The sequence below is a fragment of the Arachis hypogaea genome, chromosome 13 (genome assembly GCF_003086295.3).
Source record: "Arachis hypogaea cultivar Tifrunner chromosome 13, arahy.Tifrunner.gnm2.J5K5, whole genome shotgun sequence".
Lineage (NCBI taxonomy): Eukaryota > Viridiplantae > Streptophyta > Magnoliopsida > Fabales > Fabaceae > Arachis > Arachis hypogaea.
The window spans coordinates 69793596-69865684 of record NC_092048.1 but is presented as its reverse complement, the minus strand read 5'-3'; the positions used below and the strand labels follow the sequence as shown (position 1 = coordinate 69865684).

Genomic DNA, 72089 nt, shown 5'->3' with positions numbered 1-72089 from the left:
AATAAAAATCACATTTCTAGACTTTACTATGAGTTTGTGTGTTTTTCTGTGATTTCAGGTATTTTCTGGCTGAAGTTGAGGGACTTGAGCAAAAATCAGATTCAGAGGTTGGAGAAGGACTGCAGATGCTGCTGGATTCTGACCTCCCTGCACTCAAAGTGGATTTTCTGGAGCTACAAAACTCCAAATGGTGCGCTCTCAATTGCATTGGACAGTAGACATCCAGGGCTTTCCAGCAATATATAATAGTTCATATTTTTTCCGAGTTTAGACGACGCAAACTGGCGTTCAATGCTAGTTCCATGCTGCATTCTGGAGTTAAACGCCAGAAATAGGTTGCAAAGTGGAGTTAAACGCCAGAAACAGGTTACAAACTAGCGTTCAACTCCAAGAAAAGCCTCTACACGTGTAAAGCTCAATACTCAGCCCAAGCACACACCAAGTGGGCCCCAGAAGTGGATTTCTGCATCATTTACTCATTTCTGTAAACCCTAGTAACTAGTTTAGCATAAATAGGACTTTTTACTATTGTATTTATATATTTGGATCATCTTTGGATTATCTTTTGATCCTTTGATCATGTTAAGGGGGCTGGCCTCTCGGCCATGCCTGGACCTTCATCACTTATGTATTTTCAACAGTAGAGTTTCTACACACCATAGATTAAGGTGTGGAGCTCTGCTGTTCTTCATGAATTAATACAAAGTACTATTGTTTTTCTATTCAATTCAAGCTTATTCCGATTCTAAGATATTCATTCGCACCTCAATATGAATGTGATGATCGTGACAGTCATCATCATTCCCAACCTATGAACGCGTGCCTAACAACCACTTCCGTTCTACCTTAGATTGAATGAGTATCTCTGGGATTCCTTAATCAGAATCTTTGTGGTATAAGTTAGAATCCATGGACGGCCATTCTTGAGATCTGGAAAGTCTAAACCTTGTCTGTGGTATTCCGAGTAGGATCTGGGAAGGGATGGCTACGATGAGCTTCAAACTCGCGAGTGCTGGGCATAGTGACAGACGCAAAAGGATCAATGGATCCTATTCCAGTATGATCGAGAACCGACAGATGATTAGCCATGCAGTGACAGCGCATTAGACCATTTTCACTGAGAGGATACGATGTAGCCATTGACAACGGTGATGCCTAACATACAGCTTGCCATAGAAAGGAGTACGAATGATTGGATGAAGACAATAGGAAAGCAGAGGTTCAGGAGGAACAAGCATCTTCATACGCTTATCTGAAACTCTCACCAATGAATTACATAAGTATCTCTATCTTTAATTTATGTTTTATTTATCTTTTAATTATTAAATCCCCATAATCCATTGAATCTGCCTGACTGAGATTTACAAGGTGACCATAGCTTGCTTCAAGCCAACAATCTCCGTGGGATCGACCCTTACTCACGTAAGGTTTATTACTTGGACGACCCAGTGCACTTGCTGGTTAGTTGTGCGAAGTTGTGACAAAGAACTAAGATTATGAACATGCGTATTGAGTTTTTAGCGCCGTTACCAAGGAATGGAACCGTCACGATTTCTGCGCACCAATGATCATATGCAATAGTCAGAACAGAGACAGAATTTTTCAAGCAGTGAAAACAGAACACTCTAGATGGAGTGTTATTAAAAGTTGAATACCAGCCAGGGGGCAGACCTTGGGTGTTCAAACGCCAATGCAGAGGGCAAAGAATTTGAATTCCCTAGCCTTTCAGGACCAGTGGGTCCCACAGCATCTTCACCTACCATACTTACTTTCACACTTTTCCATACACACTTCCCTATAAACCATAGCCCAATCACATCCATATCACTTCCCCAAAACCATCATAACACCCACCAAGCCCCTCCCACTTCAAAAAATCAAATTTCCCACCCAAAACCCAACCCATGGCCGAACCCTAACCTATCCCACTTCCTATAAATACCACTCTTCATACCCTTTCATACACACACATCTCATATACACTCATAAGCCCCACGCCGAGCTCTCTCTCTTGCTCTATCTTCCTCTATTTTTTTTCTACTCCATTCTTCGCTTTTCTTTATTTTTGCTCGAGGACAAGTAAATTTTTAAGTTTGGTGTTGGAAAAGCCTAGCTTTTTTCTTTTTATTACCATTCGTGGCATCCAAAGTTGGAGAACCCTCTAGAAAGAAGAAAGGAATGGCAGTAGCCACCTCCTCTGAATCTTGGGAGATGGAGACATTCATCACCAAAGCCCACTAAGACCACTTCTATGAAGTAGTGGCAGAGAAGAAAGTGATCCCTGAGGTACCTTTCAAGCTCAAGAAGAATGAGTATTCGGAGATCAAAAGAAAGATCCGGAGAAGAGGTTGGGAAGTCCTAACCAATCCCATTCAAGATGTTGGGATTCTAATGGTGCAAGAGTTCTATGCTAATGCATGGGTTACTAAAAACCATGACACTAGTGTAAACCCAGATCCAAGGAATTAGATCACCATGGTCCGAGGGAGAATCTTAGATTTTAGCCCGGAAAGTGTGAGGTTAGCGTTCAACTTGCCTTTGATGCATGGGGACCCACATCCTTACACTAGGAGAGTCAACTTTGATCAATGATTGGATCAGGTGCTCTCATATATCTGCATGGAAGGAGTACAGTGGAAAAGGGATTCCCAAGGCAAGCCCATTCAACTAAGAAGGCTTGACCTCAAGCACATAGCTAGAGGATGGTTGCAATTCATCCAACGTTCCATCATCCCTACTAGCAATCGGTCAGAAGTGATTGTTGACAGAGCCATCATGATCCATTGCATCATGATTGGAAGTGAGGTGGAAGTACATAAGGTGATTCCTCAAAAATTGTACAAGATAGCTAAGAAGCCTTCCACTAATGTAAGGTTGGCATTCGCACACCTCATCTGCCTTCTATGCAATTTAACTGGAATTGTCATAGAAGGTTATATCTCCATTGGGGAGGACAAGCCCATTACTAAGAAGAGGATAGAGCAAACAAGAGAGCATGCACAAGAGCCTGTGTAGCCGCCTCAGCATGAGATCCCTGAGATGCCTCAAGGGATGTATTTTCCTCCTCAAAGCTATTGGGATCAATGACAGAGTTCTCTTGGACAAATGAGTAATAACATGGAGCAATTGAGTGTGGAGCATCAAGAGCATTCCACCACCCTCAATGAAATAAAAGAACACTAAAGAGCCATAAGGGAAGAACAAAGGGCTATGAGGGAAGAACAATAAAGGCAAAGGAATGACATTGAAGAGATCAAGCATCACATTGGATCCTCAAGGAGGAGTACTAGCCGCCACCATTAAAGGTGGAGACGTTCTCTTTATCTCCTTTCCTGTTGTATTTTTCTGTTTTCTGTTATGTTTTATCTGTTCTCTTGTTCTTGTTGCATGATCATTTGCATTGATGTATTAAAGTTGCAAAATCTTCCATATATCTCTCACCATGCTTAAAAATAAAAATTTTATTTGAAAAGAATTGAGAGATACATGATTTTCAAGTTTAAAATAAGAAGGTTCAATTATTTTAATATGGTGGCATTCCTTTTATTTTCTGAATGTATGAATAAACAATGCATATTTGAAGTTGGATTTTAGAATGTTGGCTCTTGAAAAAATGATGAAAAAGGAAAAGTATTATTGGTAATCTGAAAAATATAAATGAATTGATTCTTGAAGCAAGACAAAGCTTGCAAGTGAAAAAAAAAAGAGAAAAAAAAGGTGGCAAAAAATAAATAAATAAATAGAAAAAAAAGAGAGAAAAAGCAAGCAGAAAAAGCCAATAGCTCTTTAAACCAAAAGACAAGAGCAAAAAGCCAGTAACCCTTTAAACCAAAAGGAAAGGGTAAAAGGGATCTAAGGCTTTGAGTATCAGTGGAAAGGAGGGCCTAAAGGAATAAAATCCTTACCTAAGCGGCTCAACCAAGCTGTCCCTAACCATGTGCTTGTGGCGTGAAGGTGTCAAGTGAAAAGCTTGAGACTGAGCGGTTAAAGTCGTGATCCAAAGCAAAAAGAGTGTGCTTAAGAACTCTGGACACCTATATCCGGGGATTCTAGCAAAGCTAAATCACAATCTGAAAGGGTTCACCCAGTTAAAGTGTCTGTGGCATTTATGTATCCGGTGGTAATACTGAGAAACAAAGTGCTTAGGGTCACGGCCAAGACTCTAAAAAGCTGTGTTCAAGAATAAAAAAGAACTAAACTAAGAGAGTCAATAATATCATCTGGATTCTAAATTCCTAAAGATACCAACCACTCTAAGTTTCAATGGATAGTGAGATGCAAAAACTATTCAGAAGCAAAAAGCTACTAAGTCCCGCTCATCTAATTGTAACTGAGCTTTACTGGAAACTCTGAGATTTATTGTATCTTAATTTTCTTTTTTTTATCCTACTGTATTTTTAGTTGCTTGAGGACAAGCAACACTTTAAGTTTGGTGTTGTGATGAGCGGATATTTTATATGCTTTTTGGCATCATTTTCATATAGTTTTTAGCATGTTTTGTTTAGTTTTTATAGTTTTTAGTGTTAAATTCACATTTTTGGATTCTACTATGATTTTGTGTGTTTTTGTACAATTTCATGTATTTTTTTGCTGAAATTGAGGAGCTGAAGCAAAAGTCTGATTCAGAGACTGAGAAAGCACTGCAGATGTTGTCTATATCTGACCTTCTTGCACTTGGAAGAGTTTTCTTGGGGCTACAGAGATCTAAATGGAGAATTCTTAATGGCTATGGAAAGCTGACTTCCCGATCTTTCCATCAATGTATAATAGTCTCTACTTTGCTTCAGATTAAAAGGCCCAAAACTGGTGTCCAACGCCAGCCTCCTGCCCCCTTTCAGGCATCCAGGGCCCAAGGAGAAGAGACCAGCGTCCAAGGGCCAAAAGAGGACCCCCTAGCTAGCATTCAATGCCCTAGAGACCTCATAGCACGTGGATTTCATCAAAGCTCAGCCCAAACACTCACCAAGTGGGCCCTAGAAATGGATTTTAGTACTAAAAAGACTGTTTTACCCTTACTAGTCATTTGTTTAGTATTTAAGGGATTAGATTTATATCAATCAGGGAGACTTACACATCATTTACCATAATTTCTTTTTTACCATTGTATTTTCTATCAGTATGAGTTTCTAAACCTCCTATGCTGAGGGGAGGAGCCCTACTGAGTCCTATGAATTAATAAAAGTATTACTGTTTCTCTTCGATGGGTGTTTAATTTAATTCTAAGATGTATACTCGTTCTTCAACATGGTGAATAGGATGATCAGTGACAATCAAGTCAGTTTATCATACTAGGACCGCGTGCCTGACAACCACCCATTTCTACTTGGGGCCGTGTTAATACGTGACTAGAAAGCGCAAATCGCCAGCTTGATTATACATCTCTCAGATGGCTAATCCACGACTTCGTTGGGACTTCTCGAGAGACCAGTTCAGCCGATTTACGGGGAGATTAGGGTTTCTGTGGTAGAGGCTAGAATCCAAAGGAGTAGCATTCTCTGATCCAAAAGATTCGACCTTGTTTGTGGCGTTATGAGTAGGATCGCCAAGAGAATGTACTGCTAGAGCTTCACCCTCATTCAGATTGGATGACCATGGCCAATGGCATTTGATCTGAAGCAAAGGAGATTGATGACCACGGCCAATGGTGTTGATCACATACAGCCTGCCATAGAAGAAATTAGTCACAAGCAAAGAGAACAGTAATACCAGAGTTAATTTAGAAAGGCAAAGCAACTCCAATCCTTAACCATATTCCTGTTACTGATTCCGTTCTAATTTACAGAGTATTTTATTTTATTCCTTTCATGGCAACTTCGTTTAGATCTCACAAATACAAATTAAGCCAACAACTTCTGATTCGCCTGACTAAGACCTGTAAGATAACCATAACTTGCTTCAAGCCACAATCCTCGTGGCATCGACCCTGACTCACTCAGGTATTACTTGGATGACCCAATGTACTTGCTGGTATAGCTGTACGAAGGTGTGGGGAATTGTGCACCAAATACCAATAAGAATATTTATTTATTGTGTTATTTGCTTATCTTTTTGTCATGGTAATTATTTTATCTATATTATATTTATCTATCTAGTAAATTAGTCTTAAATTTGCAAACTAAATTGCAAACTATGACACTACATAACTATGTCGTTTCTGGTCTTCGAAGGGTAAAGCTCGAGTATATTGCGAGGCTTATCAAATTACCTTTGAAGTTAATGAACCGATCATAACTAAATTCATAGAGAGATGACACCTAAATGCTCATACATTTTATATGGCATTCAAAGAATTCGCTATTAATTATACTATAGGGTAAAGTTCTAAATTGGTCTCCTACGTTTGGGTGTAATCCTGTCTTGGTCCCTAAGGTATAAAGTGTCCTAATTGAATCAAAAAAAGTTTCATTTAGCTTTAATATAGTCCCACTGTGAGGTCAAAGTTAAATAATTAACGAAATGTCCTACATGATAGTAGTACAAGAACAAGGTCGACAGTCTGAAAAACCAATAGATGCTTTAGAGGCCCAAAATCAACTGTGGATGTATGAATACATTTATTTATCATGTTTCTTATAATTTAAATGAAATATTTTTCTATAAAACTAAAGAGAATGATAAATAAATATATTGATGCATCTATGGTTAGTTTTATGCCACTAGAGCTTGTACTTATTCTCTAGATTATCGATCTTGTTCTTGTACTATCGTTATGTAGGACATTCTATTAATTATTTAACTTTGATCTCACGGTGGAACCACATTGAAGCTAAATAAAACTTTTTTGGATTCAAATAGAACACTTTAAACCTTAAGGACCGAAACAGGATTACGCCCAAACGTATAGGAACAATTTAGTACTTCACCCTATACTATATAAGATGTTGTGTAGTAAGTAGGACTTCCTATCAATGGGGTACAAGTAACGATTATGGGATGGGACTGACTGTTCCATGACTATTGCAAATTGTCCAAAAGTTTGATTCACATTGCCTATGTCCATGATAAACCCATATTTTATGTAGTATTTTGTGCTTAGTTTGAGTGATTTATTCAACCCATTACCCACTTATTCATATTAATTGCATGGTTTTACTTTCCCTTCCTTATTATGTGATGTATGTGAAAAACATGTTTCCTATGCTTTTAAATTAATTATTTTAATTACCTTTATTTCTATTCGATACCGTGATTAGTGTGTTGACTAGTTTCAGATCCTCTAAGGTAGGAATGACTTAAAGGATGGAAAGGAAACATACAAAAATGGAAGGAAAGCGCTAAACAGAGTTTCTGAAGAACTGGCATCCACGCGATCGCATGGGCGACGCGGACGCATGCCAAGCGCAAATCAACAGCAACGCGGCCGCATGACAGACGCGACCGCGCGCCTTAAGCAGAACACATATGACGCGGTGATGAGCGGATATTTTATACGCTTTTTGGGGTTAATTTCATATAGTTTTTAGTGTGTTTTAGTTAGTTTTTAGTTTATTTTCAGTAGTTTCTAGGCAAAATTCATATTTCTGGACTTTACTATGAGTTTGTGTGTTTTTCTGTGATTTCAGGTATTTTCTGGCTGAAATTGAGGGAGCTGAGCAAAAATCTGATTCAGGCTGAAAAAGGACTACTGATGCTGTTGGATTCTGACCTCCCTGCACTCAAAGTGGATTTTCTGGAGCTACAGAACTCCAAATGGTGCTCTTCCAATTGCGTTAGAAAGTAGACATCCAAGGCTTTCCAGCAATATATAATAGTTCATACTTTTCTCAAGGATAGATGACGTAAACTGGCGTTCAACGCCAGTTTCATGTTGCAGTCTGGCGTCCAGCGCCAGAAACAAGTTACAAGTTGGAGTTCAACGCTAGAAACAGGTTACAACCTGGCGTTGAATGCCCAAAACAGCCCAGGCACGTGAGAAGCTTAAGTCTCAGCCCCGGCACACACCAAATGGGCCCCAGAAGTGGATTTATGCGCTATCTATCATAGTTTACTCATTTTCTGTAAACCCAGGTTACTAGTTTAGTATTTAAACAACTTTTAGAGATTTATTTTGGATCTCATGACATTTTAGATCTGAACTTTGTACCTTTTAACGGCATGAGTCTCTAAACTCCATTGTTGGGGGTGAGGAGCTCTGCTGTGTCTCGATGAATTAATGCAAGTATTTCTGTTTTCCATTCAAACATGCGTGTTCCTATCTAAGATATCCATTCGCACTTCAATATGAATGTGATGAACGTGACAATCATCATCATTCCTCCACGAACGCGTGCCTGACAACCACTTACATTCCACCGTAGAATGAATGAATATCTCTTAGATCTCTTAATCAGAATCTTCGTGGTATAAGCTAGATTGATGGCAGCATTCAAGAGAATCTGGAAAGTCTAAACCTTGTCTGTGGTATTCCGAGTAGGATTCAGGGATTGAATGACTGTGACGAGCTTCAAACTCGCGAGTGCTGGGCGTAGTGACAGACGCAAAAGGATAGTAAATCCTATTCCGATACGATTGAGAACCTGCAGATGATTAGCCGTGCGGTGACAGCGCATCTGGACCCTTTTCACTGGAAGGATGGATGGTAGCCATTGACAACGGTGATCCACCAACACACAGCTTGCCATAGGAGGACGTGCGTGCGTGAATCAGAAAACAGAGGAAAGCAGAATTTCAAAAGACAAAGCATCTCCAAAACTCCAACATATTCTCCATCATTGCATACAAGTATAATTTGTGTTCTGCCCTTTTATTCCTTGCAATCAAATTTGATAAGTGAATTATTTTATTGTTTTCCTGACTAAGAGTTACAAGATAACCATATATTGCTTCAAGCCAACAATCTCCGTGGGATCGACCCTTACTCACGTAAGGTATTACTTGGACGACCCAGTGCACTTGCTGGTCAGTGGTACGAGTTGTAAAAAGAGTGATTTACAATTCGTGCACCAAGTTTTTGGCGCCGTTGCCGGGGATTGTTTGAGTTTGGACAACTGACAGTTTATTTTGTTGCTTAGATTAGGAAAAATTTTTCTTTTTGGTTTAGAGTATTTTATTATTTATACCTTGTTAAAACACTTTAAATTTATAGCTCAATTAGTTAGAGCGTGGTGCTTATGTTCTTAGTAATTGGCTATCCTATTTTCAAAATCTTTTTCAAAAATAATTTTTCTTTGAATAAATCTTGTGCCAAACTTTAAGTCTGGTGTTTTCTTGTTGATTTTTGTTTGTTTTTCGAAAATTTTAGTTTGGTTTCTAAAAATTTTAAGTTTGGTGTTCTTTCTTCATGTTCTTGTGTTCTTGTGAGTCTTCAAAGTGTTCTTGAGTTTCCTTGTGTCTTGATCTTAAAATTTTTAAGTTTGGTGTTCTTTGGTGTTTTCCCTCCAAAATTTTCGAAAACAACGAGTATTAGATCTAAAAATTTTAAATCTTGTACTATCTTATTGTTTTTCTCTCTCCTCTTTAAATCCAAAAATATCTTTTCTCTCTATTTTAAAGCAAATTTTCGAAATTTACCTTTAAAATTCAGATTTTTATTTCAAAATTTAAAACCTTTTTCAAAAATCATCATATCCTTTTCAAAACTTCCTAACCACTTTCTCTCTCCTCATTTTTTTCGAAAATCTTCACCTATTTTTATTTATTTTATTTTAATTTATTTTGTTTTCGAAATAAATAAATAATTAAATAAATAAAAATATTTTCTTCTATTTTACATCATCTCCCTTTCTCCATCATGGACCTAAGCGGAAATGAACAGTCCAGGAGGACTCTGGGGTCATATGCTAACCCCTCTACTGCTTCATATGGGAGTAGTATCTGCATACCCTCCATTGGAGTCAGTAGCTTTGAGTTGAATCCTCAGCTCATTATCATGGTGCAGCAAAGTTGCCAGTATTCCGGTCTTCCACAGGAAGAACCTACAGAGTTTCTGGCACTGTTTTTACAGATTGCTGACACAGTACATGATAAGGAAGTAGATCAGGATGTCTACAGATTATTACTATTTCCATTTGCTGTAAAAGACCAAGCTAAAAGGTGGTTAAATAACCAACCTAAGGCTAGCATAAGGACATGGAAACAGCTGACAGAAAAATTCCTGAACCAATACTTTCCTCCAAAACGGATGACACAGCTAAGGCTGGACATCCAAGGCTTTAAACAAGGGGATAATGAATCTCTTTATGATGCCTGGGAGAGATACAGAGAGATGCTACGAAAATGCCCCTCTGAAATATTTTCAGAGTGGGTTCAGTTAGACATCTTCTATTTTGGGCTTACAGAAAGAGCTCAAATCTCTCTAGACTACTCAGCTGGTGGATCTATCCACATGAGAAAGACAATTGAAGAAGCTCAAGAGCTCATTAATACAGTTGCCAGAAATCAGCATCTGTACCTAAGCAGTGACCCTTCCATGAAAGAAGAGGTTAAAACAGTAACTGCTGAACTCAGTCCTGTAAAACAAGCTGCAGAATTCAATCAGCAACTGGACTTTCTAACAAAGCAGTTAGCCGAATTCAAGGATAGACTACAAGAGACAAAGATGGCTAACATAAATATGGAAGAACAATTGAAGCAAACAAAGCAGCAGCTGTCAAAACAAATAACAGAAGAATGCCAAGCAGTTCAATTAAGAAGTAGGAAGACATTAAATACCCCACCTCAAGGCAGCAAGAAGCCAAGAAATGAGCAAACCACCCAAAATCCACCTGAGGACAGGAAGAGCCCAGGGAAAAATAATTCTGGCGCTAAAACGCCAGAAATTGGGTGGAAGGCTGGCGCTGAACGCCCAGACCATGCTCAGGACTGGTGTTCAACGCCAGAAACAAGCAAGGATCTAGCGTTGAACGCCCAAAAGAAGCACAGTTCTGGCGTTTAGATGCCAGGAACAGATGAGGAGCTGGCGTCTAACGTCACTCCAGCTTCTAACTCTGGCACTCAATTGCCAGTGAGGGATCAGACACACACAAGTGCTGATGACAACCCATCTAAAAAGCCTTCTTCAACCACTTTTGTAGGAAATAAACCTACAGCAACTAAGGTTGAGGAATATAAAGCCAAGATACCTTATCCTCAAAAACTCCGCCAAGAGGAGCAGGATAAGCAATTTGCTCGCTTTGCAGATTATCTCAGGACTCTTGAAATAAAGATTCCATTTGCAGAAGCACTTGAGCAAATACCTTCTTATGCCAAGTTCATGAAAGAGATCTTGAGTCATGAGAAGGATTGGAGAGAAACTGAAAGAGTTCTCCTCACTGAAGAATGAAGTGCAGTCATTCTGAAAAGCTTTCCTGAAAAGCTTAAAGACCCTGGGAGTTTTCTGATACCATGCACATTAGAAGGTAATTGCACCAAGACAGCTTTATGTGATCTTGGGGTAAGCATCAACCTAATACCTGCATCCACTATCAGAAAGCTTGGTTTAACTGAAGAAGTTAAACCAACCCGGATATATCTCCAACTTGCTGATGGCTCCATTAAATACCCATCAGGCGTGATTGAAGACATGATTGTCAAAGTTGGGCCATTCGCCTTTCCCACTGACTTTGTAGTGCTGGAAATGGAGGAGCACAAGAGTGCTACTCTCATTGTAGGAAGACCCTTCCTAGCAACTGGACGAACTCTCATTGATGTCCAACAGGGGAAAATAACCCTGAGAGTCAATGATGATGAGTTTAAGTTGAATGCTGTCAAAGCCATGCAGCATCCAGACACATCAAAAGACTGCATGAAAGTTGATCTTATTGACTCTTTGGTAGAAGAGATCAACATGGCTGTGAGTCTCGAATCAGAGTTGGAAGACATCTTTAAAGATGTTCAGCCTGATTTGGAGGATTCAGAGGAAATGAAAGAGCCTCTGAAATTTCCTCTAGAAGAGGAAAAACCTCCTAAACCTGAGCTCAAACCATTATCACCATCTCTGAAATATGCATTTCTGGGAGAAGGTGACACTTTTCCAGTGATCATAAGCTCTGCTTTAAATCCACAGGAAGAGGAAGCACTTATTCAAGTGCTAAGGACACACAAGACAGCTCTTGGGTGGTCCATAGGTGACCTTAAGGGCATAAGCTCAGCGAGATGCATGCACAAAATCTTATTGGAGGATAATGCTAAACCAGTGGTTCAACCACAGAGGCGGCTAAATCCAGCCATGAAGGAAGTGGTGCAGAAAGAGGTCACCAAATTACTGGAGGCTAAGATTATTTATCCTATTTCTGACAGCCCCTGGGTGAGCCCTGTCCAAGTTGTCCCCAAAATGGGAGGCATGACAGTGGTTCATAATGAAAAGAATGAACTGGTTCCTACAAGAACAGTTACAGGATGGCGCATGTGTATTGACTACAGAAGGCTCAATACAGCCACCAGAAAGGATCATTTTCCTTTACCATTCATAGACCAGATGCTAGAAAGACTGGCAGGTCATGATTATTACTGCTTTTTGGATGGCTACTCAGGCTATAACCAGATTGCAGTAGATCTCCAGGATCAAGAGAAAACAGCATTCACATGTCCATCTGGAGTGTTTGCTTATAGAAGGATGCCATTTGGGCTGTGTAATGCGCTTGCAACCTTCCAGAGATGCATGCTCTCTATTTTCTCTGATATGGTGGAAAAATACCTGGAAGTCTTCATGGATGACTTCTCAGTATATGGAGACTCATTCAGCTCCTGTCTTGATCACCTGAAACTAGTTCTGAAAAGATGCCAAGAGACCAACCTGGTTTTAAACTGGGAAAAATGTCACTTTATGGTGACTGAAGGGATTGTCCTTGGGCATAAAATTTCAAACAAGAGAATAGAGGTGGATCAAGCAAAAATAGAGGTAATTGAAAAATTACCACCACCTGCCAATGTTAAGGCAATTAGAAGCTTTCTGGGGCATGCAGGATTCTATAGGAGGTTTATAAAGGATTTTTCAAAAATCGCAAAACCTCTGAGCAATCTGCTAGCTGCTGACACGCCATTTGTGTTTGACACAGAGTGTCTGCAGGCGTTGGAAATGCTGAAAGCCAAGCTGGTCACAGCACCAGTTATTTCTGCACCAGACTGGACATTACCATTTGAGCTAATGTGTGATGCCAGTGATCACGCCATTGGTGCAGTACTGGGGCAGAGGCATGACAAGCTTCTGCATGTCATTTATTATGCTAGCCGTGTTTTGAATGATGCCCAGAAAAATTACACAACCACAGAAAAAGAATTGCTTGCAGTGGTTTATGCCATTGACAAGTTTAGATCATACTTAGTAGGATCAAAAGTGATTGTGTACACAGATCATGCTGCTCTTAAATATCTACTCACAAAGCAGGATTCAAAACCCAGACTCATAAGATGGGTGTTGCTTCTGCAAGAGTTTGATATAGAAATAAGAGATAGAAAAGGGACAGAGAGCCAAGTGGCTGACCATCTGTCCCGGATAGAGCCAATAGAAGGGACGTCATTCCCCTCTCTTGAAATCTCTGAGACCTTTCCTGATGAGCATTTGTTTGCCATTCAGGAAACACCATGGTTTGCAGACATTGCAAACTACAAAGCTGCAAGGTTCATTCCCAAGGAGTACAGCAGGCAACAAAAGAAAAAATTAATTACTGATACAAAGTACTACTTGTGGGATGAACCCTATCTCTTTAAGTGATGTGCAGATGGCATAATCCGTAGGTGTGTGCCTAAAGAAGAAGCACAAAGGATCTTATGGCATTGCCATGGGTCACAATATGGAGGTCATTTCGGAGGTGAGCGAACAGCCACCAAGGTCCTCCAATGTGGCTTCTACTGGCCTACACTCTACAGAGATTCCCGAGAGTTTGTACGTAACTGTGACAGTTGCCAGAGAGCTGGTAATTTGCCTCACAGTTACGCCATGCCTCAACAAGGAATCTTGGAGATTGAGTTGTTTGATGTATGGGGTATTGATTTCATGGGGCCTTTTCCACCATCATACTCAAACACTTATATTCTGGTGGCAGTTGACTATGTATCAAAATGGGTTGAGGCCATTGCCACACCCACCAATGATACTAAAACAGTGCTGAAGTTCTTCCAGAAACATATATCCAGCAGGTTTGGTGTTCCCAGGGTACTAATCAGTGATGGGGGCACTCACTTCTGCAACAAACAGCTTGACTCTGCCATGGTCCGGTATGGGATTCGCCACAAGGTGGCGACTCCATATCATCCACAGACAAATAGGCAAGCTGAAGTCTCTAACAGAGAACTAAAAAGAATCCTGGAATGGACTGTAAGTACCCGTAGAAAGAATTGGGCATGAAGCTTGGATGATGCTCTGTGGGCTTACAGAACAGCATTCAAAACTCCTATAGGGACCTCTCCATACCAACTTGTGTATGGTAAGGCATGCCACCTGCCCGTGGAACTGGAACATAAAGCCTACTGGGCAACCAGATTCCTAAACTTTGATGCCAAATTAGCTGGAGAAAAAAGATTGCTCCAGCTAAATGAGCTAGAGGAATTCAGATTCACTACTTTCGAAAATGCCAAGCTTTATAAAGAGAAATAAAAAAGTGGCATGACAGAAAGCTATCATCTAGAATCTTTGAACCAGGACAAAAGGTTCTGTTGTTTAACTCTAGGCTCAGGCTATTCCCCGGGAAACTGAAGTCCCGGTGGAGGGGACCATATGTGATTACAAGTGTATCACCATATGGTTATGTGGAGCTTCAAGATATTGATTCTGATAAGAAGTTCATTGTTAATGGACAGAGAATCAAGCACTATCTTGAAGGCAATGTTGAGCAAGAGTGCTCAAGGCTGAGGCTAGATTAAAAACTCAGCAAGGTCCAGCTAAAGACAATAAAGAAGCGCTTGTTGGGAGGCAACCCAGCCATGGGGCATCACTTCCTCTAAGCATTTTGCCCTATTCTTGATTTTATTTGTTTATATAAAGTTCACTGATACTAAGGTAAAGAGTCAATTGTATAAGTTCACAGGGTTACAGAAGGATTCTGCACACAAAACAGAGAAAAAGAGCTCACTGGCAAGAAAACGCCAGTAATAGTCTGTTTTGGGCGTTCAACGCCCAAAAGAAGCATCCACTGGGCGTTGAACGCCAGTAAGGATAGCCATCTGGGCGTTAAACACCAGAAAGAAGCATCTTCTGGGCGTTGAACGCCAGAAAGAAGCTCCTTCTGGGCGTTTAACGCCAGATTTACAGCATCCTGGGCATTCAGAAAAACGCCCAGTGACAAAGGAGTTCCTGGTGTTCAACACCAGAAAGAAGCAACAGCTGGGCGTTGAACGCCCAGGAGAAGCAGCAGTTGGGCGTTGAACCCCCAAAACAAGCAGCGATTGGGCGTTCAAACGCCAGGATGGTGGGGAGGAGGTAAATTCGTTTTTTCTTCATATTTTTCATTTTAATCTTAATTTTCATGTTTCAATTCATGATTTCTTGCATAAACATGTTACAAACCCTGATTTCTAAAATCCCTAATTTCTAAAAACCCTTCTTTAAAAATATTAAATGTATCTTAATCCATAAGCACAAATCCTTTTTTTCAATCCAATTCAACTCTTTTTCAAAATTTTCAAAACAAATCTATCTCTTTTCATTCAAAAATCTTTTCAACTAATCAATATCTTTTTCAAATCTCCATATTATCTTTTTCAAAAATCCAATTTTATCTTTTTCAAATATCTTTCATATCTTTTTAATTTTAAATTATATCTTTTCTTATCATACTTATTTTTTTAAAATCATATCTTCTATCTTATCTTTCTCCCTATTATTGAAAACCCCCCTCCCTTTTAAAAACCCATTCGGCCTCCTTCCTCTCATCCACCATCCTACACTAGCTCTCCTTCTATCCCTCTCCTCTCTTTTCTTTTGCTTGAGGACAAGCAAACCTCTAAGTTTGGTGTGTTTATCCGTGATCACTAAACCATACCCACTAAGATCATGGCTCCTAAAGGAAAACAACCCACTCCAAGAGGCAAGAAAGAGAGTGTTCCAAAACCACTTTATAATCAAGGGAAGTTCTTAACTAAAGAATATTCAGACCATTATTACAAAATAATGGGTCTAAGATCAGTGATCCCGAAAGTTAGATTCGATCTGAAAGAAGACGAATATCTGGAGATCTAGGAGCAAATTCGAATCAGGAACTGGGAGATCCTAGCTAATCCTGAAATGAAAGTGGGAAGGAATATGGTCCAGGAGTTTTATGCTAATATGTGGCAAACAGACAAGCAAAGACTATCTGGATCTGCTCTCTATGACTATCGGACCTTGGTCAGAGGAAAGATTGTTCATACCCACCCTGACAAGATCAGGGAGATCTTAAAGCTACCTCAGCTGAAAGATGATCCAGACTCCTTCAATAGGAGAATGATGAGAACAGACAAGGGCCTGGATAAGATTCTAGAGGATATATGTATCCCTGGAGCCAGGTGGACCACCAGCACGAAGGGTGTCCCAAATCAACTCAAAAGAGAAGATCTCAAACCAGTCGCCAGAGGATGGCTGGACTTCATTGGGCATTCTCTGCTGCCCACTAGCAACCGTTCTGAAGTCACTATTAGAAGAGCAGTGATGATCCATTGCATCATGATGGGAAAAGAAGTGGAAGTTCATCAACTGATTTCAACTGAATTTTACAAAATTGCAAACAAAAATTCCAAAGATGCCAGGTTGGCTTATCCAAGCTTGATTTCTATGCTCTGCAAGGACGCTGGAGTAAGGATGGGAATAACTGAGTATATCTCAGTTGAGCGACCAATCACCAAAGCATCAATGGAAAACAACAAGCACATGATGACCCCATCAAGAAGAGAACATAGGAATTTCTCCTAGAAATCCCTCAATCTGAATACTGGGAGTATCTTGAAACATCCATTACCAAGATGCAAGAAGCTATGGAACAAATAAAGAAAGAACAGAAGGAACAAAGTAGCATTCTTTGCTATTTGCTTAAAGAACAGGAGGAGCAAGGGCGTGATTTAAGGGAATTGAAGCGCCAGAAATTATCTCTTGAAGGACCAAGCACCCCGCAGATTAGAGGAACCTCCACTTCCCAGAACAAAGGTTGTTAAATTCCAATCTTAGCCTTAACTCTGTGATAACTGTTTTTATTTTAGTTTTACCTTAGGAGTCATATAGTAGTAATTAGTATCTATATTTTTTATTTTATCTCCAATTAAGCTATAATTTAATTTTATTATCATCATTAAACATGAATAAAATAGAAGAATTTCTTTAGAATAAGAGGCAATATTTTTCGAGTTTTTAATAAGATAAATTCTAATTATTTACATGTGGTGGCAATGCTTTCTGTCTTCTGAATGAATGCTTGAACAGTGCATATGTCTTTTGAATTTGATGTTTAAGACTGTTAAATATGTTGGCTCTTGAAAGAATGATGAACATGAGACATGTTATTGATAATCTGAAAAATCATAAAAATGATTCTTGAAGTAAGAAAAAGCAGTGAATACAAAAGCTTGCAGAAAAAAAAATAGAGAAAGAAAAAGAAAAAGCAAGCAGAAAAAGCCAAAGCTCTTAAAACCAAAAGACAAGAGCAAAAAGCCAATAGCCCTTAAAACCAAAAGGCAAGGGTAATAAAAAGGACCCCAAGGCTTTGAGCATCAGTGGATAGGAGGGCCTAAAGGAATAAAATCCTGGCCTAAGCGGCTAAACCAAGCTGTCCCTAACCATGTGCTTGTGGCGTGAAGGTGTCAAGTGAAAACTTGAGACTGAGCGGTGTGTGATTAAGAACCCTGGACACCTCTAATTGGGGACTTTAGCGAAGCTGAGTCACAATCTGAAAAGGTTCACCCAATTATGTGTCTGTGGCATTTATGTATCCGGTGGTAATACTGGAAAACAAAGTGCTTAGGGCCACGGCCAAGACTCATAAAGTAGCTGTGTTCAAGAATCAACATACTGAACTAGGAGAATTAATATCACTATCTGAATTCTGAGTTCCTATAGATGCCAATCACTCTGAGCTTCAATGGATAAAGTGAGATGCCAAAACTGTTCAGAAGCAAAAAGCTACTAGTCCCGCTCATCTAATTAGAATCTGAGCTTCACTCAAAAACTCTGAGATATTATTTCTTCTTAAAATTATTTGTATTCTATTTTATTTATCTAGTTGCTTGAGGACAAGCAACAGTTTAAGTTTGGTGTTGTGATGAGCGGATATTTTATACGCTTTTTGGGGTTAATTTCATATAGTTTTTAGTGTGTTTTAGTTAGTTTTTAGTTTATTTTCAGTAGTTTCTAGGCAAAATTCATATTTCTGGACTTTACTATGAGTTTGTGTGTTTTTCTGTGATTTCAGGTATTTTCTGGCTGAAATTGAGGGAGCTGAGCAAAAATCTGATTCAGGCTGAAAAAGGACTGCTGATGCTGTTGGATTCTGACCTCCCTGCACTCAAAGTGGATTTTCTGGAGCTACAGAACTCCAAATGGCGTGCTTCCAATTGCGTTGGAAAGTAGACATCCAGGGCCTTCCAGCAATATATAATAGTCTATACTTTGCTCAACGATAGACAATGTAAACTGGCGTTCAATGCCAGTTCCATGTTGTAGTCTGGCGTCCAGCGCCAGAAACAAGTTACAAGTTGGAGTTCAACGCCAGAAACAGGTTACAACCTGGCGTTGAATGCCCAAAACAGCCCAGGCACATGAGAAGCTTAAGTCTCAGCCCCAGCACACACCAAGTGGGCCCCAGAAGTGGATTTCTGCGCTATCTATCATAGTTTACTCATTTTCTGTAAACCTAGGTTACTAGTTTAGTATTTAAACAACTTTTAGAGATTTATTTTGGATCTCATGACATTTTAGATCTGAACTTTGTACCTTTTAATGGCATGAGTCTCTAAACTCCATTGTTGGGGGTGAGGAGCTCTGCTGTGTCTCGATGAATTAATGCAAGTATTTCTGTTTTCCATTCAAACATGCGTGTTCCTATCTAAGATATCCATTCGCACTTCAATATGAATGTGATGAACGTGACAATCATCATCATTCCTCCACGAACGCGTGCCTGACAACCACTTACGTTCCACCGTAGAATGAATGAATATCTCTTAGATCTCTTAATCAGAATCTTCGTGGTATAAGCTAGATTGATGGCAGCATTCAAGAGAATCCGGAAAGTCTAAACCTTGTCTGTGGTATTCCGAGTAGGATTCAGGGATTGAATGACTGTGACGAGCTTCAAACTTGCGAGTGCTGGGCGTAGTGACAGACGCAAAAGGATAGTAAATCCTATTCCGGTACGATTGAGAACCTGCAGATGATTAGCCGTGCGGTGACAGCGCATCTGGACCCTTTTCACTGGAAGGATGGATGGTAGCCATTGACAATGGTGATCCACCAACACACAGCTTGCCATAGGAGGACGTGCGTGCGTGAATCAGAAAACAGAGGAAAGCAGAATTTCAGAAGACAAAGCATCTCCAAAAATCCAACATATTCTCCATCATTGCATACAAGTATAATTTGTGTTCTGCCCTTTTATTCCTTGCAATCAAATTTGATAAGTGAATTATTTTATTGTTTTCCTGACTAAGAGTTACAAGATAACCATAGATTGCTTCAAGCCAACAATCTCCGTGGGATCGACCCTTACTCACGTAAGGTATTACTTGGACGACCCAGTGCACTTGCTGGTTAGTGGTACGAGTTGTAAAAAGTGTGATTTACAATTCGTGCACCACGTGGCCGCATGACCGACGCGACCGCGTGACAAGAAAAGCTCCGAATGACGCGACCGCGTGACCCACGCGGACGCGTGACAGAGGCCACGTACCAGAAATTGCAGAAAACGCTCATAGCGAATTCTGAAGCCCTTTTTGGCCCAAATCCAAGTCCAGAAGGCATAGACCAGAGGTTATAAAGTGGGGGAATGCATCCATTCATAAGCAGAGCTCGCCAATTTTTACTTTTCATGATTTAGATTTAGCTTTGAGAGAGGTTCTCTCCTCTCTCTTTAGGATTAGGATTTAGATTTATGATTTTTATTCGCTTTCAGGATTATCTCTTTTGATCAGGTTTAATATTCCGTTTATTTACTTTTGCAAGTTACTTTATAAATCCTTTCATGTTACAGATTACTCTTTTATTAATTTATTTGAGGTATTTCAGTTTAATATTGATTTCTTTTATTTATGCTATTATTGCTTTTACTCTGAAGACATTTTTATTCCAGTAGATCTATTTCCCCTTTTGGTTTTGGTTAAGAAATCAGTAACTCAGGAGTTGTCAAACTCAAACATGATTGATAATTGTTATCTTGTTAATTGAATTGAACTTCAATAATCCCAATCTTTTCTTAGGAAATAAATAGGATCCGAAGATCAAACCAATTAATCCCTTGACCTTCCTTTATATTAGTAAAGGCTAACGAAGTGGAATTACGATTCAATTATTATCATCATTGATAAGGATAGCCAGGATAGGACCTCTAATTTCTCATACCTTGCCAAAAGTTTGCTTTACAGTATTTATTTATTTTTAATTGTCATTTAAATTATTTGTCATATTTGTTCCTCATTCTTGAAACCCCAAATTTACAATCTCCATAACCAATAATAAGAACATACTTCCCTGCAGTTCCTTGAGAAGACGACCCGAGGTTTGAATACTTCGGTTATCAATTTTTAAGGGGTTTATTACTTGTGACAACCAAAATGTTTGTACGAAGGGATTTTTGTTGGTTTAGAAACTATATCTACAACGTGACTATTTTATTAAAATTCTTTACTGGCAAAAATCTTGTTCGTCAGTCCACTCAACTAGCTTGATCTTCTTAGATTAAATTAACTGGAAATGACAAATTAAGATGCAGCAATTTCTGGACAGTGTGCAACAGGATTCGCACCGAAGCTTCCTTCACCTGGTCACATTCTATAAATTACTATAGCATTTAATACTCTATCATACAGAGCTCTACGCCTAAATCATAAATAAAAAATGGTAAAGCATTATGACATTTAAAAAGCACAATATACATACATAATGTTCAAAAGATAATAATATAATTAGGAGCCTGTGATGGAAAGATAAACAAAATGACGACCATTATCACATATGAAGCGTCAAAGACAGAAAACATTGAAATATAGAAACAAATACATATATATGATCTAGATAAGATACATAAATAGTACTAGTCTCGATCTGCGAAGATAATGCCGGCTAGAATATTACAAATCCAAAATGTACAAAATATATCCTGTTTCTCCAAAATAAAACCTCTAAGAGGAAATACAATATAATATACAAAAGCGGATAAAAGTACCATATAAAAAAAAATAAACTTCAAAAGTAAAATCTTCTTCGCTTTGCCAAAAGGAATCCTACACACTCATCGAGGTGCGTCACGCCCTGTATCTGAAAAACAGAAATTTCTATAACAGGTGAGAACCCGAAGGTTCCAAGTAGGGTAATAGATCCAAATGGAGATTATGTAAAACTACATAAACCTACTAAGCAATCCTAGTCTCCAAACCCACAAAGTTCAAACCGAGGGTTCTTTCTAATCCAAATAGGGTCATATACTAAATCTCATCTCTTCCTAACACCTATAAGCATCTTTAATTTCTAATATCATAGTTGATCAGTATTCAGTATTCAATTGAGTAGTAACAAACATAATTAGTGATCAATGCAAATCAAACATAATTAGAAATCAACTATAGCAAGTAATACAATTAGCACTTAACAGGATATTTAGATAGGAAAACTAGATACAATATGCACAATCAAACAATAGCAAATAGATGCATATGATGCATGCCTGTTTTATTGGCCATGAGCTCACGTGTCGATTATTCTGCCAGAACCTGACACACTCGGTAGCTAACCCGGATATCGTCTCTCAATTGCACATCTCCAGGGGAAAAAACATATTCCAGGCTATGACAAGCCAGTCTCAGAGGGAGTGTGCCGGTCACTTATCTTAGAGGGAGAGTGTCCTGTCACCTTGCAATTAGAGAGAACATGCGCAAAACAACCCACCATATCCCCAAGAGGAACATTCCAAGCTTATCACAAGCTGTTCTGAGAAGGAGAGTGCCATGTCACTTGTCTTAGAGGGAGAGTGCCCTGTCACTTGTCTCACGTCATACCTCAACCGTAAACAAGCGGGATAAAACCACCATTCTTGCCCATTGCTAAATCAATAAGCAAATGGAAAACCTATGAAAACATAATAAAACTTAAACAAAACATAACAAAAACTATATGAAAATGATGCCAAAAGCGTATAAAATATCTGCTCATCAGAACACCAAACTTAAATTGTTGCTTGTCCCCAAGCAACCGAAAAAAAAGTAAGATAAAAAAAGAGAAGGATACAATAAATCTCAGAGTTCTCAATGAAGTTCAGTTTCAATTAGATGAGCGGGGCTAGTAGGTTTTTACTTTTGAATAGTTTTGGCATCTCACTTTCCATTGAAGCTTAGAATGATTGGAATCTTTAGGAACTTAGATTCCAGATGATACTATTGATTCTGCTAGTTTAGTTCATTTTGATTCTTGAACACAGCTTCTTTAGAGTCTTGGCAGTGACCCTAAGCGTTTTGTTTTGCAGTATTACCACCGGATACATAAACGCCATAGATACTTAACTGGGTGAACCCTTTTGGATTGTAATTCAGCTTTGCTAGAATCCCCAGCCAGTGGTGTCCAAAGCTCTTAAGCACACTCTTTTGCTTTGAATCATGACTTTAACTGCTCAGTCTCAAGCTTTTCACTTGACACCTTCACACCACAAGCATGTGGTTAGGGAAGCAACTCATTTGAACTGTTTAGGCCAAGATTTTTCTTCTTTCAGGCCCTCCTAACCATGGATGCTCATAGCCTTGGATCCTTGCTCAAAGCCTTGGATCCTTGCTCTTGCCTTTTAGGCCAAGATTTTTCTTATTATCTGCTTGCTTTTTTTTCGCATATGCATATACTTTTTTTTTCTTTTATTGCTTTTTGCTGCTTTTTCTTGCGTTAAGAATCAATTTTTGGATTTTTTAGATTACCAATAACACTTCAATTTCATCATCATTCTTTCAAGAGCCAGGATTCTTTTCTCCTATATCAAATATGCACCATTCATTCATGCATTTAGAATGAGGGCCAGACACTCTTCTCTTGGATTCACTTATGTGTCTCTGAAAAGAGTGTTAGGGTGTCTCTGCAGTTTCTGAGGAAGATTCCTCTGAATGACTGCATTGCACTCCTTAGTAAGAGCTACTGTCTCTACTTCTCTCCAATCCCTCTTGTTGTTCAGTATTTCCTTCATAAACTTAGCATATGAAGGCATTTGTTCAAGAGCCTCTGCAAAGGAAATTTGGATCTCCAGCTTCTTAAAAGCTTCTAAAAATTTGGCAAATTGCCTATCCTTTTCTACTTTCTGGAGTCTTTGAGGGTATGGTAACTTGGTTTTGTACTCAAGGATCATAAGTAGAGCAGGGTGAGTGTCCATAGTGCCTAAAGAAGGGTCACCAACATGCTTAGGAGAAGTGTTCCCAGCACTTACACGTGTCTGGTTTCCCTTGGGTTGGCATTCAATGCCTGGGCTACCCCCTTCCTGGCGTTCAACGCCAGGAACACTATTTCCTTTTGGGCGTTCAACGCCCTTGTTGGTGTCCTCAATTGGGCATTCAATGCCAGGGATGGATACCCCTTCTTGGCGTTGAACGCCAATGACATTCCTCTTTAGGCATTCAATGCCCTCAGAGACGTCTTGGATGTCATTCTGGTGTTCCTCTGTTAGCTTTTCTATCTTGTTGTACTGAGGTTGGGTGTTTAAGAATTTTCCACTTCTTAACTGAATAGGCTGACATTCCTCTGTTATCTGCTTAGATAACTGCTGCCTTGTTTGACTCAGCTAGGCTTCTACATTCTTGATAGAAGCTTGAGTTTCTCGCAAAGCCCCTTGCAATTCCATTAGTTACTGGGCAAGGGCGTGCAGTTGCTGAGTCAGTGGGCCATCCTATTCTGGAGGGTTAGGTTCAGTAGATACTGCCTTAACCTCTCCTTTCATAGAAGTCTCAACAGCTGAGTACAGATGCTAATTAGTGGCAACTGTCTTAAAAATCTTATGAGCCTCTTCAATGGTCTTTCTCATATGTATGGAACCACCAGTAGAGTGGTCCAGAGACATTTTAGCCATGTCTGAAAGTCCATAGTAGATGATGTCTAACTGTACCCATGCTGAAAACTTGTCTACTAAAAACTTGTCTGCTAACTGTTTCTAAGATTTCAAGCTAGATCTGGATTGGTTATCTAACCACCTCTTTGCTTGGTCCTTTACAGCAAAAGGAAAGAACAATAGTCTGTAGACATCTTGGTCTACTCCCTCATTGTGTACTGTGTCAGCAATCTTTAAGAAATATGCAAAGAACTCTATAGGTTCTTCCAGTGGAAGTCCAAAATACTAGCAGTTTTGCTGCACTAAAGTAATGAGTTGAGAGTTTAGTTCAAAGCAACTTGCTCTGATGTGAGGTATGCTAATACTTCTTCCATAGAAGTCAGCAGTGGGATTTCTATAGGACCCTAGAGTTCTTCTGAACTATTCATTCCCATTTGGGTTCATGATGAAGAAAGGTAGGAGAAGAAGAATTATGGAATAAAATGTAAATTTTAATTAAAATATTTTTATTTTTATTTTATTAAATCCGAAAATAAAGGTTAATTAATTAAAAGGAATTGAAAATTAATTAGTAATTTTCAAAAAAGAAGAGAGAGAAATAAAAGAAGAAATTCGAAAATTAGAAGAGAGAGGAGGAGTTAGTAAGTTTTGAAAAAGAAGAGAGAGAACAAGTAACTAATTAAGAAAGGTTTGAAAACAAGATAAGATAGAAGATTAGAAAATATTTGATTTTAAAAATATTTGAAAAAGTCAACAAGATAAGATAAGAATTGAAAAGATTTGAAAAAGATTTAAATTTTGAAAAGGTTTAATTTTTAAATTTGAATTTTGAAATAAGATAAGATAAGATTTTTGAAAATTTAAGAAAGATATAAAGATAAGATAAGATTTTGAAAAAGATACAATTTTTTTAAAAGATTTGATTTTGAAAATATTTGAATTTTAAAATTTAAAACTAAGATAAGATAAGATACAAATTTTGAAATTAAAATCTGAATTTTTAATTAAAATTTTAAAAAATTTAATTAAAGATAAGAAAAGATTTTTTATTTTTTTTTATTTTTGAATTTAATGAAGAAAGAGAAAAACAACAAAAAGACACTAAACATAAAATATTTAGATCTAAGACACTTACTATGCAAAAATTGCAAAGAAAAACACAAAGAGACACCAAAATTAAAAATTTTAAGATCAAAACAAGAAAAAGAACAAGAACACTTTGAAGATCAAGAAGAACACCAAGAACAAAACCCAATAAATTCAAAGAACTCAAGAACATGCAAAAGACACCAAACTTAAAATTTTAGAAAACCAAGAACACAATTTTCGAAAATTTAAAGAAAAGACATAAGAAGACACCAAACTTAGAGATTGACACAAGACTCAAACAAAAGACACTAATTTTGAAATTTTTTTGGAAAAAGACACCAAGAAATTCGAAACTTTTTCCAAGAATAAGAACTAAAGACTCAAACAAAAGATAAAGATTAATAAAGAAAAGAAAAGATTTTTGAAGAAATTTTGAAAAAGAAAACAAGAAATAGGTAAGACTCAAAGTAAGAAAAATCAAAAGAAAATACAGAGCCAAAAATAGAAAAGGTTTTGACAAAAAATTTTTTAAAGAAAACAAAAAAAATTCAAACTTTAAGCAAGAACAAGAACAAAATCAAAAGACTCAAATAAAATAAAATTAAACCTCTAAAGAAAAAGAAATTTACCTAATCTAAGCAGTAAGATAATCCGTTAGTTGTCCAAACTCAAATAATCCCCGACAACAGCGTCAAAAACTTGGTGCACGAATCCCCACGCTTCATACAGCTGAACCAGCAAGTATGCTCGGTCGTCCAAGTAATACCTTAGCGAGTCAGGGTCGATCCCACAAGGATTATGGTTTGAAACAAGCTATAGTTATCTTGGAGGTCTTAGTCAGGCGAATCAAGAAGTTGTTGGTTTTGTGAGAGCTGAGTTAGGTTGATATGTTTACAATGATAATCTTAAATCTTAGATGGTTAAGGCTTGGAGTTGCTTTGTCCTTTTAGATTAACTCTGGTCTTACTGTCTTCTTCAATTGAGAATGATTTCTTCAATGGCAGTGTTCAAACCTTGGACCGAGCTGTAAGGTCCAGGTTAGACTAAAACAAACCGGCCGACCTCTTCAGGGGTTGGTCGACCACCGATCTCTTTGTAAACATCTCGGACAAACTGCTATAGGAGACCCAAGAAGGCCCAAAGAAGCCCAAAAAAGAAGAGTCACCGCCCACTAGAAGGCGCCGGCGGGAGCTAGAAGAGAAGCTCCTAAAACTCGGAGCTGACCTGAAAACTAAAACAACTCGATGTGACCGTGAAACTAGCCCCCACAAGGACCAAGACCCATTCACGAGAGAAATCATGAAAGCTAAGGTCCCAAAAGACTTCAAAGCTCCCGACATGACCCCATATGACGGCACGTCCAACCTGAGCCATCACCTCAGCAATTTTAGGAATCGGATGTATCTCACGGACGCCTCAGACTCAACCCACTGCCAAGCCTTCCCAACTACCCTGACCAAAATGGCAATAAAGTGGTTCCAAAGCTTACCCTCGAGATCAATCACAAGCTTCGACGACCTCATCAAAAAGTTCTTAGCTAGGTTCTCCATACAAAAGGACAAAGCCAAACATGCTCCAAGCCTGCTAGGAATCAAACAGGGAGATAAGGAAAGCCTCCGCAGCTACATGGAAAGGTTCAATAAAGCGTGCCTAGACATTCAGAATCTTCCCACAAAAGGAGCCATCATGGGACTTATCAACGGTCTCCGAGAAGGGCCCTTTGATAAACCCCATTTTTAGGGTTTATCTTGTGCTTAATCAGGGGTATTTTATCACCTTTTACTCACATTTAACCAAGGAAATAGCATGGTTTCATGATTGTCTCCTAATTTGTGCTTAAGTGTGAAAACATGCTTTTTAGGCCCTTAATTGCTAATTTTGATCCACCTTTGATTCTACTAGATACCTTGATGTGTGTGTTAGTGATTTCAGGTTGAAAAGGCTAGGAATGGATGAAAGGAATGGAGAGAAAAGCATGCAAAGTGGAGAAATCATGGAAAAGCAAGGATTTGGAAGGAGATCAACAACGCGCACGCGCAGCAGACGCGCACGCGTGGATTGTGAGGTCGCATGGCGACGCGTACGCGTACATGACGCGTACGCGTGGATGGAAATTTGTCAAGCGATGCGTACGCGTGACGTACGCGTACGCGTCGGTGTTCGCACGTGACGCACTTAAGGTGAATCCGCTGGGGCGATTTCTGGGCTTCCCAGGCCCAAATCTAACTCATCTCTGATGCTATTTAACCCAAGGACTGAAGAGGAATCACAACTTTTGACCATTTATTTTTAGTTTAGTTTAGTTTTGGAGGAATAAGTTAGTTTTAGAGATCTCTCACTTCTCTCTAGAATTAGGATTAGGTTAGATCTAGATTAGGATTTCTTAGATCTAGGTTATTTTCATGCTTTGATTCACTTTTCCTTGCGTAATTCTTCTTCTTCTACCTTTCCTCTCTCTAGTTTTGCATTTAATTCTTGTAATTCTCTACTTTTATGTTGCTACACTTTTGTTTCTTCTGTTTCTCTTTCAACGCAATTTATGATTCATGTTCCTTTATTGTTGAATTGCTTAATTCATTTTACTTTCCTTTTATGCCTTCTAAGTGTTTGATGAAATACTTGGTTGGATTTTAGTATAGATTTTTCCCCTCTTGGCTTTGGTAGAGTAATTAGTGACTCTTGAGTTGTCTAATTCCTTTGTTGATTGATAATTAGAAGTTGCTAATTGACTTGAATGCCACTAAAGCTAGTCTTTCCTTTAGGATTTGGTTAGGACTTGTGGAATCAAGTTAATCCATCCACTTGACTTTCCTCCATGGTTAGAGGTTAACTGAGTGGGAGCTGTGGACAATTCTCATCACAATTGATAAGGATAGCTAGGATAGGACTTCTAGTTCTCATGCCTTCTCAAGAGCTTTTCTAGTTGTTAGTTTATTTCCTTTGCCATTTACATTTCTTGTCTCTTAATTCAAAAACCCCAAAACATACCTCATAACCAATAGCAAGAACACTTTATCGCAATTCCTAGGGAGAATGACCCGAGGCTCCAATACTTCGGTTATTATTTTTAGGGGTTTGTTACTTGTGACAACCAAATGTTTGTATGAAAGGATTATTTGTTGGTTTAGAAACTATACTTGCAATGAGATTTTATTAGTGAAATTCTTTACCGTCAATAATCCATTCATCAAAATGGCGCCGTTGCCGGGGAGTTGCCATGGTGTTATGCTATTGGTTATTGTATAAATGTGAATATTGTGAATAGCTTGATTTTTGGATTGCTTGTTTGTTTTTGCTAGCTCTAGGACTTTGTTTCATTCTTTCCTATTAGCTTTTGTTTCTAATTTTCTCTTTTCATTATGAATTCTCACTTTGGCTATGAGTTTGGTTCTAATTATGTTGTAGGAAATGAGGGCTACAATGATGATGTGTATTAAGGATGGGACAATCAAAGGTGGGAGGAGCCATGTTCATATGATCAATCTTCATGGAAACAACCTCCACCAATCAAATGGCTATGGTGAATCCCCTTGTGACTTTCAAGAACCACCACCATATGCCTATGAGCCATATCCTAAACATAGCCATCTACCAAACTCACAAGCCTCTTTTCACCAAACACCTCCATATGACCCTAATCCATATCCACCCTACCAACGACCTTTTGAACCATATGAGCCATACATGGAACCACCATTCCAATATCAATACTCCCAAGAACCACCTCAATATACACCACCATACCCTTACAAGGAAGAATCACCTTCCTATTATGAACCCTTTCTCTAAGACAATGAACCCTCTTATCCACCCCAATCCTCAATGGATGAAATCATTGGCCTTATACTTTAAGGGCAAGGAGAAATGCAAAGGGAGACACTAGAATTTGTGGCTACTTTGACCGTGGTAGTAAGCCGATTAGCCTCCCAATGCTTGAGAACCTAAAGTACTCCCATGGCCACATGTGGAGAATCAATTGAAGAGCAAAGCACGAGGGAGAAATTGGAAACTCTGGTGGAGAAGGAGGAATGCTATGTTGTGTTAGAGCAATTGGATGAGCCTATGATCATTGAAGAAAAGGAAGAAGTGGTTGAGGACTTAGGAGATGCGGAACCTCCTTTGGAACCTATAGTTGAAGAGAACCTCTCCAAGAAGATTGAATTTGATGTTGAAGAGGAGAGTGCACAACCCCCAAAACAATCTTGGAATGAAGACTTGGAAGGAATGGAGTAAACATTGAGTTCTCGTGGAGATGAAGATCATGTATCCAAACTTCTTGGTGGTGAATCCTTTGAACTTGGAGAACCTTCTCCCAATGAGGTAGAAGGCAATGTAGAGGTAGAACACTTTATTGCAATTCCTAGAGAGAACGACCCGAGGTTCAATACTTCGGTTTATAAATTTAGGGGTTTGTACTAGTGACAAACAAATTTTTGTATGAAAGGATTAATGTAGGTTTAGAAACTATACTTGCAACGAGATTTCATTTGAGAAATTCTAAACCGTCAAAAATCCAATCATCAAAATGGCGCTGTTGACGGGGATTTGCAATGGTGTTATGTTATTGGTTATTGTACATATGTGAATATTGTGAATAGCTTGATTTTTGGATTGCTTGTAAGTTTTTGCTAGTTTTAGGATTTTGTTTCATTACTTCTTATTAGCTTTTGTTCTTATTTTCTCTTTTCATTATGAATTCTCACTTTAGCTATGAGTTTGGTTCTAACTATGTTGTAGGCAATGAGAGCTTCAACGAAGATGTGTATCAAGAATGGGACAACCAAAGGTGGGAGGAGCCATATGCATATGATTAATCTTCATGGCAACAACCTCCACCAATGCACTATGAACGAGAGCCATTCTATGATGCATATCAATCAAATGGCTATGGTGAATCTCCTTATGACTTTCAAGAACCACCACCATATGCCTATGAACCATATTCACAACATAACCCTCAACCATACTCACAAGCCCCTTCTTACCAACCACCTCCATACGGAATGGTGCCGCCGTCCGTTCCTCGTAAGGAAGTGGGGGGTGGTACCTACAAGAGACTCCGATGCTTAAGTCAACAGGGGCTTTAGGCAAGTTTTAGTAGATTAGAACGTAAATTATACTTGAAAGTTGTCAGCGTATTTATGGTAGAGTTGATAACCACCTTAGTTGGAGTAGTTCCATCTTTATTGATAGCTAATCACTCCCTTTATCGTGAGAGTTTGTTGGAATCTATCTTTTAGAAAAAATAGAAAAAATAGAGATAGTTGAAAAGATTCGCGGAAGCAGTTACTTGCTTAAGCAAGTAGAGCTGAATTCTTTCACGGTATCCGACCTTTTCAAGGAGATCGGGTATGAGTTGGAGGCCTCCTGTTTAAATAGGATCTCTTATTTTTGTTGGGCCTAATTTTTATAAATTTGGACCGCATGAACATTATATTTCTTGTTTGTATATTTATATTTTTTTAATGTTTGTTTATACTTTTATATTGGTTGATCTCGCATTTCGTTTTTCTTTTTGTGTTTTTTTTTTTTAATTTAATTTAATTTAATTTAATTTTTTTAATTTGGGGTCAGAGTGCGCCCGGTCTTGTAGCGGAGTCGGGAACCCGCCAGCTGGCTCAACTTTTCTTCTGCTGTCTGGGTTCCCTCGGTTTCTTGCGTGGCGATCGGTTCACCCTTTGCAAGCCAAGAATACAAGTATACAACAATACACAGTTCCACATATTTACTCTTAGAATAGAGTCCTCGCTTTCTTGTTCTTCTCGCTAACCTCTCCTTTCCAACTTCGAATCTCTCTTCCTATTCTATCGCTTTCTCTTCAGTTGGGCTCCGTTTCCTCTCCCATCTACGGCAGTCGTTTCATTTCCCAGGTAATTCCCTGTTGGCCGTTTCTACCTTGTTGCCATTTCAATGGAAACCTTAATTTGTGTTACTGCAATTTAATTATACTAATATTTTCAATTAGTTCGAAATTATAACGCTTGGTTGTCTCTATGGTAGGAGGTTCAATTTGATGAGTGAGTAGCTATGATTTTTGCTTCGAAGAACTTAATATTTGTTTGAATCTTGATCTCGCTTGTTGTCATTGTTACTCCTGCAAATGAAATTTAAACAAAATAGTCATCTTTCAAATCATGCATCTTTGTTGTTTTATTGGGATTAATACTGCCTTATTTGGCTCTCTCCAAACCAAAACCCCTAAAATCAAAGCGAATTGCCATTGGATTTAAGATAATATTATAGTTTAGCTTGTATTATTTGAGGCTAATTAGTAATTAGTAATAAGTACTATAATTGGAATTGAAAGATAACGATTTGACATGTAAATTTAATGCAGTGCCTGGCAAATGCAGGTACTGGTGCAAATTGGATAGCTCATTTGTAGAGTCGGTAATACTTGTTGAACTTGGCAAAGTTAAGGTGATGGATCTTGACAGTGGGACTTCCTCAACAGTTGGGGCACGAGTGCAGGCAATACCAGGCCGCCCAGCACAACATGGTGGTATGACTTTTATTTAATTTGTTTTGTTTTAGGATGCAAAATGATAGAGGATGCTGTAATGCATTTTAGGCATTATTTTAGTGCTACATGAGAATTGATTTTGTATTAGGGAAAAGAAGGTAACTTGTATAACAAGCCTATATGGCCTTCCTAGACTAGAGCTTAAGTATGAACTAATAATTGTCTAATAGATTGAAGTTTTGTTACATATGTTTCATCTTTTAGCCAGTTCTCATTATATTGAACTCCATTTTATTTCTTCTTTTTTCTTACCTTCATTTCTTTAAGAAACTTGCAAGCAATGTCATTCTAGTGGTTTTGCAGCACTCTATCAGTTTAAACAGCAGAATCTTCCAGCATGTAAACCCGTTCTTACACCAGCAACAGTTAGTTCTTTGACAATACATGAACATTTCATATTTGATTATGTATTATTCTTGAACATTAGCATGCTAAATCTCAACATGTCCAATGCAGGTCATTGCTTCATTTCTATTGATGGGTTTCATTTTCATTCCTCTTGGACTTATTACACTTCGTGCTTCAAATAGTGTATGCATAACTTTGACTTGCTTTGATGTCATAATGTTCATATCTTGTCTTTTCTTCTTAAAAATCTTGCTTATTGTAGTATGTGTTTGACTATGGATTTGTAGGTTGTTGAAATTGTGGACAGGTACGACATTGAATGTATACCTGAAGAACTTAGAAGTAACAAGCTTTTGTATATCACTGATGACTCAATATCCAAAAACTGTTCAAGGTTCTTGAAGGTGATAATTTTATGTTGATTTAATTATACGGTTCTGTGGCTATTTCTGCAGTTTTCTTTTGAGTGTTGTAAGACCTGCAGGGTTTGGTAACATACAATGAAGTAGTTTGTTTACCTAATTTCTTCTCCATGTTGTGCTTTCCTTTTTTTCCTGAATGTGTTTTGCTATAGAATGAGTTATTTGACTTTAAATTACCTATATATGTTTTCCTTTCTTTTACTTAAGATTTTTTTCCTCCATTTTAGACTAATGGTCATGAATCTTATGGTTCGTGATTAGGTTAAATTTATGATTCAACTGATAAGCTTTGTAATTCTTTATTTATATCCAATTTGACAACCATGGTTTTACCTAATTTTGAATTGACCTTTTGCAATCAAAGTCTTTGTTCCTTTTGAATATTTGTTTCGATTGATGGTTCTCACATTAAATTTTGGGAAGATGTTTGGGTTGGTAATGCTTCATTCTTTGTTATTTTTCCTTGTTTTTTTTTGCCTATCTTCCTTACATAGTGGTCTTTATTTGCCTAATTTTCTCTCTTGAAGTCCTATCTTAATTAAAACAAGGTCCCAGTTCCAAACACTAGGATTTGGACCCTTGACCTCTTTGGTATTTTCTCTTGTAAATCTTATTTTAAATTCTCCTAATATTGAAAGATTTCCGTTGGAATTGGATCACCTTATTTGGAAATCCAAAGTTCCCTCCAAGGTCACTTTTGTTTCAATTGAAGTTCTTTAGATTAATAGGAATGACATGCTCCAGCGGTCACTTAGGCTGCATTTGTTTCGTGTATTCATAGAGACATAGACACTAAAATTAGTATCTTTGTAATATGTTTGGTAATCAAGTAAGTACAATAGAGAACAAATGGGTAAATGTATTTTTTGTCCTCTTTTCCTCTCAATCTCCTTCAACCACCACCAACGGATCGCCCTTACACCATCATTCTTCATAGAGAAAATTATCACCCCAAACCAAAAATTACCAATCAGCATCAAACTAAAAGACGAAAACAAAAAAGAAAACAGAACTTCTAGCTTCAAAGTTAAAAAGAAAAATGGAAAGAATAGATCTACAATTCTACTAGCATAGCCATGTTCTTCCTCTTCCTTGTTGGCCTTGAGTTTGACCTAAATTTGTTTCGCTACGCCTTCAACATCGTCCCCGCTAGAATCTCCCTTCCCTTGGCCTGCGACATTGGTGTCACTTTCATTTGTGGAAGGTGACGCCGGTGAAGAGGAACATAGGTGTTAGTCAATAAATACAATAACTCAAGAAGGGGTGAATTGTAAACAAATGGAGTAACTAAAATTAAATTCAATTAAATTAAAAGATAGGGAAAGAGAGATTGCAAACATGGATTTTATTCTGTCACACTACTTGTACTTACATCTAGTTCTCCCCTTAGCTGTGCCAAGATTTATCCATTATATATCAAGTTTGAAACAAACTCTTGACAAATCGCTATAACAATTAGCACTTTATGACTTACTCACCGATATTGTATCAAGTCTCATTCTAGGAGATACTGGTTCTAAGTGAACCTTGAAGCAATCCCAATATCAAGAACAAAAGAGAGGTGCACCACTCTGTTTTCACAACAACGAGCACTTGACATAACTACAATATACTCTCTGTTTGTGTATAAAGCCTTGAATCTTTGAGATGTCGGTTCTAAGTACACTTTAAAGTAATCAAAACTTCAAGAACCACAAAAGATCTATGTACCTCCTTTCTTACAATTTGTGACACTCACATGAACAAGAATCAAACTCTCTTGAAAGAGTATATGAATACAATTTAAGTTTTATGAATCAAAATTTTATATATTTCTCAAATTTTTCTAAAATCACTTTGAAAGTACGTAGAAAACGATATGAAGCAAATTAATAGCTTAGAATGTTTCTTGGTTATAATATATGGTATCAACATCTCTGTTTATAGGCATTACAAATCTTGTATCGGTTGCAAACTTGGTGCAATTGAGCCATTTTGTCAAAGCTAGTTGTTGCTGGCATTCTGTCAAGGAAAGAATTGATTTTTTTTATAACTAATCGGTTCTTTACTATCCGTTATAGAAATAAATTTCAATTTATACATGCATATATGTTTATAATTTTCCCTTAGGTTCATGCATTCATATAGTTTACAGGAGCGACAGAGGAGGGAGGCGGTGCAAGTCTAACTCGAAAGAGAGAAGGCAAAGGTAGAGGCAGCAGAGAAGCCAAAATCTGCAACCGGAGGAAGAAACGATGTGGCTGGGTTCAACAGCGGTGTGGCGAGAAAGGCTGCATTGAAGATGGCAAGGATAGAGATGCAGAGGCAGTGACAAGGACATATACACGATTGACGATTATTACAAGAAGGAAGAGATGGAGGTAGAGGGTGGAGGCAAAGGGGGAGACAGAGAAGGCATCTGAAAATATGAGGGCTAATTTTTGAAATCATGAAAATAAATTGAGGACAAAGATGGAAAATTTGTCTTTGAAGTACTGTCCCCACGTCTAAAATTGTGTCTCAACATTTTGGCTGCACAAAGATTAATAAGAAAAATGAAAAAGTAGAATTTTATTTTTAAAAAAGGAATGGTGGGAGGAAGGAGGAAGAAGAGAGGCGGAGCCACGAAGGTGGAGACACGGTGCCAGATCTGGAGGGAAGAGGAAAGTGGGCTAAGGCAAAGAGGAAGAAGAAAAGGCAGATGCAGAGAAGAGGGAGGTGGCAATTGTGATGGTGATGGAGGTGAGGCTGTCTCTATGAAGAAGAAGATTGGAGAAGAAGATGATGTTATGAAGAGGAAGGTAGTGTTGGAATTATAAATCTTTTATAAGGATAAAGTTGGAAAAGTTGGTGGCTCAATTCTTGTGTCTCAATGTCTCAACTATTTGTTGGTACACAAATGGTGTGTCTCAGTGTGCATTTGTGTGTAACCGTGTCTTAAAAAAAAATTGTCCCATCAACCAACGATGGACGTGTACCACTGTGTCCATGTCTGCTATCGACATGGACACTAACCAAACATAGCCTTGTTTTCATCCATGTCCTCTTTCTTGTCCCCTAACGTGTTTATTGTGTAGTGTGGATTCATCAGAATCAGTACTGATTGTTTTTTACATTGCCCTACAGCACGATCTCCTTTGAGTAGGCCCTTTCCCAATGGACTTACATCACTTTCTTCTCGCTAAGTTCGGCGGTTTTACTCGTGTAAAAGATCAAAGAATCTGTAGTAGTCCGCATTGTTTGCTATGCTCTAGTGTATATGGATGGAAACTGGAAAGGAATTCTAGGATTTTTAATTATTCCTATTGATTTCATCCGGGACAGGATACTTTTGTGTGTGTGTCGCCTGCTGGTGTACACGGTTGATTCAACAGGGTTTCTTTAAGTATCATTCAAAGGGATAGGTGTGCTTTGTTAAATAGCTAAGCTTTTAATGTCTTAACTATACCCTCACTTGTATTTTCTTTTCTATTCTAATAAAACATCTTTTTCTATCCAAAAGAAAGGCCATGGGAAGATTTGAAGATTAAGACATCATAGAATACCCTAATAGTGAGAAGAGGAAATAAGTGAACTGAATATAGCATAAATGCAGCAAATAACAAAATATAGTAGTACATTTCTTTTTGGGTTGGGGGGGGTGGGGTCATTTGACTGTTCTGCTTTTTTAATACAAAACTTGGACTGTGGAAGGCCATGAAACTTCTTTTGTGAAAGTCTGTCGTGCAAAAATTGAGTTGTTAAATATCTCCAAAACGGTATCCTCCAAATTCTATCATTTTGTGGAAATTAATGTTAACAGAATTTTCTGGGACAGAAAAAGAAAATATTAACTATAATGAAGAGATAATACAGAAACAATAACAGAGGACAAGTGAAACTGCTAAAAGAGAAAGACAACTGAGAACTATACAGTGGGGAGAAGCTTACTCTGTAATGCAAATTGAACTACATGCTTATTGCAACTAGTTTGCTATATTGTGAACAGAATTTAATGCAGGAGAAGCAAACATGAAAATTACTAAGTGTAATATAGGGAGCAATAGGCACCTTTCATCATACTTTCTGAACTACTGAAACTGGTGCTACTTATTTGTTAACTGTTTTACATATCCCATCTTGCTATTATAGCCTGTTAAGTTACAAATTTTCACCATTCAAGGCAGCATAATACCTTCCAAGCTGATGTTGATAGTATGAATAATGGAAATCTTGTATGGGAATGAATGGTATCACTTATGTTGTTACTCCAGAGGACATTTTAATATTTTATCGTATAGATTTTGCTTAAACAGCTGTTACTTTACTTTCATAAACTAACTTGCTTTCCCAACCCCCCCGATCATTAAAATATGAAATTTTGTCTTTGGTACTGAACTACTGATATAACGTTGAAACTTGAAAGAGCTATTGGTGAAGTTGATCTAAACTTTCTCTTGATTGTGTTTACAACTTATTTGAAGGTACCTAAGTCAATGAGAGCACCAATTTATATCTATTATCAGCTGGATAACTATTACCAGAACCACCGTCGGTAAGGGCTCTTATTTCTTCCTGTAAAAATAATCTTAAAGTCTTTACTGGAAAAAAAAAAAGGAAGAATTAGTATTATTGGTTAAAAGAAAAATTAGTATTATTGGTTGTTGTTTAACTTGTCTTCTCTGTGTTTTTGTTCGGTCTTACAGTAATACTCTTTCATTTCTTATTTGCTTGTCTTTGGCTGATTTACTTGTGTTCTATATATGATATACTGGTCCTATCAATCTTGGAAGTCATTTATTCCAATGTTTTGCGTCTATTAATGTATTCATTTGAGCAAAGCTGAATGTATGCGCTGTTAAGAGACAGATTGGTGTTCCTGCTTTCATCATATTTATGTGCTATATGGTAATTATTTCTTAGGTTGTATTTGGACTTGTTATTTCTCAAAGAGAGTCTAGAACCTGTTTCCTTAAAAAGTTTGGATATCTGTATTTATCAACTATTCACCAATTGTTTGAGTTGAACCAGATCATTCCAACTTTGTCAATTTTTGGAAAATTATTGCTACCCATGTAATTGACTTGTCTTCAGTGTACTGTATCTAAAAAGCATTTCAATTTTCAAGAGTAAATGCCTTATTTTGATTTTATTTGGGAAAGGATCACTTATTTTGTATCCTCTTGGCGCTTTACTAATGGTCTATTTAATGGTGTTCCTCTAGCAATATATTTTGAGGAATTGGCATGGGTGTCTGATAGGTTCAGGTAGTAACAGAGTCGGTAGGCTTTATTGATGAACTAGGGATTGCAAATCACAATCCCTTATTGGAATACACTGTTGGAACTACCAACAATGGAGGGAGTTCTTCCTCTCCTAGTCTAACTGATTTAACAGATAGTTCACAAAAACTAAAACTAACTAATCAACTAGTATTCATAGGCAGCAGCTAGGACTAAGACTATTGCCCTTATGCTTACTTGTGCAGCTCAAAGGGAGCAAACAGATAGCCAATTAACAGCAATTAGGAACTAAAACAACTAAAACCAGCAAGTAGACTACTTACCTCTCTTGTAAACTAAATCAAACCTGTTTCTATCAGTTTCAACATGGTATAACCCTATAGATTTTAGCTGTTATTTTAAGGATATAAGATTTTGCACTTAGCTTCTAATATAATTTCTTTTTCTGTGTTAAAGAATTCAAGAGAAGATACCCAAGGTTGAGATAAGGAAGATGAAAGGGTAGTAGGAGAATAGAGAAAATGGGCAGAGAGGAAATTGTGTTGTTGTAATCCTGCCTACGTGTCATGGAGTTTGAGAAGGAAGACGGGCTGCGGGGGATTTTTTTTTTTTAGGTTGGTGTTTTTGTGGTGGTGTTATCGGGGGTTCTTTGCCCAAGGAGGTTGGTTGACTCTGAATGATCTAGTCGTGGATTTTCTGTTCAGTGTAATCAGGAGTGATTTTCTTTATTCATTGGAGTTGGACTCTATTTATTTATTTACAAGCAGTACTAGATGGATTCTACATTCTTTTATTTCTCAAATCTCGAAATTTTCCTCAGGTATGTCAAAAGTAGAAATGATAAGCAACTGCTACATGGACTTGGAGACAATAGCACCAGTTCTTGTAAACCTTTAGAGTCCTCTGGTGATCTTCCAATTGTACCTTGTGGGTTGATTGCATGGAGTGTGTTCAATGATACATTTAAGTTCAGCAGTGGGTCATCAGAGTTGAAAGTCAATAGGAAGAACATTGCATGGAAGAGTGATCGCAATCACAAATTTGGAAAAGACGTTTATCCATTTAATTTTCAGAATGGGCCCTTGATTGGGGGTGGAAAACTGGATCCAAATACTCCTGTAAGTTCTAAGCTTTTCAATTGCCTTTATGTGGTTCCAAACATTCTTGTAACTCTAAACAGTGCATATGTACATAGAAGTGGCATGTTAGTGGGTTAAAATGATGTTGAAATCAGTACACATTTTGTTTCTAATTCTTTTCCTTGATAAATTTTTCTACTGATTAAGTTTTTCAATTGTTTTGCATGGAGTTCAGTCCTGTTATTCTCTCTATGTTGCTTGTTCTGATTCCTAATTCTTATTTTTCAGCTTAGTGACCAAGAAGATCTCATAGTTTGGATGCGGACTGCTGCACTCCCCAGCTTCCGGAAGTTGTATGGTAGAATTGAAGAGGATTTGGATGCAGATGATGTTATAGTAGTCCAGCTAATGAATAATTATAACGCATACAGTTTTGGTGGGAAGAAGAAACTTGTTCTGTCAACATCAAGCTGGCTAGGTGGGAAGAATGACTTCTTTGGAGTTGCTAGTTTATTTATCGGCACCTTTTGTATGTTGATCTCCATTGTCTTCCTGTTGCTTCATGTGAAAAATCCTAGGTATGATAGTGCCCATATTTTCTCAATTGCTTTTAATTGTTTTGTGCACCTGATATCAGTTTTCATGCACCGGGAGGTTGTTGAATACTTCTATCCTTTTGATAACTGAAAATATACTGCTTAACATTCTCAGTTTTTACACCCTCTGTTCCCCATACTTTGGCTGAGTTGTTTGTTAACTTTTTTTTTTTGATTTTGTATTTCAGTTTTCAAATTACTAGTATCAATAAACAACAGTGTGCCATCAATGTATTAATCAAGGTTTTTGACTTGCATTTAAAGTTTGTTTTACTTTTACAGTTTTCCGAACCAGAGGTGTCATCTGATTTACTTGCTTCTATGCATTGATGGTAGATAATGTGTGTGTGCATGCGTGTGTTTTCTTTTTTAAAAAAAATTGGGGCAAGAATGACCGCCCCTTTTAATGAATATGTATATGTTATGTACCCCGGTGATGAAAGTAATTCAAGAGAGGAAGACTCTAAATCCATTAAGACAGCAGAGAAGAGTGAGAATTGAGGAGGGTTTAGTTAGAGAGAGGGAGAGGGGAAGGCTCTGGAATCTCCGCCATTGTTTACTTTGCATTTTCTTTGCGTAAATAATACTATTACTTTTTAATTGTATGTTTGTACTGCATATTTACTCATGAAATTATATGAAGCTGATTGTTAAAGTTTCTGACTTACAAGAAAAATAATGGGATTGTGTAAATCATGAGTGATGAGGGTTTCTGAATGATGATTCCACCAAACTTCGGGATTGCTGATAGATTTTAATGCTGTTTCATTTGTTTTTTTTTTTTGTTTTTTTTCCTTTTTTTGGGCAGACCTTATGGAGACGCAATGTACACATCTTGGAACAAGAAAAGCAGTTCCAGCTGATAAGGCACACTTATTCGAGATAGGTACTATTTTTCCTAAAGGATGACTATACTATATGCCGGAGTGCAATAACGATCTCGAGATTTCTATCTGTTCATGTTGAATTTTATTGAAATGTTAACATTCTTTTGGTTGAATCAAATTTTTAAGAGAAAGATAAATTGAAATAGAGAGGGTATTCAGTAGATGATAAACTTAAGAGAAAAAGTGAAAAACACTGGGTTATATTACTCTTCATCAAAATGCCCATGTCTTACTTAAAAAAGTAATTATATTCACCTTCCATATATTTTGTGTTCGCTAGAATAACTAATAGTAATAAAAGTAAAGTTTTAATTTGATTCTTAATCATTTTGATAACATAAATTAGTTCCAAAAAAACCATGGGTTGGTCTAGTATTTACTAGTCCATTTAAATAATTGTTGGGGATTCGAATTTCTTTATGTATATGTAGCAATTTATTGACTAATGACAAATCTTTAAATGAATCTTTAAATGTGATGGATTCATTTATAGTTGTGGAAGCTAAAAAAAATATTAGTTCCAAAACATTTAGACTAAGAAATTAGTTTCTACTATATTAAAATTTTAGTCCTAATTAGTCTCGAATAATATAAAGTAAAATTACAACTTGTATTTCAAAGAAAAAAATTTATCGTTATTTAACTTTTTAAAAAAGGTTTTGGTACAAAAGTACTTGTTTGTACACTGTTTTGTTTATGTTGTTGTTCAAAAATAATTAATATACGTTGATTAGAACAATATAATTTTCGGCTTATTATTAATTTTTTTTTCCTCAATTTAAATCCAACATATAAAAAGTAATGTATTTTTTTTATTTTATAAAAGTTAAATAAAAAATATTAGACTAATAAGTTATTTTTGTAACCAAGTTTTTCTCACCCTCTTCAAAAATCTGCACATAACTCAATAATTTGAAATTATGTGAATAATAATTACTCAATAAGTTTTTTTTTTCACTTCTAATCACTCAATTTACGACTATAATAGCTAAAGAGAGAAATAGTTTGTCAAGAGTTAAGACAAAAATGACTAAGGAAGGCTCTGCTACGGTTTCTAAGCAAGAAGAAGACTTGGTGTAGCGTAGCACCAAAAAAGTGAAAACGCGTGCCAGCATTGATCCTAATCAACCAAGCGAGGACATGGAAGTTACTGGTCCTTGTGATGGAAATAAGTCGGAAGCTTCCAAAATCTCGTATAAGGATACGCTCCTCACCGTAGCGGGCTCTATCATTGAGGATGAGCATATTGACATGGAAGAGGTTAATGAAGACATACCGGATCCAGAGAATAGATGGTACCAAGATGCGGATAAAGACACCCATGAAGAGGAACCGTTCAATCCTTGTCCCACCATTCCTATTTCGAAGGAAGAGTTCGACGAGTGATGTAAACCATGGAGATCCTCACTCTATGTCAAGCTTTTGGGCAAAAGAGTTGGCTTAGGATTTATGGAACAACGTTTAAAGAGAGACTGGGGTAAGAAGGGCTCTATTAATGTTATTGATATGGATCGTGATTATTTTTTGGTTCACTTTGCAGATGCGGAAGACTAGTCTCATGCTTTAATGGAAGGACCTTGGATGATTGCCGGACACTATCTCATTGTGCAAAGATGGCGACCTTTTTTCTTGGAATCTGAGAAATCAGTGAAGAAAATTGCTGCCTGGATTCGGATACCAAACCTCCTTATTGAGCTCTATAACCAGAAATTTCTATGGAGAGTTGGGTCTACTATTGGTCACATGCTCAAAATTGACCGGTCAACCTCAATCCATTCTAGAGGACGCTTTGCTAGGATTTGTGTCGAAATTGATCTTGCTAAAAAACTTGTCCCTAGGATCTCGGTTCTTGGATCAGAACTCTATATTGAATATGAAGGACTGCACCAAATTTGCTTCTCCTGCGGCAAGTATGGTCACAGGTCTGATTTGTGCACTGATGAGCCGGTGGGTAAGACCGCGGGCCATGAAGCTGGCGCGGAAGGGAACACTATGGTTTCCGAAGATCCACCATCCGTCGAGACTGAGAACCAAAATGGAAAGAAGCAAGATTCTAGCGGTGGTAATCAAGGGAATCAAATTTTCCCTGATTTTGGGCCATGGATGTTAGTTAAACGTAACTTTAGGCGGAATAAGGGCATGAATAATCAAGGAAAGATTGGAGGCATGATTGGTCAAGATCTACCTAATAATCAGGAAAGAGAATATGAGGAAGATATGCCCACCAATGCTAATGGCTCACGTTTTATTACTTTGAATGAGGAAGGAATAAATTCTTTGGCTAAGAATTCCATGCAAGAGGAAGCCATTATAGCTTCAAGTGGGCCCGAGGCCTCAAAGGCCTTAATAGTGAATAATAAGAGTCAAATCATTCAAAAAAAAGTCTTACAGGTTGGTGCAGGTAAAAATCCACAAAGTGGTAAAATGGGCCCCTTTAATAAAGTTGGGCCACAAGGATCTGAAAAATGGTTAAAGCCTAATCCTAAAATGATCATCAAGAATCCTTCCTCCTCTCCTGAAGCTTCCAAGAGCATTGTCACCGTGTCTCCTACGAAGAAGTCTCGTGAAACTAATGATATAGAAGGGGTAGTGATAGAGTATATGCGAAAACTTCAAAGAGAGCAGAATGAGGCTTTTGTTGCTATGAAGCAAGTTGCTACAGGTCGTGAAGGTTTTGTGGTGAGGAATAATCCTCTACTGATGAATGCAAGCTCCTCTGACTCTCATATGGAAATAGAGGCTGTGCGGAGTCTAGGGAAAGATCTCGATAGGCCCCCAGATGAGAGTATGACTGATTCTGGTGGTAGAAAAATCAAAGAGGGGAATTTATCCATTGGTAAGCAGAATGGCAAGTTAGGGTCTCATACCCAGGTGTAACGTTGTCGCTGGTGACTCCCCTATCCTTTTTTGCTTGTTATAATGAATGTTATCTGTTGGAATTGTCGGGGTGTCGGTAGTAAATTTTTCCACTCTCTTATTAGAGACCTCAGAAAAGAATATAGTGCTAATTTCATTATTCTGTTAGAGCCTCAGATAAGTGGGTCGCGTGGCGTTCGGATTAGGAATAATATAGGGTTCGATAGCTCTTTCATTGTTGAAGCTAATGGCAGATCTGGTGGGATCTGGTGCCTCTGGGACTCTGGTACTTGGAAGATTGATGTCCTGGATCATAATAGCCAGATGGTGCATCTCAAGGTTGTTGGTGGTGACTCGACCCCCTGGCTCCTATCTGCGGTGTATGGTAGCCGCCATCGCGTTAACAGAAGAATCCTTTGGAGTAATTTGCGATCCCTGGCGGGTAATATTACCATTCCTTGGTGTTTTCTAGGTGATTTCAATGCTATGCTCCACAATTATGAACGAAGGGGAGGCTCTACTAATGTTGTTCATAGTGCTTGTTCTGATTTTCAGAGTTGTATCTCAGACTGTGGGCTTATTGATCTGGGTTTTGTGGGTTGGCCTTTTACTTGGAGAAGAGGTAACATTGTTGAGAGATTGGATAGAGGGTTGAGCAATTTGGAGTGGCAATTATCGTTCCCTGAGGGCACCGTGAGGCACTTGTCCAATTTTAATTCTGATCACTCTCTTATTTGTCTGCAACCACACACTACTTCCTTTCAAAATAGGAATCGGAGGCCTTTTCGGTTTGTTGCGGCTTGGCTGGCGCACCCGGATTTTTCAAATTTGGTTTCTAATTCCTGGGATGTCTCTTCTTCTTGGAACAGTGGTGTTATCAGCTTTAAAAATTTTTTAAAAGATTGGAATACAAATATTTTTGGGGATATTTTCAAGAGAAAAGAACACTCTTGAGAAGGCTTCAAGGTATTGCTTCCAGTTTGGCTACTAGTTTTAATCGTAATTATTTTCTGGAGAACCTTCAGAATCAGTTTTGGGAAGAATATGAGGAGGTTCTGACTCATGAAGAATTACTTTGGTTTCAAAAATCAAGATGTAAGTGGATTGAATTTAGTGACCGAAACACAAAATTTTTCCATGGCTCAACTATGGTTAGGAGAAGAAGGAATAAAGTAACTTCCCTCATTGATGATTTTGGTAATTTGATCACTGAGCCAAAGTTATTAGAAGACTTAGCTAAGAATTTTTTTGTGGATCTTTATAAGGACTCCTTGCCTGATGTTCCTTTTGTTCTCAGTAATTCATTCCCTAACGTTAGTAGTGAAGAGCTCAACCAGATCGGCAGCATGGTTTCTAATATGGAGATTAAGGAAGTTATTTTTAATATGGGAAGTTTTAAAGCACCGGGAAGAGATGGCCTCCAAGCTGTTTTTTATCAAAGTCAATGGGATCGTGTTGGAACTGATCTGTGCTCCTTGGTACAACAAATTTTTGTGGAGCCAGAGAAAGTTGGGAAAATTAATGAAACCCTTATCACCCGTATTCCTAAATCTGACTCGGTTACCAGCCTCAAGCAAATGCGCCCCATCAGTCTTTGTAATGTCACTTATAAAGTGGTTACCAAGATTATTGCTAATCGACTGCGGAAGCTCATGAACAATATTGTCCAGCCCACCCAATGTAGTTTTGTTCCAGGTAGACAAAGCTCTGACAATATTATTATTGCTCAGGAGGTGATTCATTCAATGAGAAATAAAAAAGGGTTCGAGAGGCTGGATGGCTATCAAAATTGATTTGGAGAAGGCTTATGATAGGCTCAAGTGGAGTTTTGTTGAAGACACGCTCAAGGATATTGGTTTTCCTTCTCAGATGGTTAATCTTATTCTTCATTGCATTTCTACAGCCAGAATGAGAGTTTTATGGAACGGTGAAGAACTTGATGAATTTACTCCTTCTAGAGGCATTCGTCAAGGAGACCCCATCTCCCCTTATATTTTTGTCCTCTGTATAGAAAGGCTCTCTCAGCTTATTAATGCGGCAGTTGATCATGGCTTCTGGAAACCTATTCGCCTTAAAAGGGATGGGCCTGCCTAATCTCATTTGTGTTTTGCGGATGATCTCATTCTTTTCTCAGAAGCTAGACTTGAACAAGCTGAGATTATTAACAAGTGCTTGGCAGCCTTTTGTGATAGTTCTGGTCAGAGAGTTAGCTAGGAAAAAACTAGAGTTTTCTTCTTCAAAAATGTGGGTAACAATGTGCGCGCCGAAATCAGTAGTTCTCTGCACTTCTCCAGGACGGATGATCTCGGTAAATACTTGGGGGTTCCTCTCCTACATTCCAAAGTTTCGAAGCATACTTTCAACGATATCATTAACAAGTTGAATGCGAGATTAAATTCTTGGAAGGCCTCATCCTTATCCTTAGCTGGCAGAGCGACTCTGGTGAAATCTGTTCTTTCTTCTTTACCTATTTATACTATGCAAACTGCTTTGTTACCTGTCTCTACTTGTAATGTTATTGATCGTAAATGCAGGAGTTTTCTTTGGGGTGAAACTAACAGCTCCAGAAGGATTCACCTTCTAAGCTGGGATAAAGTTTGCAAGCCTAAAAAGTCAGGAGGGTTAGGTATTCGCCACGCCAGCACTATGAACCACGCGTTCATGGTGAAAGCGGGTTGGGGCCTAGTAGAAAGGAGGGATTCTCTTTGGGCGAAGGTGGTTCGCTCAAAATACAACGGAGGGAATGACATTATTTCAAGAGTGGAAAGGAAGAGACAAGAATCAAATTTTTGGAAAGGCATTTGCAGAGTTTGGCCTGAAGTTCAACAGAACCACATCTGGAGAATTGGAGATGGATCCAAAATTAATTTTTGGAACCATAACTGGGTCCCTGAGTTAGGGCCGTTGGTGCAACATGCTAATCAGGTTAGTTGTAATATTGATGAGTTTAGTTTTCTTACGGACTTTCTTTTGGTAACAGGGAACTGGGACGTGGGGAAGCTGGATACTTGGCTGGCCGAGGATGTTATTAAAAAGATAGTGGCTATTGCACCCCCCTCACCTTGGAAACAAAGTGATCATATTGCTTGGAACCTTTCCTCAGATGGAGCCTTCAACCTGAAGAAGACATACCAGAAGCTTAACAGAGACTCTTCTAGTCAGAATGATAGGTTGTTCAGCCTGATCTGGTCTTGGAAAGGACCTGAAAGGATCCGGTCTTTTATGTGGCTGACCTCTCACGGTGCTATCTTGACAAATTTGGAAAAAACCCGACATCAGCTTTCCAATACTGTAACCTGTCCGCGTTGCAACACTTGTGACGAATCCATCATTCATGTCCTCCGCGATTGTCAGTTTGCTAAAAGAATCTGGGTTCCCCTTTTACGTAACGTTGGTCTTGTGAGTTTCTTCAATTTGAACCTTTACGATTGGTTGATGCTAAATCTTACCTGGAAAGGAGATTGGCCTTGTCTCTTTGGAGTTACTATCTCCTCCCTATGGTATTTTCGTAATAAGTTTGTTTTTGACAATGATAATACCCCAGCCTCTGTGCGGCTGGTTCAAGTGAGGGTACGTCATAGTGAGTTCAATAAACTTATCAATAAGTTTCAACTTTCACAATCTAATGTTTTGACAGAAAGCAGATTGGTTCGCTGGTTTCCTCCTATAGAGGGCCGTCTCAAGCTCAATGTGGACGGTTCGTTTGTTTCTCACTCAAATGGTGCTGCTTGTGGTGGTATTATTAGAAACCATCTTGGTCACTTTTTGAAGGGGTTCACTTGCAATTTGGGGAGCTGCTCTATAATGCAAGCAGAGCTCTGGGGTATTAATCATGGCTTACAAGTTACGGCTGCTAATAATATCACGAACATCATTGTGGAGTCAGATTCTATCTCGGCTTTAAACTTCATCAAGAAAGGGTGTCCTGGTTCCCATCCTTGTGCTCCTCTGGTTGCTGATATCTGCATGTTAGTAGGTCGTATTCCTAATATTCAATGGTCCCATACCCTTCGCGAAGCAAATTTTGTAGCGGATCATCTTACCAAGAAAGGACATGAGTTGCCTTTTGGTGTCCACCTCTTTGATGCTGCTCCTCCTGACATCCTCCATATGTTGGCGCATGATTGTTCGGGTATTCCTTTTGTAAGGGGTTATAGTTAGTTTTGGGTCTTCGACCCCCCTGTTCATCAAAAAAAAAAAAAACTAAAATATCTACTTAATATACTAAAATTGGGTTGTCTCCCAACTAATGAAGGTGAGGTGTCGATCTCCCGTGATTCCGTTTTCCCTCCAAAATGAATATACATTTCTCTATTCTAAATTATTTTATACAAAATATCTTTATTATAATTATATTATAATTAATATTTAATGAATAATACATAATTATACTAATTTAGGAACATATCTTCATTATAATTATATTAAATCAATATTTAATGCATTATTAAAGTACTTATCAATTGTCAATTAAAAATACTTTTAATAATTTTAATAATAATAATAATACTTTTAATCATCTTTATTATAATTATGATACAATATTATAATTAATATTTAATGAATAATGCACAATTATATATACTAATTTAAGAAAATATCTTTATTATCTATCTATTCTATTATATAAAAATCAAATTTTTGTACTTAATAACAGAACTAATGCGACATGCTCTTAAGGTGTTTCCTTATTTATTTCATTTAATTCGTTAAAGCAAATCAATTATAATTAATTATATCAATTAATTAATTTGATTAGACATTCAAATTTTACCATTTATTATAATTAATTATATCAATTAATTAATTTAGTTAATTATATTAATTATTTGATTTGATTGGAGTAAATATCGAATTATTTAATAAATAATAAATATGATAACGAAATATATGAATTATTTAATTAGTTTATTTTTCTCAATACCCTCTATTGATACAAGATCAAATGTGTTTTACTCATTCGCTTTCTTCTCTCTCTCTCCCTCCCTCCCTCCCCCCTCTCTCTCATGTTTAGGTACAATTTTTGTAATTTATTGAATTTTTGTTTCTTTTATCTTTATTTATACATTTTATTTTTTATATTTTTTAAAATTTTTGTTTATATTAATTGCTTATTATTAGGCGCACACTTATTTTTTTTATTTTAGCTTCTGATTAACAAAAAAATGTGTGATTTTTATGTTGTTTTTAACTAATCTTACTATAATTTTGTTCTGTAATATTCTATTTTGTCATGTGTACTTCAATTCATATATATATATATATATATATATATATATATATATATATATATATATATATATATATTGTCTTTTTTTTATAATTCACAATTAATATATACATTGTTCATGTATGTGGTTTATATGTTAATATTTTTATTGATTCTCTTTATTTTATTTTATTTTTTTGTGTGTCTCTTTGTTGCTCTTTATTTTAGTTATATATATATTCATTGATTTTTTTGTATTGATGCTCTTTTATTTGAAATATTGTGACAATTTAGAGTGTATGTTGTGACCCATGTGATATTCGTTAATTTTGTGTATCTTTTTAGATGGTTTATGTTATAATGTGTTTAAGGAGTTGACTTAAAATTATAATATGATATATAAATTTATAATATGATTTATAGTATGCTAAAATATTAGGACATTATCATATAAATATTTTTTTATTTGTCCATTAGATTTAACTATATAGGATCTTGAAAATTATGCAATTATATAATTAGTTATATTTTTATATAATTATTGTATTGATCATTTACATTAGTGAGACTATTTTCAATATTAATATTTATAAATATGCTATTATTTGTATAATTGATTGAATCATCCTATTAAATTAATTATTCAAGGTGCCATCGCTATTTCTAATTTTAAAGAATTTTTTTAATATTATTTAATAATTCTAATAATAACAATTAAAAAATGTAAGACGGTACAAAATTGCAATGACACCCGTGATAAAATTATGTTGATAATATACACTTGGGTATTACTAACAACTATGTTAGTAATTACTTAAAATAAATAACAAAATAAGTTATAGAGTATTATTTTATTTAAATTATTAATAATTAAAATAATAAAATGTCAGTAATTATTTTTAAAATAGATATTAAATTTAATTTTATGGTACTAATTTATTTGAGTTGTTAATAAAATTTATAATTTTTAGATTTATATCTACTTAATTTATATATTTTATATTATTTTATTTTAACAAAAAAATTGAGACGTGTATTTTTAATTATTTATTTAGAAAGTATAGCGAAATGAGTTATATCAATTATAATTAATTATCGATAATTAATATTAATAAATTAATTGTATTAATTTATAAGATGAATAAGGTGTAATAAATGTTATGAAATTTATTATAATAAATTAATAATTAATAAATAAAAAACAAAAAAGGACTTTTTTATTACTTTTTAATGAATATACATTTTTATAATTTTACTTTCTCTTTATCTTTATCTTTTCCTTTCACATTTATATTAACTAATTAAGTACTTTTTAATGGGTTATTATAATTGTGCCTTTAAACCATAGGTTAAAAATAGGTTTAATTACTCTGTTGGTCCCTATAGTTTTGTGAAATTTTCAATTAGGTCCCTATATACTTTTTTCTTTTTAATTGGGTCCCTGTACTAATTTTTTTTTCAATTAAGTCCCTCTTAATAGTAATTGGCTTAATTTTATAGGGATCCAACTAAAAAAAAAATTGGTATAGGGACCTAAATAAAAGGAAAAAAAAGTATAGGGACCCAATTAAAAAATATTTTGGTGCAAAGACTCAATTAAAAGGAAAAAAAGTATAGGGACCTAATTGAAAATTTCGCGAAACTATAGGGACCAACAGAATAATTAAACCTTAAAAATATTATAAAAAATCTTTTATAAAAGTTGTTGCAAAATAAATATTTTTAAAATGTGTCCTTAAGACACAAATTAACTAAATTATTTTTTAATTTAATGTGTTTGATTTATTCAGTTGTATTAATTATAACTAATCAATTATGTAATTTTATTTGATTAGGATAAATATTTCATCATTTAATATTTTATTTGATTCATTAAATTACATTAACCATAACTTCAAATATTTAATTTAGTTAGAGTAAATATCAAATTATTTTAAATTTTGTTTGATTTATTAAACCAAATTAATTATAATTAATTTATTATTTAATACGATCTAGATAAATATTAAATTATTTAATAAATATTAAATTATTTAATAAAAAATATATAAAGCAATGAAATAAATGAACTCAATTAATTCAAATTATTATCTTATTATTTTATATATCCCTTTTTATGTTCTCTATTTTGTACTTCAAGTAAAATATTTGTAATTTTTTATTTTTATTTTTCATCTTAAATTTGCTAATATTTTCTATAATTTTGTTTTATATTAATTTTTTTATTTATTTTGATTAATAATTCTTAAGGGTATTATTATTTTATTTAAAGATAATTTAAATTTTTTGTAATATTTTTATAAAAGTTGATTAATAAGTTCTTTTTTAAAATATTTTTTTGAAATTTTTTTAATAAGATCATATTTTGATTTTTCTCTTTCATCCTTTGTATTAATTAATTATATTAATCTTCTATTACAATACTTTTTTTATCTACTCCACACATTATCTTTTCTATCTTTTACTTTTTTAATTGCTCTTTTTACTTTATTTTTAATTGTTTATTTTACTTTTACTTCTCATATATAGATTTATTATAATTCATCACACGATCTTTTTGAATTTAAGTGATTTTTTAAGTTATATTTTACCATTGATGCTTTTATTTTGTTTAGTGTATTTTTTTAGTTTGTGTTTAATATAATAATCTGTAAATATCTATTCTATTATGTAAAAAATAAATTTCTGCACTTAATTATAAAACTGTCGTAACATATTTCTGATAGTGTTTTTTGATTTATTTCTTTTAACTCATTAAATTCATTTTATTATAATAAATTAATTATATCAACTAATTGATTTGGTTACTTTTTTAAATATCATACAATTTATTATAATTTCTATCAATCAATTCATTGTAATTCAAATTGAATGATTATTTTGTTACGAAATTATTATTTTCTAATCTATTTATGGGCAATACATATATTAATTATAATCGTAAATATAATTAAGCTATTTTACGTTAAATGACTTATATAATGGTCATCTCATTTATTATCATAAATGCTGAATTAAATCACTCATGATTACTTTTGATTTAGAATTAAATGAGAATAAAATCAGAGATACTATTTTATTTGGTCTTTCGAATTTAATGGGTGTGACACTCAAATATAAATAATGACTTCCGAATTTTGGTCTCCAACACATCAAAGCCATCCCCGTAACTCTTTTTCCATAAAAGGAATTTCGATTCAACTCTATCAGGGATACAGAAGGTTTTCAATGAACAAAGGAATGGTCTGAATTTGCATGAATTCTAAATGTTTGAACTTACGACGTTGTTTCAGTTCGTTGTCGTTACGAGAATGACTCTAATCTATACGTGTCTAAGGACTAGAATAGATTAAATATTATTTATGTAATTTATTTCTAATATTGGTATTTGATTAAATTATTTTTAGAGAAATTTAAATTGTTTACTCAATTTATATATTACGACTATTTTTTTTGAACATATTATTTTTATATTTTTTAATATAATTTTTTTCTGATTTTTAAGTTTATTTTCTTTCTCATTTTATATTTCAGATTAGTAATGTAATTATTAAGAAAAATATATTTAAAACAAATATTAAAACATCACTATTTAAAAAAAAAGAAAGATACGTGAAAAAAGGAAAACAAAAAATTAAAACATCACTATTAGAAAAAAACTGTTAATATACATATGAATGGAGTCGGAATTGAGGAATATATATATATATATATATATATATATTATATATATAAAATAAAAAATTATTGCACAATTGTAGAATAAAAAATAATCATATATATAAAACGAAATAATTATAACAAAAAAATAATTAATATATGTGATTTAGATGTTTCTAATAACCGTAACATAGAGTTTAACAAAATATAATACACACATTTTTTTATTTATATATATGTATAGAATTATTTATATATATGTATATATATATATTAAGAAAAACTACCATATATATATATATATATATATATATATTTAACAAAATTAATATATAAAGTTATGGAAAGTTCTATCCAAATTTGACAAGAACAAGACGACTTATATAGAAATGGTTCTCATGGATAGTAAGGTAAGTTGATTATTTTTCATGATCCGTTCAAGTGATGTTAGGTCCATTTTATAAATATTTTTTGTTCATATATTTTAATATTTTTAATAACCGATAACATAGAGTTTAATAAAATATAATTCATATATTTTTTTTATTTATGTATATGTATAGAATTATTTATGTATTATGTATACGTATATATTAAGAAAAACTACCATAATATAAAAGGTTATGAAAAGTCTCATCCAAATTTGACAAGAACAAGACGACTTACATAGAAATGGTTCTCATGAATGATAAGGTAAGTTGATTATTTTTCATTATTCTTTCAAGTGATGCTAGGTCCAATTTATAAATATTTTTGGTTCATATTTTAAGTTTATTTGATAAGTAAACCCTTGCACACGAACAAAGACAGTGCAATTTTATAGATTTATAAGTGCTAATAGCTTTTATATTTAATTTGTTTTATAGTTTGATAATAACTAATATATTTATTGGTGGATTTAACTATTACTAAATTATTTATAATCAGATTCAGTATATATGTCTGATTTATTAAAAAAAGTATATTATTAAAACTGATTAACAACTATTTTAGAGTTAATCCAGTTAACACTAAATTTAAAAAATAAAAAAACAATACATAACATGTTACTTTTATTAATCAAATTATTATAATTCAAATTAATTTTTAAAAAATAATTTAAAATTATAATTTTAATCTTATCACGTGCATGGCACGGGTAATTACACTTGTATGAATAATAACTCAAAAAATATATGAATAATAACTACTACCTAAAACATACAAATAAGTAAAAATAATACCAAATATGTATATATATATATATATATATATATATATATATTATTGTGCGGATCCACGGATCGAATACGCAGATGCAGAACTGATATCCGCGATTCAATCCGTAAAGAGTGCGGATCAGATCCTATCCGATCCGATTAGAATGCGGATCGGATCATATCCGTAATTTTCGGATCAGATGTGGATATTTACTGCGGATTTGCGGATAATCCGATCCATGAACACCCCTATTAATTTCTATATTGTTTTAACTAAAATTGTGTGTCTTTCGTGTATCATGCCAAAAGTGCATTTTGACTCAACAATTTAAGACTAACGTACCCAACAAGTTTAACTGTTTGAAGGAGCTTTTTTCCGTGTTAAAAGTATTTTTTGATCCTTAAAAGACCAAATAATAAATGTAATTAATGAAAAATATAGTAGCTGGTTCACAAATAATAAAAAGTTCACAAAAAATTTCATTAATATGTGGCCAAGTGAGGGATCCCGCAAGGGCGGTAAAGTCTAAATTTTAAAGGGAGATTCTGTCTAATTTTTTTTGTAAAAATAACCAAAAACATGGTTTTGTTTCAAAAATCTGATTATAAGTTTATTTTGAGAAATGGTTTTATATTGAAAAATATTTGGTTTACATATTTTCTCATATTGAGAAAAGGGCTCTGTATTGAAAATTTGTTTTATTAATAATAAATTGAGAGTTGGAAAAGATTTTGACATTTTAACTGGTTAGATTTCAGATTTATAAATATTTTGGATATCGGGCTTGTTTTGTTGATCAATTGGAAGTGAACTGTGAGAATTGTGGATGGGTTTACAGTACTGAATTTAATTCATTTGAATGATCAAGAATGATTTCTGAGAATTGAAAATGGTTTGGTTGGAATCCTTGAAGGGTGGCAAAGCCCAGATTTTAGAGGAAATGCTGCAGAAATTTTTATAAAACTTCGAGGCCTTGCTTAAAGTGTTATTCAAAAGAAAATTTGATTTAAAACTCATTCTATATGGTTTTCAGTTCTGTGTTTAAAATTTATCCTATTGAGAAAGGATTCTTGTTTTAAGTGATGATTTGAGTTCTGTTTATTAAGAAAAGGAATTTTTATTAAACGTTAAAGAAGTTTGGCTGCCTAAAAACTAAATGTTTTGAGGTTATGATAGGTGAATGAATATGTGGTGATGAAGAGGTATGTATGATTGAGTGGTGATACAGAGGTACGTTTGATAATATGGTGATGCAGAGGTATGAGTATGTAATTGGTGATGTGAAGGTATAATGAAAAGAAAGAGATAAATTAAATGGATAATAAATCATGAAAAGTGTAAGTTGAATGGGCCTTGGACCAAATTGCTAATGCGAAAGTGCCCGCCTAACTAATAGCCTGAGATTGCTAATGCGGAAATGTTCACCTAACTGATAGCACTATTTCTTACCGTGATGCCAAGATATCCTAACTGACATGGGTTCGATCATGATGATAATTGTGCCTAACTGACATGGTAAAGAGACCATATTTGGGGTTCGTATAACACCCTGTTGAATGGATTTTTGCTAGTAAAGAATTTTACAAATGAAATCTCGTTGCAAGTATAGTTTCTGAACCAACAATAATCCTTTCATACAAAAATTTGGTTGTCACAAGTAACAAACCCCAATAAAAATAACCGAAGTATTCAAACCTCGGGTCATTCTCCCTAGGAATTGCAATAAAGTGTTCTTGTTATTTGCTATTGATGAATGGATTTTTGACGGTTTAGAATTCACAATAAATTCTCGTTGCTAGTATAGCTTCTAAACCAACAAATAATCCTTTCATACAAAAGATTGTTTGTCACAAGTACAAACCCCTAAAATTATAAACCGAAGTATTTAAACCTCGGGTCGTCTCTCAAAGGAATTGCATGGTATCTTGTTATTGGCTATGCACATGTATATTTTGGGGTTTTGGATGAGAAATAAGAAAAGCAAATGGTAAATGAAATCAAATGACAAAAAGGTCTTGGCAAGGTTTGGTGGTCAAGGATCTCTATCCTTATCACTAACCACAATATGATAATTGCAAGGATCAATCCCACTAAGTCATCCTCTAACAAGTAAAGGAAAGTCAAATGAGCTATATCAATCCAAGTCCATAAGTCCTAGCAATCCACTAATTGAATTAATGAGAGCTAGATTCAATGGCTATCAACTATCAATCACTTGGACATTAGCAACTCAAGAATTCCTAAGTTACCTTCCCAAGCCAAGAACATAAATTCTACTCTAACCTCTTCTCAAGCATTTTGACAAATACTTGGAAGGTATAAAAGGAAAACATAGTAAATTGACAACAACAATGAAATCTAACAACAATTATTGCAAGGAATTAACAACAACAATCAAAAGAAACACAATTATTATGAATTACCTCAAATTAAATTGAAGAAAAGAGAAGGAACAAGAGTAGATCTACAACAAAATATAGGAACAACATAAAGGAAATTACAACAAAAGAATAGAAGAATGATGATTGCAACAACAAAGAATTGGAAAGTAGAAGAAGATGAAAGCATGAATTAAAACTTAAATCTAAGCTTATTGACCTAAACCTAATCCTAATTCTAATTCTAGAAATAAGTGAGCTTCTCTCTCTAAAACTAACTAATCCTAATCCTAATGTGTGTGAATGAGCAAAAGGTGATAATTTCCTTCAATCTTTGGTCCTTTAAAGCACTTTGGCGCCAAAGTTGGTTGCAAACTGGGCCCCACAGCTTCTCAGAATTTGCTGGGCATGTTTTCTATTTAAAAAGCATGTTTTCACATTTAAGCACTAAATGAGGGAAAATCACAAAACTATGCTATTTCGTTGAATAAATGTGGGTAAAAGGTCATAAAATCTCCCTAAAATCACTACAAGATAAACCCTAAAAATGGGGTTTATCAACCTCCCCACACTTAAACCAAGCATGTCTCATGCTTAAACCAAGAAAGAACAAAGGGTATCAACATTTATTCAATGCAAACTAACTAGATGCAACCTAAACTATATGCAACTATCTAAATGAATGCAATTGCTTGGTCAAAATAAATCAATTCCCAAGAAGTATATATGCACAAAGGCTAAAGGTGTTAACAACCATGCCAAACCACAATTGAAGTGAGCGCTTAGATATTTTTATAAACTTGCATGAAGAGATGATTTTAGGTGAAAACATGTAATTGAGCAATCGAACCCTCACCGGATGTGTTTGCACTCTATTCGCTCAAGTGTTTAGGGTCGATTCACTCAATTCGCCCCTAATCATGCTTTCCAAGATTTGTTTTTCATCTAACAATCAATAAATATTTCATGCATGCATACAATTATCAAGAGGTCTTTTCATAGGTTGTAATGGGGCTAGGGTCAAGGTAGGATGCATATTTGGTCAAGTGGACTTGAAATTTGAATCTTTGATCAACTTAAACTTCCCACCTAACCTATGACAACCTATACAATTCAAAGCTAACGTAAATACCCATTCTTCTCACTTTTTCACATACTCATGCATTTCCTTTTCATTTCACAACACTTATGCATTGATTCTTATTGGACTTTACTTTGGGGCATTTTGTCCCTTTTTTATTTCTTTTCTTTTTCTTTTTCTTTCTTTTTCTATTTTTTCCTTTTCTTTTCCATATATTTTTTTCTTCTTTTTTTTTCTCATTTTTTTCTTTCTATATACAAGAACATCAATGCATAAGATCTAACATTTGATTAATACATGAGCATGCACCCAATTTCCAATATTTACAACAAAAATACAAGATTACCCTTTTATTCACCTAATGTCCCAAGATTCCCACACTCGAATGATACACACTCATTAGCCTAAGATAATCAAAGATCCAAATTAAGAACTTTTATTGTTTTTCACTTTAAGGCTTGTAATGTGCTAAAAATAAGAACAAGTGGGTTAATCGTAGGCTCAAATTGGCTAACAATGGAAGATAAAAGGTAAGACTATTTGGGTAAGTGAGCTAAATGAAATGATGGCCTCAATCATATAAATGCATGTCTACACAAAATAATGGACATAGAGAATCAAACAAATCAAAGATTACAATCATAGAAAGAGAGTAATACACACAAGAAGGAAAATAAGTGGTTATAGGATGTAACCACACCATTAGGCTCAAAACTCACAAGCTTGTGTTCTTAGCTCAAAACATGTTCCACAATATATATATGATTCAAGCAAGTTCTATGAAAAAGTTTTTCACTCAAATCAATTGAGATGCCCTATAGATAGAAATCTTGAAAAATCTCATTATTTTGACTAAGCTTATTGTGTATATATATGTGAAATTAAGAAAATGAAACTAAAATCCTAAATGACTTAAAATAAAATGCAAAAGTGTTGGGATTAGAAATTTGTCACCCAAAATCGCCGATTGGTCGGACGACCTCCCCACACTTAAAAGTTTGCACCGTCCTCGGTGCATTCAAAGATGAGCAAGGGGGTTACAACGACTCTCCGGATTGCTACCTTCAGCTGGTAGATCAACCGGTGCGTGTTCTTTCTCCTGCTTCTATTTTTGCTTGTGGTGCATTAATGATAGGACTTTTGACGGTTTAGAATTCACAATAAATCCTCATTGCAAGTATAGTTTCTAAACCAAACAATAATCCTTTCATACAAAAGATTGTTTGTCACAAGTACAAACCTCTAAATTTATAAATCGAAGTATTGAAACCTCGGGTCGTCCTCCCTAGGAATTGCAATGAAGTGTTCTTGTTATTGGCTATGAAATATCTTTGGGGGTTTTGAGATAGGAGACAAGAAATGTAAAATGCAATGAAAATAAACTAACAACTAGAAAGGTCTTGGCAAAGGTTAGTGGTCAAGGATCTCTATCCTTATCACTAACCACAACATGAGAATTGGCAAGGATCAATCCCACTAAGTCATCCTCTAACTAGTAGTAAAGGAAAGTCAAGTGAGCTATATCAATCCAAGTCCATAAGTCCTAGTTCTCCACCAAATCAATTAGTGAGATCTAGCGTTAATGGCTCCCAATCATCAATTACTTGGACATTAGTGACTCAAGGGTTCCTAAGTTACCTTCCCAAGCCAAGAGCATAAAATTCTACTCTAAAATCCAACCAAGCATTTTATCAAACACTTGGAAGGCATAAAAGGAAAGCATAGTAAAAATTGCAAGGAAAGTAAATCTACACTAGTAAATTGCAAGAAATTAAACAACAACAAATCAAATGAACAATAAAGGAACATGAAAACATAAATTGCATTAAAGAGAAATAGAAGAACAAAAGTGCATCAACACAAAAGTAAGGAATTACAAGAATTAAATGCAAAACTAGAAAGAGGAAAGGTAGAAGAAGAAGAATTATAAAAGGAAAAGTAAATTAAAGCATGAAATTAACCTAGATCTAAGAATTCCTAATCTAGATCTAACCTACTCCTAATTTTAGAGAGAAGAGAGAGCTTCTCTCTCTAGAAACTAACTAAAGCATGATAAAACTAAAATAAAATTCACTAACTACCTAGATGTCCCATCCCTCTTCAATCCTTGGGTTAAATAGCATCAGAAATGAGTTGGGTTGGGCCCAAAATGCACCAGAAATCGCTGGCCACGAGTAGCACTTAAGTGGGTCATGTGCAACATCGGCACCCCTAAACGTGATGCAACTATGGAAAATTTTATATCATTTTGAAGCCACAGATGTTAGCTTTCCAACACAACTGAAACCGCATCATTTGGACCTCTGTAGCTCAAGTTATGGTCAATTAAGTGCGAAGAGGTTGGCTTGACAGCTTTTGCGATTCCTTCATTTCTTCATGAGTTCTCCATTTCTACATGCTTTTCCTTCATTCGCTTGATCCAATATTTGCCTCCTAAATCTGAAATCACTTAACAAACATATCAAGGAACCTAATGGAATCAAGGTGAATTAAATTTAGCTATTCTAAGACCTAAAAAGCATGTTTTCATTCTTAAGCACAATTAAAGGAGTATAACAAAAACCATGCTATTTCATTGGATAAATATGGGAGAAGGCGATAAAATCCTCTAAATTCAACACATGATAAACCCTCCAAATGGGGTTTATCATGCATCATGCATAAAAAATAGAAATATAACACCATAAGATGGAAAAAAATACAACGTAAGGAAGTATACATTGTTGGAATGAGGTAAATCACTAGAATGAGTGAGTGAATTAGTGTGACATTAATGAAGAGGGGTGTGTGAGTCCTAAGATGCATGTGGTCTTGAACACACACTAGCATAAAAACTATGTCGCAAAGAAGCATGCACTTCACTTATCCTAATGTGCTTAAAATGCTCTAAGTAAGCTCGTAAGGTAAAACAAGCATTAAAGAAGCATGAGAGCATTCAAGCTAAAACATATGGATGCATATGATCAAGAAGCACAATGCATTAAGAAAAATGCACAACATCAACCATCAAGAACTTGCCTAATCGAGGGGAAGGATTGCAAATCACATGGTGGCCAAATCATACAATTCAAAAAGATTTACAAGCTCGAAGGCAATTCTCATCACTTGGTGTTCACAAAAGGTAAGCATGAAGAATTCAAAGCCAAGTAGCAAAATATACCCTCAATAATAACATCCAACAAAGATTATAAACATAATGATGTTAAGATAACATCTTTTTTAGTACTCAGCAGCAATGAATGGTAAACAAGATTAACAATCCAACACTTACAATGAAAAAAAGAAAATAAAATGAAAACTAAACTAAGACTAATTGAATAACTAACTAACTAATTAACTAACTAAAGTAAATGATTATCAATGGTATTTGGAAGTGTTGGATGAGGGGTAGGAGAAGGGAAGAAGAAAAGAGAAGCAAAGAAATGGAAAAAGGAAAAGAAAAGAAGTGTAGTGAAGGAAGAGCATCCACGCGTACGCGTGCATGGCGCGCGCGCGTGGATGATGGTGCAATGGACGCGACGCGTACGCGCACATCACGCGTCTGGGTCGATGGGTTATTTCGAGAGTGACACGTACGCGTCATGTACGCGTACACGTGAGTTCGTTTGTGCCTCAGGCACAATGCGCACACAGTGTTCGCATAACTCTCGGGTTAATGTATGGAGGAATGAAACTTCTACATCCACGCAGACGTGTGCAACACGCGTGCGCGTGGATTGGCTAAAAAGCTTGGGGCACGCATACGTGTGTAGCACGCGTGCGCGTGGGTCGATGGTCTATTTTTTCAAAATTTTTCATGTTTTTGCACCAAACCAAGCATTCCAAACCTCCAAACAGCAACTAAAACACCATAAAACATTATTTAACATACCAAACTACCAAATAAACTCAACAAATCAATCAAAACATGAATTTAAACTAATTCTATCAATATGTACAAAAGGAGAAAGATGAAAAGAGTTTACCATGGTGGGGTGTCTCCCACCTAGCACTTTTGTTTATTGTCCTTAAGTTGGATTTATGGGGAGCTTCTTATCAAGGTGGCTTGTGCTTGAAGCTATCTTGGAACATCCACCAATGCTTGAGTCTCCAATAAGCTCTATTCTTCAAATTTAATATCTTCAAGCCTTGATGGAGTTTCGTACAAGCTTTGAGCTCCCAAAGGTGATCCTCATGTATTCCCGGATCCCATATCTTGTTTCCACACCCATCCTTGAATTGATCATCATTAGTCCATGCAAGTAAGGTGAATTCTGAATAAAGTGACCAACAATCCTCCTAGACCCATCTAGTTGAGTACTATTCCAACCTTTGTATTTCATGTTTTATGTATCGACCCTAAAGAGCCTTGATTTGCAACGCCAACCACAAAACCTTTTTCGCTTACGCTTCATCCCACAAAGTACCCTAAGTTGACCATCCGTTTCAAGCAAACCATATTCAAGTGGGATAGTGAAGCTAATAGAAATGAATTTCACCCAGTTGAATGAAGGGGTAGATGGCAACCTAGGCAAAGAGGCTTCCAAAGATTTTGACAAAGCGTAACCAACCCCCGTCCTTCTATTTCTAGGGATTTCCACCTCTTCACAAGATCTCTTAATTTCAATCCTTTATTCATAAATTCTATCTAAGCCCTTTCCCTTATTCAAATCATTAATGGGAGGGTGAGAGAAATTTACCTCCACATTTCTTTCCATCTCATTGGGAGAAGGTTCGTCAAGTTCAAAGGATTCTTTGCCACTAAGGCTCGATGCTTGATCTTCATCACCAAGGGAATACAATTCTTGCTCTTTCCCGTCCAATTCTTCATAAGGGATATGCTTCGGAAGGTGTGCACTTTCCTCCGTAGCATCAAATTCAATCTTCTTGGAGGGATTTTCTTCAACTCTATGTTCCCATGGAGGCTCCGCACCTCCTAAGTCTTCAACCACTTCTTCCTTGTCTTCAACAATTGTAGCTTCTTCCAATTGTTCCAATACAAAGCAACTTCCCTCATTTTCCACCGGAGTGTCCAATCTCTCCTTCATGCTATGCTCTTCATTTGATCCTCCACATGTAGCCATGGGAGTTCCTTGAGTATTCACGCATTGGGATGCTAACTGGTTTACCACCTCATCCAAGGCGGCCGTGAATTGTTCCACATCCCTTTTCATCTCCTCTTGTCCTTGAACAAGAACATCAAGGATGTCATCTATTGGAGGTTGGGGTGGATGGAAGGGTTCATCATTTTGAAGGAAGGACTCATAGTAGGAAGGTGGTTCCTCTTGGTAGAGTTGTGGTGGTTCAATACTTTCCGCTCTTTCCACTTGTTGCACAACACGCTCCATGGTTGCTTGAAATTGATCCAATGCTTCCTTGAGACGATCCCTTGACTCTTGTTCCGCTTGGATATCATGAGTAGGATCATATGGCTCTTGGATCGATGGATATGAGTATTCTTCTATGGGAGGTTGTGATAGAAAGTAGTATTCATCTTGTGGTTAAAAATTTTCATACATTAGAGGTGGTTTATCTTGGTAATAGTATGGAGGGGGTGGCTCTTGAAAGTGGTGATGTTGGGATGGTGGTAGCTCTATGTGCGGTTCATATGGCTCATATGGTTGTTGGAATGGTGGATATAGATTAGGGTCATATGAAGGTGGTTGGTAAGAAGGGGCTTGTGAGTTTGGTTGACGGTTATGTTGTGGATATGGTTCATAGGCATATGATGGTGGTTCTTGAAAGTCACAAAGAGATTCACCATAGCCATTGGATTGATATGCATTATAGAATGGCTCTTGTTCATAGTGCATTGGTGGAGGTTGTTGCCATGAAGATTGATCATATGCATATGGCTCCTCCCACCTTTGATTGTCTCATCCTTGATACACATTCTCATTGAAGCTCTCATTGCCTACAACATAGTTAGAACCAAACTCATAGCCAAAGTGAGAATTCATAATGAAAGAGAAAATAGAAACAAAAGCTAACAAGGAATAATGAAACAAAGTCCTAAAACTAGCAAAAACTAACAAGCAATCCAAAAACCAAGCTATTCACAATATTCACATATATACAATAACCAATAACACAACACCATTGCAATTCTCCAGCAACGGCGCTATTTTGATGAATGGATTTTTGACAGTTTAGAATTCACAATAAATTCTCGTTGCTAGTATAGCTTCTAAACCAACAAATAATCCTTTCATACAAAAGATTGTTTGTCACAAGTACAAACCCCTAAAATTATAAACCGAAGTATTTAAACCTCGGGTCATCTCTCAAAGGAATTGCAGGGTAGGGTTCTTGTTATTGGCTATGGACATGTATATTTTGGGGTTTTAGATGAGAAATAAGAAAAGCAAATGGTAAAGGAAATCAAATGACAAAAAGGTCTTGGCAAGGTTTGGTGGTCAAGGATCTCTATCCTTATCACTAACCATAATATGATAATTGAACGATCAATCCCACTAAGTCATCCTCTAACAAGTAAAGGAAAGTCAAATGAGCTATATCAATCCAAGTTCATAAGTCTTAGCTAAACACTAATTGAATTAATGAGAGCTAGAGTCAATGGCTATCAACTATCAATCACTTGGACATTAGCAACTCAAGAATTCCTAAGTTACCTTCCCAAGCCAAGAACATAAAATTCTACTCTAACCTCTTATCAGATTTTTGACAGTTTAGAATTTCACAAATAAAATTTCGTTGCAAGTATAGTTTCTAAACCAACAAAGAATCCTTTCATACAAAAGATTGTTTGTCACTAAAACAAACCCCTAAAATTATAAACTGAAGTATTTAACCCTCGGGTCATCTCTCAAAGGAATTACAGGGTAGTGTTCTTGTTATTGGCTATGGACATATATATTTTGGGGTTTTGGATGAGAAATAAGAAAAGCAAATGGTAAAAGAAATCAAATGACAAAAAGGTCTTGGCATGGTTTGGTGTTCAAGGATCTTTATCCTTATCACGAACCATAATATGATAATTGCAAGGATCAATCCCACTAAGTCATCCTCTAACAAGTAAAGGAAAGTCAAATAAGCTATATCAATCCAAGTCCATAAGTCCTAGCTATCCGCTAATTGAATTAATGAGAGCTAGAGTCAATGGCTATCAACTATCAATCACTTGGACATTAGCAATTCATGAATTCCTAAGTTACCTTCCCAAGCCAAGAACATAAAATTCTACTCTAACCTCTTTTCAAGAATTTTGACAAACACTTGGAATGTATAAAATGAAAACATAGTAAATTGACAACAACAATGAAATCTAACAACAATTATTGCAAGAAATTAACAACAACAACAAAAAAAACACAATTTTTATGAATTACCTCAAATTGAATTAAAAGAGAAGAGAAGGAACAAAAGTAGATCTACAACAAAATATAGGAACAACATAAAGGAAATTACAACAAAAGAATAGAAGAATGATGATTGCAACAACAAAGAATTGAAAGGTAGAAGAAGATGAAAGCATGAATTAAAACCTAAATCTAAGCTTATTGACCTAAACCTAATCCTAATTCTAATTCTAGAGAGAAGTAAGAGCTTCTCTCTCTAAAACTAACTAATCCTAATCCTAATGTGTGTTAATTAGCAAAAGGTGATAATTCCCTTCAATCTTTGGTCCTTTAAAGCACTTTGGCGCCATAATTGGTTGCAAACTGGGCCCCACAGCTTCTCAGAATTTGCTGGGTACGTTTTTTATTTAAAAATCACGTGCGGCCACCGACACGTACGTGTACAGCACGCGTGCGCATCCCTTGAGGAATGATGAAACATGAAATTGCATTAAAAGAAAATAGAAAACACAAAAGTGCATCTATATAAAAGTAAATAATTACAAAGATTAAAGTACAAAACTAGAAATAGGAGAGGTAGAGGAACAAGAATTGATAAAGGAAAAGTAAATCAAAGCATGAAATTAACCTAGATCTAAGAAATCCTAATCTATATCTAAGCTAATTCTAGAGAGAAGAGAGAGTTTGTCTCTCTAGAAACTAACTTTCTCTCCAAAACTAAACTAAACTAAAACTAATGTGATGGAAGTGTTGACTCCCCTTGATTTCTGCCTTAATTCGCCCCCAGCGTTTTGCTTTTAAGTGAGTCACGTGCGAGCATCGAGGCGTATGCGTGGGTCATGCGTACGCATCTCTTGACAATTCGCTATCCACGCGTACGCGTCATGTACGCGTACGCGTCGCCATGCGACTCCACAATCCACGCGTGCGCGTCTGCTGCGCGTGCGCGTCGATCTCAGCATCCCAAATCCTTCTTTCTTCATAAGTTCTCCACTTGCATGCTTTTCCTTTCATCTCTTTGATCCATTCCTAGCCTCTCCATCCTGAATTCACTAACAAACACATCAAGGCATCTAATGGAATCAAAGGTGAATTAAATTTAGCCAATTAAGGCCTAAAAAGCATGTTTTCAAACTTAAGCACAAATTTGGAGACAATCATGAAACCATGCTATTTCCTTGGATAAATGTGAGAAAAGTTGATAAAATCCCCTAAATTAAGCACAAGATAAACCCTAAAAATGGGGTTTATCAACCTCCCCACACTTAAACCATAGCATGTCCTCATGCTAAAATCAAGAAGGAAACAAAGGGTATCAACATTTATTCAATGCAAACTAACTAAATGCAATCTACCTAAATACAACTATCTAAATGAATGCAATTGCTTGGTTAAAATAAATCAATTCCCAAGAATACATATATAAGCACAAGGGCTAAGGTATTAACAACCAAGCCAAACCACAATTGAATTGAGCTTTTAAATATTTTTACAAACATGCAAGAAAGGCGATGATTCTAGGTGGAAACATGTAATTGAGCAATCGAACCCTCACCGGAAGTGTTTGCACTCTTGTCGCTCAAGTGTTTAGGGTCGATTCACTCAATTCTCCCCTAATCATGCTTTCTAAGATTTGTTTTTCATCTAACAATCAACAAATATTTCGTGCATGCATACAATTATCATGAGGTCTTTTCATAGGTTGTAATGGGGCTAGGGTCAAGGTAAGGATGCATATTTGGTCAAGTGGACTTGAGATTTGAATCTTTGATTAACCTAAACTTCCCACCTAACCTATAACAACCTGTACAATTTCAAAGCTAGCCTAACTACCCATTCTTCACTTTTTTCACATACTCGTGCATTCTTTTCTTGATCATAACTCATATGCATTTATTATTATTGAGCTTCACTTTGGGCATTTTGTCCCCTTATTATTGCTTTTCTTTTTCTTTTTCTTTCTTTTTTCTATTTTTTTTCTTTTCATATATATTTTTTTCTTTTTATTTTCTCATTTTTTTCTTTTTAAAATAAAGTATATACAAGAGCATCAATGCATATGGTTTTACATTTAATTAACACATGAGCATGTACCCAATTCCCAAGATCTTCAATAAAGATACAACACACCTTTTTCCACCCAATGTCCCAAATTTTCCCACACTTGAATGACACACACACTCACTAGCCTAAGCCAATCAAAGATCCAAATACGGACATTTATTGTTTTTCGCTTTAAGGCTTGTAATGTGCTAAAATTATGAACAAGTGGGTTAAGCATAGGCTCAAAGTTGGCTAACAATGGATGATAAAAGGTAAGGCTATTTGGGCAAGTGAGCTAAATGAAATGATGGCCTCAATCATATAAATGCATGAATACACAAAATAATGGACATAAAGAATCAAACAAATCAAAGATCATAATCATAGAAAGAGAACAATGCACACAAGAAGGAAAATAAGTGGTTATAAGATGTAACCACACAATTAGGCTCAAATCTCACAAGGTTGTGTGTTCTTAGCTCAAAACATGTTCCACAATATATATAATTCAAGCAAGTTCAATGAAAGATTTTTACTCAAATTAATTGAGGTGCCCTATAGATAAAATTCTCAAAAATTTTCATTATTTTGACTAAGCTTATTGTGTATACATATACAAAACAAGAGAATGCAACTAAAAATCCTAAAAGACCTAAAAGTATAAAATGCACAAGTGTTGGGATTAGAAATTTGTCACCCAAGAATGCCGAACGGTCGGACGACCTCCCACACTTAAAAGTTTGCATCGTCCTCGGTGCATTCTGAGATGAGCAAGGGGGTACGGCGACTCTCTGTATTGCCACCTTCAGCTGGTGGATCAACCGGTTGTTGTGTGTTCTTTCTCCCACTTCTATTTTTGCTTATAATGACTCATCCTGAAAATAGAAGACAGGGTAAGAAGACAAGTAAATGCAAGAGCAAGGAAGCATGAATTGTTGGAATGAGGTAAAAACCACTAGAATTGAGTGAGTGAATTAGTGTGACATCAACAAAAGTAAGTGTGCATCCTAAGTTGCGTACAGTTTAGAATACACACTTAGCATAAAAAGAACTATGTCACAATTACACAAAGAGTAAAATGCACTTCACTCATTGGTGCACGAATTATGAATCACACTTTTCACAACTCGTACCACTAACCAGCAAGTGCACTGGGTCGTCCAAGTAATACCTTACGTGAGTAAGGGTCGAATCCCACGGAGATTGTTGGTTTGAAGCAATCAATGGTTATCTTGTAAACCTTAGTCAGGAAGTCAATTATGTTTATCAGTTGAATTGCAAATAACCAAGAGAGCATAAATTAAAGGTTACTTGTTATGCAGTAATGGAGAATATGTTGGAGTTTTGGAGATGCTTTGTCTTCTGAATCTCTGCTTTCCTCTGTCTTCTAATTCACGCACGCACGTCCTCCTATGGTAAGCTGTATGTAGGGGATCACCGTCGTTAATGGCTACATCCTATCCTCTCAGTGAAGAATATGCTCACATGCTCTGTCACAGCACGGCTAATCATCTGTCGGTTCTCGATCATACTAGAATAGGATTCTTCATCCTTTTGCGTCTGTCACTAACGCCCAGCACTCGCGAGTTTGAAGCTCGTCACAGTCATTTGATCATTGAATCCTACTCGGAATACCACAGACAAGGTTTAGACTTTCCGGATTCTCATGAATGCCGCCATCAGTTCTAGCTTATACCACGGAGATTCTGATTAAGGAATCTAAGAGACACTCATTCAATCGGATATAGAACGGAGGTGGTTGTCAGGCACACGTTCATGGTTTGAGGAAGGTGATGAATGTCATGGATCATCACCTTCATCACAGTTAAGCGCGAATGAACATCTTAGATAGGAACAAGCGTGTTTGAATGGAAAACAGAATTACTTGCATTAATTCATCGAGACACAGCAGAGCTCCTCACCCCCAACAATGGAGTTTAGAGACTCATGCCGTTAAAGAGTACAAAGTTTAGATCTAAAATGTCATGAGATACAAAATAAGTCTCTAAAAGTTGTTTAAATACTAAACTAGTAGCCTAGGTTTACAACAAATGAGTAAATTATGATGGATGATGCAGAGATCCACTTCTGGGGCCCACTTGGTGTGTGCTGGGGCTGAGAATTAAGCAATCCACGTGCAGAGGCCATTTGTGGAGTTGAACGCCAGTTTTTGTGCCAGTTTGGGCGTTCAACTCCAGCTTTTGATCCTTTTCTGGCGCTGGACGCCAGAATCGGGCAGAGAACTGGCATTGAACGCCAGTTTACGTCGTCTATCCTTGTGAAAAGTATGGACTAGTATATATTGCTGGAAAGCCCTGGATGTCTACTTTCCAACGCAATTGGAATCATGCCATTTCGAGTTCTGTAACTCCAGAAAATCCACTTTGAGTGCATGGAGGTCAGAATCCAACAGCATCAGCAGTCCTTTTTCAGCCTAAATCAGATTTTTGCTCAGCTCCTTCAATTTCAGCCAGAAAAATACCTGAAATTACAGAAAAACACACAACTCATAGTAAAGTCCAGAAATATGAATTTTTCCTAAAAACTAATGAAAATAGACTAAAAACTAACTAAAATATACTCAAAACTATATGAAATTAACCCCAAAAAGCGTATAAAATATCCGCTCATCACTCATCCCAATGTGCTTGAGATGCTCTAAACTTGTGGGGTAAAACAACCAAACAAGCAATAAAGAAGCATGAAAGCATTCAAGCGAAAACATATGGATGCATATATAAAGAAGCACCATGCATTAAGATAAAATGCACACCATCCATTAAGAGATTGCCTAATCAAAGGATAGGATTCAAATCACATGGTGGCCACTCATGCAATTCAAAAGATTTAAAAGCTTGAAGGCAAAGTCATATGTACTTGGTATTCACAAGAGTTAAGCATTAGAAGCTCAAAACTAAGTATCAAAATCCTAACCTCAATAATAGAATCCAACAAAGGCAATTAACAAAATGATGTTAAACTAACATCTCATCAACAATTAGCAGCAATACTCAGTAAATGAAATCAATAATCCAACACTTATTATTAAAACAAAGAGTAAACAAAAATGAAACTAACTAGACAACTAACTAACTAAAAGAAATGGTTATAATTGGTGTTTGAAAGTTTTGGATGAGGGGTAGGAGAAGGGAAGAAGGAAGAAGGAGGAACGAAATGGAAAGAAGAGAAGAGAAGAGAAGTGTGTGAAAGAAGGGAACCCACGCGTACGCGTGTGTCACGCATGCGCGTGGGGATGGTAAAATGGAAGCGACGCGTACGCGTGTATCACGCGTGTGCGTCGATGGGTTATTTAGAGAGCAACTGATAAACCCATATTTTATGATGTATTTTATGCTCAATTCAAGTGATTTATTCAATCCCTCACCCACTTATTCATGTAAATTGCATGGTTTTACTTTCCCTTCCTTATTATGTGATTGATGAGCGGATAATTTATACGCTTTTTGGCATTGTTTTTAGTATGTTTTTAGTAGAATCTAGTTACTTTTAGGGATGTTTTCATTAGTTTTTATGTTAAATTCACATTTCTGGACTTTACTATGAGTTTGTGTATTTTTCTGTGATTTCAGGTATTTTCTGGCTGAAATTGAGGGACTTGAGCAAAAATCAGATTCAGAGGTTGAAGAAGGACTGCTGATGCTGTTGGATTCTGACCTCCCTGCACTCAAAATCGATTTTCTGGAGCTACAGAACTCAAAATGGCTCGCTTCCAATTGCATTGGAAAGTAGACATCCAGGGCTTTCCAGCAATATATAATAGTCCATACTTTGCCCAAGTTTAGATGATGAAAACTGGCGTTCAACGCTAGCTCTCTGCCCAATTCTGGCGTCCAGCGCCAGAAACAAGTTGCAAAGTGGAGTTCAACGCCCAAACTGGCACAAAAGCTGGCGTTCAACTCCAAGAATGACCTCTCCACGTGTAGACTTCAAGCTCAGCCCAAGAACACACCAGGTGGGCCCCGGAAGTGGATTTATGCATCAATTACTTACTTCTGTAAACCCTAGTAGCTGGTTTATTATAAATAGGACCTTTTACTATTGTATTTGACATCCTGGATTGTATTTTGATCCTGTGATCAAGTCTTGGTTACTCCGGTCCCCCTCTGGGGCCGAGACCAATGAACTCCATTATCACTTATGTATTGTCAACGGTAGAGTTTCTGCACTCCATAGATTAAGGTGTGGAGCTCTGCTGTTCCTCAAAGATTAATGCAAAGTACTACTGTTTTCTATTCAATTCATCTTATTTCACTTCTAAGATATTCATTCGCACTTCAATCTGAATGTGATGAACGTGACAATCATCATCATTCCCTATGAACGCGTGCCTGACAACCACTTCCGTTCTACCTTAGATTGAATGAGTATCTCTTAGATCTCTTAACCAGAATCTTCGTGGTGTAAGCTAGATTGATGGCGGCATTCAGGAGAATCTGGAAAGTCTAAACCTTGTCTGTGGTATTCCGAGTAGGATTCTGGGATTGAATGACTGTGACGAGCTTCAAACTCGCGATTGTTGGGCGTAGTGACAGACGCAAAAGGAGGGTGAATCCTATTCCAGCATGATCGGGAACCTCAGATGATTAGCCGTGCTGTGACAGAGCATTTGGACCATTTTCACAAGAGGAGGGGATGTAGCCATTGACAACGGTGATGCCCTTGCATAAAGCCAACCATGGAAAGGAGTAAGACTGATTGGATGAAGACAGCAGGAAAGTAGAGATTCAGAGGAACGAAAGCATCTCTACACGCTTATCTGAAATTCTCACCAATGAATTACATAAGTGTTTCTATCCTTATTTTATTATATTATTTTCGAAAACTCTATAACTATTTTATATCTGCCTGACTGAGATTTACAAGGTGACCATAGCTTGCTTCATACCAACAATCTCCGTGGGATTCGACCCTTACTCACGTAAGGTATTACTTGGACGACCCAGTGCACTTGCTGGTTAGTTATGTGAAGTTGTGAAGATATGTTTAGACCATGGTTCTGTGCATCCGTTTTTAGTGCCATTGCCAGGGAATCAATTTCGAACAACAATTCACAACCTGAGTAACAATTTCGCATACCAAGTTTTTGGCGCCGTTGCCGGGGATTGTTCGAGTTTGGACAACTGACGGTTCATCTTGTTGCTCAGATTAGGTAATTTTCCTTTTGTTTTCTTTTCAAAAATTTTTCAAAAATCTTTCAAAAATTTCTCCATTGTTTTCGAAAAAAAAATTTTCTCTTTTTAAAATAAAAATGTTTTCAAAAGTATATTTTTCTTCAGAATTTTTAAGAATGAATTCTAGTGTTTCATGAGGCATGGCTGGCTGTAAAGCTATGTCTAATTCTTCTGGATAGGGCATGTTAGGCGTGTCATGTCTGGATACATACTAAAGCTTGACTGGCTATTAAGCCATGTCTAACCCTCAGATTGGAGCTTTAGTTTAAAGAGCATAAGATTCCTGGAATTCATATTAAAAATTTTGGAATCCTTATTTTTCTTTTTCAAAATAATTTTCAAAAAAAAATACAAAAAAATTATAAAATCATAAAAATAAAAAAAAAAATTTTGTGTTCTTGTTTGAGTCTTGAGTCATGTTATAAGTTTGGTGTCAATTGCATATTCATCTTGCATTTTTCGAAAAAATTCATGCATTCATAGTGTTCTTCAGGATCTTCAAGTTGTTCTTGGTAAGTCTTCTTGTTTGATCTTGATGTTTTCTTGTTTTGTGTTGTATGGTGTTTTTCATATGCATTCTTGAATTCTTAGTGCCTAAGCATTAAAGATTTCTAAGTTTGGTGTCTTGCATGTTTTCTTTGCATATAAAAATTTTCAAAAATAAGTCTTGATGTTCATCATGACATTCAAAGTGTTCTTGGTGTTCATCTTGACATTCATAGCATTCTTGCATGCATTCATTGTTTTGATCCAAAATTTTCATGCATTGCATCATTTTCATGTTTTTCCATCTCATCATTAAAAATTCAAAAAAAAAAAAATATCTTCCCCTTTTTCTCTCTCAAAATTTCGAAAATTAGATTTGACTTTTTCAAAAATTTTTAAAATCTAGTTGTTTTTATGAGTCAAATCAAATTTTCAAT

At 36.1% G+C, this 72089-nt stretch overlaps 2 protein-coding genes across 8 annotated transcripts; both read left to right on the top strand.

The window, feature by feature from the left end:
• Window positions 1–30710: 30710 nt before the first annotated feature.
• Window positions 30711–40394, top strand: LOC112732280 (putative ALA-interacting subunit 2). 7 transcript variants are annotated; one of them, XM_072212027.1, is made up of 9 exons: window positions 30711–31063; window positions 31547–31695; window positions 32020–32081; window positions 32173–32247; window positions 32352–32468; window positions 36929–36999; window positions 38508–38805; window positions 39055–39344; window positions 40171–40394. In XM_072212027.1, the coding sequence occupies exons 2-9, from the start codon at window positions 31617–31619 to the stop codon at window positions 40223–40225; spliced, it is 1047 nt and encodes a 348-aa protein (XP_072068128.1). In that variant the 5' UTR covers window positions 30711–31063; window positions 31547–31616; the 3' UTR covers window positions 40226–40394. The 7 variants fall into 7 exon arrangements, with proteins under 7 accessions (XP_072068128.1, XP_029147469.1, XP_072068129.1 ...); XM_029291636.2 differs by having other exon boundaries at window positions 31984–32081; XM_072212028.1 differs by having other exon boundaries at window positions 30717–31063; window positions 31531–31695.
• Window positions 40395–43168: 2774 nt separating this feature from the next.
• LOC112734933 (uncharacterized) lies at window positions 43169–44059 on the top strand. The gene has a single exon (XM_025784460.1). The coding sequence runs from the start codon at window positions 43169–43171 to the stop codon at window positions 44057–44059; it is 891 nt and encodes a 296-aa protein (XP_025640245.1).
• The last annotated feature ends 28030 nt before the right edge of the window (window positions 44060–72089 follow it).

What these genes read in the sequence shown, in the direction of transcription:
- LOC112734933 (XM_025784460.1), top strand. Translation starts at nt 43,169, where the DNA reads ATGAATGTTATCTGTTGGAATTGTCGGGGTGTCGGTAGTAAATTTTTC.
- LOC112732280 (XM_029291636.2), top strand. Translation starts at nt 31,617, where the DNA reads ATGGATCTTGACAGTGGGACTTCCTCAACAGTTGGGGCACGAGTGCAG. An exon ending in ACTGTTCAAGGTTCTTGAAG is followed by an intron (nt 32,469 to 36,928) that starts GTGATAATTTTA and finishes ACTTATTTGAAG; the next exon opens with GTACCTAAGTCAATGAGAGC. An exon ending in CTTCATGTGAAAAATCCTAG is followed by an intron (nt 39,345 to 40,170) that starts GTATGATAGTGC and finishes TTTTTTGGGCAG; the next exon opens with ACCTTATGGAGACGCAATGT.